The sequence below is a fragment of the Cucumis melo genome, chromosome 3 (assembly GCF_025177605.1).
Source record: "Cucumis melo cultivar AY chromosome 3, USDA_Cmelo_AY_1.0, whole genome shotgun sequence".
Taxonomy (NCBI): domain Eukaryota; kingdom Viridiplantae; phylum Streptophyta; class Magnoliopsida; order Cucurbitales; family Cucurbitaceae; genus Cucumis; species Cucumis melo.
In genome coordinates, this window is record NC_066859.1 from 16,695,484 (window position 1) to 16,767,572 (window position 72,089).

The 72,089-nt window shown below is 36.3% G+C and overlaps 1 protein-coding gene across 3 annotated transcripts; it reads right to left on the reverse strand.

Moving 5' to 3' along the window:
* Positions 1–5,945: 5,945 nt before the first annotated feature.
* On the reverse strand, positions 5,946–30,570 carry LOC103502242 (histone-lysine N-methyltransferase ATX2-like). 3 transcript variants are annotated; one of them, XM_051082580.1, is made up of 24 exons: positions 29,451–30,569; positions 29,252–29,303; positions 29,094–29,168; positions 28,755–28,974; positions 27,691–27,814; positions 27,475–27,579; positions 26,812–27,020; positions 25,502–25,594; positions 25,279–25,376; positions 22,808–22,972; positions 20,818–20,961; positions 19,761–19,808; positions 18,806–18,923; positions 18,574–18,639; positions 18,439–18,500; positions 14,420–14,476; positions 13,955–14,023; positions 13,620–13,818; positions 11,357–11,632; positions 10,732–10,793; positions 10,587–10,664; positions 8,238–8,333; positions 7,200–7,303; positions 5,946–7,129 (listed from the first exon to the last, which is right to left on the reverse strand). In XM_051082580.1, the coding sequence occupies exons 1-24, from the start codon at positions 30,104–30,106 to the stop codon at positions 6,988–6,990; spliced, it is 3,318 nt and encodes a 1,105-aa protein (XP_050938537.1). In that variant the 5' UTR covers positions 30,107–30,569; the 3' UTR covers positions 5,946–6,987. The 3 variants fall into 3 exon arrangements, 2 of the variants coding, with proteins under 2 accessions (XP_050938537.1, XP_050938538.1); XM_051082581.1 differs by having other exon boundaries at positions 6,976–7,127; positions 7,197–7,303; positions 29,451–30,570; XR_007819553.1 differs by lacking the exon at positions 5,946–7,129 and having other exon boundaries at positions 10,587–10,642; positions 29,451–30,570.
* Between the last annotated feature and the right edge of the window lie 41,519 nt (positions 30,571–72,089).

The window sequence follows — 72,089 nt, forward strand, 5'->3', positions numbered from 1 at the left end:
CATGTCATGTAGACCCAGACTCTCTAGGTAGTCCTCAAACACTTTGGCCGTGAGGGCTTTGTAAATGGATCAGTAACATTGTACGTCATAGCTATCTGTGGGACGATCACGTCCCCTCGATGCACTATCTCTCGAATCAAGTGATACTTGCGTTCAATATGCTTTCTACGCTTGTGGCTTCTAAGCTCCCTAGAATTAGCCACAGCTCCACTGTTATCACATTAAAGAGTAATTGGTTTTGACATCTTTGGAACTACTTCCAAATCAGTTAAGAATTTTCTAAGCCAAACAGCCTATTTGGCAGCTTCACAAGCTGCGACATACTCTGCCTCCATGGTGGAGTTAGCAATACATCCTTGCTTGATACTTCTCCAAACTACAGCTCCTCCGATAAGAGTGAACATTGAACCTAAAGTAGATTTCCTAGAATCTCTATCAGTCTGCAAATTAGAGTCTGTGTATCCTATAAGAATCAAATCCTTAAAACCATACACAAGCATGCAGTCCCTCGTTCTCCTAAGATACTTGAAGATAGTTTTAACGGCAAGCCAATGAGCTAATCTTGGATTAGATTGATATCTACTGACTATTCCCACCGCATAACAAATGTCAGGTCTAGCACATAACATCGCATACATCAAGCTGCCAACAACTCATCCATAAGGGATATGTCTCATTTCCTCAACCTCTTGAGGTGTCTTAGGACACTGTTCCTTAGACAAAGTAACTCCATGTCTGAAAGGTAGTAAGCCTCTCTTGGAGTTTTGCATTGAATATTTAACAACTATCTTATCAATATACGATGCTTGAGACTTTAACATGGCCACAGGTGAGAAAGTCTCATCATAGTCAACTCCCTCAACTTGAGTACAACTCTTTGCCACTAGTCTAGCTTTAAAAGTTTGTACCTTACCATCTGTACATTTTTTTTTCTTGTAGATCCATTTACAACCTATAGGTTTTAGCCCATCAGGTTGATCTACAAGATCTCAAACTGAATTGAAGTACATAGACTCCAATTCAAGATTAATAGCTTTGATCCATTCATCTTTTTCCACATCCTCCATTTCCTTTTTAAAAGTCAATGGATCCTCAATGTTGCCATCAAATATGACAATTAAGGTTTCAGTTAAACTCATTTAACAAATAGGTAAGTTTGTAACATTCCCACTTCGTCGAGGTTCCCTCAATGATTGAGGTTGACGTGTCCTAGTAGATGAACCGACATGAACAACTCTTGTTAATGTACTAGGCTCTTCAACAACTCTTGTTGAAGGTTAAGTAGTTTCATTGGAAAGTTCATTTAATACTATCTTACTGCGCGGTTTGTGCTCTCTTAGGTGGTCCTCTTCTAAAAATGTACCATTTGTCGACACAAATACTTTATTATCTTTAGGATCATAGAAATAACCACCTCTTGTTCCTTTGGGGTAGCCTACAAATAAACATAATTTTAAACGAGGTTCTAATTTCTTAGGATTAGTCTCAAGCACGTGTGTTGGACAACCCCAGATTCTGAAATGACGTAAATTACCTTTACGACCATTCCATAATTTCAAAGGTGTTTCAGAAACACTTTTAGATGGAACACAATTCAAAATATAGGCTGCAGTTTGAACTGCATAACCCCAAAACGAATTAGGTGAGTGAGCGTAAGTCATCATATATCGAACTATGTCCAACAAGGTTCGATTTCTCCTTTCTGATATACCATTCTGTTGAGGTGTACCAGGTGCTGAGAGTTGGGATACAATTCTACATTCCATCAAATAGTTTTGGAATTTCAAATCCATATACTCTCCACCTGGATTCGATTGAAATGTTTTAATAGTTTTACTTAATGCGTTTTCAACTTCAGCCTTGTATTCCTTGAACTTTTCAAGGGCTTTAGACTTATGTTGCATTAAATAAACATACCCATATCTTGAATAATCATCAGTAAAAGTGATGAAATATTCAAATCCTCCTTTTGCTTTAACATTCATAGGACCACATAGATCTGAATGTACAAGTTCTAGGGGTTCTTTGGCCCTATGACCTTTTCGAGTAAAAGGACTTTTGGTCATCTTACTTTCAAGGCATGACTCACATACAGGTAAAGAATTATCTTTTAACTCATATAGAAGTCCATTCATTACTAATTTCTCAATCCTATTGAGATTTATGTGTCCTAATCTTAGGTTCCAAAGATGAGCATTTTCTTTTGGAGAAATTTTAAGTCTTTTATTTTGAGTCATTGTAGTTTTAAATATTTCAGTATTAAGGAGGGGTTTAGATGTTAATGATCTTAACACATAAAGATTATTTTCTAACTTTGCAGAACAAATCTCAACACCATTTTTGTAAATAAACACTTTATTTACATTAAAAGTTAACGAGTAAGATTGTTCTAGTAAGCACTTTACAGAAATCAAGTTCCTTTTTCAATCAGGAACAACATATACATCTTCTAATAAAAGAAAATATTTTTGTAAACAAAGTCGAAGCTCTCCCACTGTAATCACTGAGACGACATGCCTAGTTCCAACTCGCATCGTCATCTCTCCAGTCTCCAACTGCCGCTAGTAAATAATTCTCTAAAATGAAGAACAAACATGATTAGTGGCACCTGAATCTATTATCCAGGTTGAATCATCATTTTCCACTAAACAAGTCTCTAGCACTAGTAAATCATATTTACCTTGTTTGGCCTTCTTCTTTTATGCCAAGTACTTGGGACAGTTTCTCTTCCAATGTCCTTCTTGGTTGCAATGGAAACATATTTTCTTTGCAGCCTTGGCTTTCTTGCTCGTTTTAACAGCAGCGAGGTTAGCTTTATTTCCTTGGCCACTCTTCTTTTTCTTCCACTTCTTATTGCCAGATGAAGAAGACACAGACTTAGTTCCACAGGTCAAACCTCTATGGAACTTTCTTGTGGAAGTAGCAACATTCGCCTCTCCCTTATGTCCCTTGATTTTCATTAGAGACTCGAAAGTCTGTTGCTCGTTGAGAAAAGTGGTAACGGTATAAGCAATCTTATTCATAACAGCATTGCTTCTAAATTGCAGGAAACTCTCTGGCAGATTCCAAAATAAAGCTAGCCTAACTAGCTTCATCGATGACAGCCCCATTCATTTCTACCACGTTGAAATGAACCATCATATTACGAGCATGTTGTCGCACTGAGGCTCCCTCATTCATACGGGCATTATAAATGTATTTTAGAGTATCATGCTTGATCTGATAAGAGACCTAACCAAACATATCCTGCGAGGAGTCAATAATCCCACGAGCAGTGAGCGTTGATTCATGTTTCTTGGCCAATACTTTAGAAAAGCTTGCCAAGATGTATGCTTGGGATTTTTCATTTGCCTTGGCCTAGCGCTCATATGCTTCTCGAATAGTTTGAGTTGCATTAGCAACTGGGACGTGAGGACACTCCTCAACTAGGACAAATCTAAGGTCATTGATAATTAGCACAGTGTTGATAGTATTTTTCCAAGATGCATAATTATTGTCATTAAGTTTATCAGCAACCAGTATATTCAAAGTATAGCACTCGTCATTATCAAATTGCAGAAAACATACAATTATTTATATTAGTTATACTAGCATTTTCCATATATAAAACCAATCAATTTAGCAAAATTTTAATATATCCTAAGTGATATCTATTTTGTAATGATGCTTCAGTGAGGTACGATAAAAACCTCCGTAGGGTGATTAATTATCCCTTCACTAAATTGAGACAATTTCAACTAAATATTACGCCAGAATAACTCTTATTTCTATAATAGTTAGTCATCATTGTTTAGTCAAGAAATGATTTACTTAAAAATTTCTTGTAAGTGTAACCCTTCATTTTAGATTATAGAGTTCCGTCCCAATAAGTAATCCATAGAGAAAAAACCGATTGGAGCAAGAACTAAAGAAATCATATCCATTTTTGGAGTTTGAGTAAAATCTAATGCAAACACCTTCCGTAGGGGAATACAAGTAAAGGTGCCACGAGGCCAAGCATGAGAACTTACTAGAAACTAATGAAAGAGACCGCAAGATGTGTTGACACTCATCCCTCTCCCACTTACTATAAACACTATCTCCATTCACCTTGTTATTGACTTACACAAACACCACCCGTAGGGGGACACAAGCAAAGGTGTCTCGAGGCCGAGCATAAGTCTCACGGTGTGAATGTTTAAGGAGAAACATGAAAAGAAAAATGAAGTATCATATACCTCATTTCCTCCCGCTTAGTGTTTTACTTAAAAATTAATTAACTTATAAAATACGGCTAATTATTTATCAAACAATTTTGCTTAGTTAAATTGGCCTAATATAACTCTTATATTGCTTAGTTTAACAATATATGATTATTGTTCATCAAACAATTTGATAAATATAATCATATATTGCATGCTTATAAAATGTTTGACTAATTCACCTTCTAGGTCAATTCTCAAGTAGGGGTGTTCCATTACCGTCAGCTTAAGTACCCCGGCCTAGACAGAACCTTCCTTAGACAAAGGTCCCTTATAGACAAATATTTTATAAATTTAATCTTTTATTGATATCATTTTAATCCTATTAAAAAGAGAAAAGATTAATCCTATTTCTAATCTCATTAGAAATATTATTCATTAAGGTCTAGGTGAATTAATTTTAAATTATTTAAAACTAATTGTGACCTTATGTTAGCATGCAACTCTTTATCATAGATTTTAATTCTAAATTTATAAACTTATAACACTTATAAGAAAAGAAAATAATTAATGTATTTCTTTGTATGAAAATTATTGTAATTATTATTTTCTATAAAATTTAACTTCAAGTGATTAAATTTAAGAATTGCTGAAAGTACAATAACTACATTAGAACATTTTACATTAGAGTGACTGAAATTGAACAAATTTCAAAGTACATAAACCAGAATGATATTTTAACCTAATCTACCTAGTAGAAGACTCTTATTTCAATTTTATATTAATAAAAAAAATTATTAGCCTAATTTAGATCTCATGGTGCACCTATTGACTAACACTGTATCTTTTGAAAAAAAATCGTGTTTTAAATATAAAAAATTTGCATGAAAAATTATATCCGATAAATTTTGGAATGACCTAATTATGTCATATGTTTTCATAATAAATTGAATAATCCTTAACTTATTTTTTCATTTGCTCCTTTTAAAGATGTACGAACACATAATTCAATTTATGAATCGATTTGAAAATTTTAATTATAAACACGTACGAACACCAACTCAAACACACAATTCAACACTAAAATCCAAAAAAGACTTCGAGTATTTTTTTTTTCCTCAGTTTTAGCTTCATAATTATACAATAAAATCTACTGTACAAACAATAAATGCCAAGATAATCTACTGTACAAACAATAAATGCCAAGATAGGTGGGTATCATTGGATCACATTAATTTTCTTATTTATTTTAGGAAGTATATTTTTTCCTTAATTGACATAATAAAATAAAAGAACTTATGATAGGTGATAATGCACATAGGTCATACTAGTGATAATATTAAATTTAAATAAAAATATAACGATTTTCCACTTGACCCGATTGATACTATTTACCATAAACTTAAATAAATATAATGTGTAGAGAAGATAAAATTAGAGGGTCGTAGAACATTGCATTAACTTCCTTCCATTCCATGCATCACAGAATTAGTTATTTATCATATATGATCTATAAAGGCTATCAACAATAATGGTCCCACTCCCAACTTGAAGTGTTGCTTATGAAAGATAATGTTGTATTTAATTAGTAGTTAGTCCATGGATTGAAAGTTGAGAAATTATGTAGTCAGAAGTGTAATTGAAAAAGACATCAGAAGAAAAGTCCTCCAATCAGAATGGAATTTCAAATTATTCCTTTTGCCATCAGCAAATGGTAAAAAAAAAATGAGTTGCGAAATGGTGGGAAAAAGAGATGAGAAGAGCTTTAGAAAATTTATTTTCAATTATTTTCAGATATTATCTGTACAGAAGATTAATGGTTAACAATCCCAACTAATGACAAATCTACAAAACCAAGGGGGCAATGGACCCATCTCTGTTTCTAAGAATAAGCTTTTTCTATGATGCTGCTAATATTCTAAATTTGCAACTCTTAATCTCGATATCTCTCACAAGTTGGCCTCGTACAATTAGAAAATATGGGATTGAAAAAAAAAAAACTTGGTAATTTTTTTTTAAGATAAAGAATGCCTGATTCAACATCTCTGACTAGTGAACGCCAAATCTTCCAGTGAGCGTCGTAACAATGGCAAATTTGCCGCAAACAATCTAGGATAGTTCTGCCCAACAGAAACATAGAGAATCATTAGCAAACACGGTGACATTCAAACAAGATCACGTGAGAGTGCTAAATTTTCTTTTTCGCGTTAGCCAAAGTTACTAACAATATTACAATATAGTCTAATTGCTTGTCGAGAGTTCGCTAGAATAACTTCTAAAAATCTCTGATCATCTTTTTTCAGTTTTAAAATAGAATAGTAAAGTTGTTTTTTTCACTCAAAATAGGGGAATGTTTGGGGCAGGAATGGACCAGAATAATATTTTAAAGAAAAAATGTTCCCAACCCAGAAAAAAATAAATGAAAACGTCTTTCCATCCCCATATCCGACTCCATTTTAAGAACTTTCACACCTTGAACTGCAAGGACTCTGTTTATGGAGATTTCTACTATCCTTACCTCCCAAACCAGTTGTAAAAATTCAGAGCCTAAAACGATGAAGGCATAAGAACGTTTTGAAACAATCATTACCTAAAGCTAAATGATTTAGTACCTGTTTCATACGACAATGGCCCTAGTTTTTAAGACAACAAAAAGTGAAACGAATCCAAGTTGTCTACTTACCTCTATATGCACTTGATCAAGCAATTTAAACATTAAAAAGTAAGAAGAAAATAGACCCAAAAAAAACTATTCCTGGAAGAAAATAGACCCAAAAAAAAACTATTCCTGGTTTGCTGACCTTCCTCATTCCCCTCTCCAATCTACTAAATCTGTTCGAGATACATGTAGCTTTGAAACTCGTTCTTCTTCATCCATATCATTAACTACACCCCGACATCTGGGATACCCGCAATAACAAGCAAGTTGTTCATCAATGGAAAAAAACCTGAATACAAATTGAAATGTCAGCATCTACAGACTGCATAAAATAAGATATGATCCAGAATGAGCAGAACCTATAATCATAGGTAAGTTCTTCCCATCGCTTGATGTCCCTTTTAGCAAATATTATGATGTGCTCATCTCCATTGACACTTAAAACTCGGGAGTAGCAATTTGGCTGCATAAAGGAAATATTATAGTGAATAATCAACGAGAATCTTATTTAGGAAGAAAAGGATGAAAGTAGACCAACAGAAACATTGAGAACAAATTCCATAAACAAATTATCGGTAAATGAAAACTGCCACCAGAGAATTTTCCTTACCGAAAATGCAAGTTTTTACTACTTAACTAGGTTGTACACGAGAACAGAAGATCCTTTACAATTTTCTCGATTTCCACATCAAACTTGCAGTGTAGCTTTATGTTATGGTATGGAATAAATTCATTTTCATATTTTTTGTAGTCAGGCTGTCGAAGGATTCTATTTCACAGTCCAAAACAAAACAAAACAATTTTGATATCTAAATGAAGTTCATCACATGAAACAACTGCTGTGTCATTTCCTATCATTTAGTTCTAAGAATCGGACAATATTTAATGTCCTTGAACACCATAAATGAGCTTATCAGTAGTACAACAGCTACATCAACTATGGGGTGTTGTGCTTGTTTGGTAAGAAACCTGATATGTCATTAAAGGGGGAAAGATTTGTAGTAAAGTTTTTATGGATAAAGCAGAAGCCTAAGCAAATAAGTACTATACAGAGCACCCAATCATCCATCCTTCAATGACATAAACTTGGTACGCCAACCTACCCCTTCTAATTTGAACCTTTTTTTTTTTTCCTTAAACATTTTGTGAGGAGCAACAGTTACTGTGTAAGAATAAGATAGATTAGTTCATGAAAGAAAAACAGAAGTTAAATTTCTCTTCTAACATCGAAGCATCTAAGGAAAAATTTAGCTAACTTGCATTCATCTCCATAAGGCACTATGATATAAGATAATTCTACTGATACCTAATTTAATGAGTCATCTCATAAGGATAAAGAACACTAAAACATAAAACGGAAAAAGGAAAAATAAATGAATAGTTAAAGTAATACATACTTCACAAGAGTGGTTGATCAGATGAGCAATGCTCCCAGCTCTTGTAGCATCAATCACTCGTTCATCATCAATTCTAAACATGTAAGTGCCAGCACCCTGAAATAACTGGAACACATTAACTTTTCTTGGTCCAATTCTATTACAGTGGAAGGGAAAAATCCAAAATCCACTAAAGGATGCATAGAGGAATTCTCCTAAATTAACCAAATTCAGAAAACCCATAATTCACTTCCGTCCAGAAAACCTTTTTATTTAAGCAACCGAACTTTATTGAAAAAATAAAAAAACCAAGGGCAACCAAAACCAAATACTCAAAAAAAGGAGTCAAACACAAATTACAGAGAACAATTAATCAAAAAGAACAAGACCAGTATCACAATTACAAAAAGTCCTAGTGACCAATGCCCAAACAGAAGTATTAAACCTCTTGATGCAGCAGGTTGGAGTAATAGGCCAAATCCATGGCCAAACAAGAGAAATTCCATTCCTTAGAGATGAGAAAAAGCTCTCCAAGAACAACGTTCTATATTGGAAAGATATTCAAGAGGTTCAAATACAACCCTAAATTGGCTAAAATGGCTATCTATAGCCTGTAGAAAATAAGACAACCAATTAACTAAAATATACTAATTATCCTTTTCAACTCTCCAACTTACTTTTTTCCCTATGGAACCTGTCTTTTTTTGCTATTTTGTTCTTTTTCGCTTCGTAGTCCAAACTCTGACTCCTTAACCTCCCCTCTAAATTTCTCCACATAATAGCAAAGAAGTTCGCTTGCCACAACCCTGCCAGTCTGTCCCCTTCCTTCAATCTAAAAGAGAAGCTCAAAACCACCTCCAACAAACAACAGCCATCTTTATTCCACCCAAACTGAACTCTGCTGCCAATGCAACAGGTAATTAGCAAACTTCAACTCCCACAATAAATGCTGGATTGCTATGATGCTTCCTCCAAAGAATGCACCATTTCAGACGCAAGGAGAAATGCCTTTGAACATGCCCTAGTAAACCTAGCTAAGCAAAAACCTCAACCCTTCTGGGAATTTTTATCTTCCATACATAGGAGAAGACTAAAGCCTTGGAAGCAACCAATTGGATATACAGGGCGAGAGGATAAAAGGTTAAATATGAATGACAAGAAAATCCCTTAGCATGGTCAAGGGACATCCTAACATCACTCCCTAGGAACAATAAGGTTGAGATCTATCACCTTGACCGCCTCTCTATCAAACAAAGGACAATGAAAGTGCAAACAAATTGAAAAAGATTGGTCGGGAGAGGACAACACTGAAGCCACAGAATGCAGTTTCCTATCCAAAAGAAAGTAAAGACGAGGGAATAAATCGCACAAAGATTTGTCTGCCACTCATTGATCATCTCAAAAGTGGACACTTAAGTCATCATCATCCAGAACCAATTTCAAGATCAAACATTTTTTTAAGCTCGAGCTGCGCTATATGTATATTGTTGAAGTAAAAAATTTAATTTGAAAAAGAACCCAAAATGCAGGAGTTTTTCTGTTTAGTGTTCATTACTCTTTTTCTAAGAAGAAACCGGCTTCAAAAGAAGAATCTACCTTACCTTTAATTTTATACCACTACATCCCCTCATAAGAAAATCATGCAAGTCAACCATATTTATATCCTTGAGAAGAACTCACCTGATTAGACGTTTAAACTCAACAACACCTTAATACAGTCAGATTACAAGAAAGCTGAAACAAAACTAACGCTAGAAGTACTTGATAAGTATGGCTGTTTTGTGAAAAGCAAGTTTATTGTACTTCAACTACATTAGAGAACAAGCATGCTATATGAATTAGATGACACCCAACAAATCGTAATTGTCACAGAATTTTACTCCTTTTAAGCTTAAGCAAAATATATATATATATATATATATTATTAAATAAATAAATAAAGTTGATTTCATAAGATGAAATGTGATCTGAAAAATACACGAGTGAAATTTACAGATGATTATTCCACAAACATGAGTATTTTATCAAAACATTAAAATAAATGGCCCTAATTAAACAAAAAAATAAAGTTGATTTCATGAGATGGATGTAATTTGAAAAATACACAAGTGAAGTTGACAGATTCCTCCGCAAACAAGAGTATTTTATCAAAACAACACCAAACACCATGGCATTCAAATAAAAAGACCTCCACCAACATAATAAAAGAAATGGTAAAGAACGTGATCCAAGGAAAGACAACCCACTAAATTTTAATCAATCAAGAAAATTCATTCTAAATCCAAACGGAAACTCATATTGCATGGGTGTGAGGTATGATTGATACAACATAGAAACCTACAGAAAGATTAATGATACTGATGAACTTACCACCAGTAAATTATATATGAACCGCTCCCTTCTGTCAGCAATGGGAGGTCTAACAACTTCACCCGTGTATTCAATTACCTAAAGAAATCAAATTTTATATACTTACTGAAAACAAAACAATCAACGAGAATAACATTGTTTTTACCATGTCCCCTGCTCTGTGTGGATGCTTAGCAAAGATTCCAAATCCATGAATCCCCGACTTCCCTATAGAGCCAGAAGAGGTTCCAATTGAAAGAAAACCAGTTAGATGGATAGATATTTTAAGATAAGCAGTTAGATGGATAGATAGTTTAAGATAAGCAGTTAGATGGTAGGTATAAAAACATGTTAAATCCATCCTCAAGTAAACCAATTCCACATAATCATACAAGTAATTCTGCCTTTACTGTAGCATAGAAGTTAACTTGCAAATGCATTCACAACGATTGATTCAAGAATTGAAATGAATTTTTATTTAGTAGAAGTAAACTTACTAATGCATTCACAACAATAAATTCAAGAATTGAAATGAATTTTTCTCTTTCTTTTTTTTTTTTTTTTTTTTTTTTTGTTAGGTGCTGGTTATTGTTATCAATAAGAATTAAAGAGCACGTGAAACTAATTCAATAAGAAAATATGTTTTTTTCATAAAAATGGTGACTGAATTATTAAAAGTTTATTGTCAATGTTTCCTAATGAAAACCAACGCAGTTTCCTAATGGTAGCTGAATTAAGTTAACAAAGACGCAAAATAAGGGAAAGAAAGGGTTTTACAATTTAATCCTTACCAAATGCAAGTCTCTTCCTGAACGTCTCCCTCATAAATTTGTATTTTTCAGCCACAGAAAGTATGTTTCGAGGATCAAGCTGACATGTTTTCAAATGTTGAAGAGAAAATTTCATGCCTAGGACTCCACTGGAAGGCAATAAATTTCCTGATAACAAATGTTGGGAATAACCGCTTGCTATATAAGGCTGATTTTCAACAAACAATCGTTTCAAGGATGCTGCAGCAACGGCTTCAGGTTCTTTTCGCCCTCTTCTCCCAAAGTAATTATAAGGCTCTGCCAAGAAGAGGACAATATATCATATATCAAAGACAATACTTCGATGTGAACCAACAAAACCTATAATGGGGAACAGCAAAAGCATCTAAATTTTAAACTTATTGTCAGGGTCAGCCCATGGATTATATACAAACCACTTGACGGTTAGTGAGTTTACAGTACGTACTTTTTCTCATTTTGAGATTTATTTGAACAAGGACCGCATGCTAAACTATTGCCTTCCAGCTTGATCATGACTTGAGTACATTTTATTAGGGAAAAGCAGATAGTTCAATGGACCCTTTTTTTTCCTTTTGAAAAAATTTAAAGTACAGAAGAGAGCAAGGAATATCTCCAAAGTACCAAGGAGGTCACGTAAGACCTGCCTTTGTTTATCAGCAGTTCTAAGACTTCTACAAAACACCCACCAACGAAGAACTTCAATAATTTAGGAACCTTAAGCTTCCAAACTACCAAAGGAGCTTTGATCTTTGGCTTCGGACTTAGTAATGTGTAAGAAGACTTCGCTAAGAAAAGATCCCAACAGGTCAAGGACCAAGTCATTCGATCTTGACTATGACTGCTACTTTTTTATAGGAGAAAACAGATGAGATTTTATTGACAAATAAAATGTAAAAAAGATGGGGGTGAACCCAGCCAACATAGGTGAATTTGGATTACATTAAAATTTTAAAATTATAAAAATAGTAATGATAACCCTTTAACAGGGCCTAAGGAGAGAGCAGTTACACTATTAAAAAGCATTACAAAGCCCAATTTCTATAAACCTGTCAAAAGAAGAGGACTTGTTGAAGACACAGTAGTTCCTTTCTCCCCTAGATTCCAAAGATATGCTATTTTAATAGCCAGCAAAATAAGTCCCTTTAACTCCTCCATAACTACCAAGCTAGAAAAAGTTCAAATTTTTTATGAACCTAGGGACTTCTCTGTCAAAAAGTTTTCTCCTAATCCGAAAATCCCAGCTCTGGGATTCAACCCACCAACAATATGCAACTGGAGCCCCTTTATTCGATGAAAGGGCAAGAAAAACTGGGAATGGCATTAGCTCAAGCACCCTCCCAAACATGGATATAAGAGCCATTACGCATTAGCCACTTTACAGCTTAAAATACTTTAAAAAATCATATCTACTTTTGTCAACATCAACCCATCATTTGCCTCTTGTCAACCCTCTTCAGGAATTCTTTTTTATTATTATTAAACAGCAGCTTTCATTCAGAAAAAATAAACGAATAGAAGGGAATATCAAAAAACAAGCCCACCAAAACACCCCCCCGAGAGTTTTATTAATCCAACCATAGATGGGAACAACCACCTTTCTCCTCCATGGGCTATTCCCTTCTTGCGTAAACCTCCAAAAAAGGTAATCAACAGGACTTCATTCCTTTGTTCAAGGGAACCAAGGTCAATTGATAAAAACTTAGTCCTGAAACTTCTGTAACAATTTCTGACGAGCTAATCGACAAGGCTTCATCTAATCTATATTTAAAAATGATTTAGCTATGTCCATTCAAACATTTGTGTGTACCAAATTAGTCCTTCAAGTAGGCCCAACGTCAAAGATGCTAATATTTTATTGAGTTTCTTATATATAATGTAGATCAACAAATCCAAGGGGGATAAATTTTTAATAAACTACCAGACTAAATTATTACATAATAAAAATTTACACATAATTTTGTTTAGATTCTTCACAAGAGGGACTAAATTGTTAAAAAATTTAAACTACACGAACAAAAATGTGACACACTTGTTCCAAGACTAAATTGTTATCTATCTTGAAAACTAAAATTCAAGGACTAAATTCTTACTATATAAAATTCAAATATGTTTTTCACCAAAAGAGAATAGTTAACCTTTCATTAAAGAACATGCCACAAAATTCTTACTAGTCGCCTCTGTTATAGAATTTTAATCTTAAATACAGATTTTTAACGATGATGCAACTAATCACACATTTAATTTAACAATATAACTGCCAAACCTGTACGAGCACAACCAGATGGATTGCATGGTGGAGTATAATTAGAGCACTGCTGTCCAGCTTGCCCTATACGATCCTCAGCCATTAAACGCTCGTTAGATGGTGGCCTGTGTTTCTTGCAAAAGGAAAGTAATCGAATACACTGATCTTCTTCATCCTCATCCGCAGCAAGTAGATGAAGCCTGTCATCTTCCTCAAGCTTTGAAATTACAGAAAGAAAAAAGGAAAAGAAAACCAACAAGTTACCACAGGAAATGTTTACATAAATATTATAAATATTATAAATAAATAAATAAACCACCAAACAAGCTTTAGCAAATGGTTGGACATTATACCTCTACACAAAGGCCAGCAGCTCGTGCACAAAGAGGATGATATGCTACATAACAAGTATTGTTTGAACACTGTTACAAAGTAGGACACAGTTAAAGTAAAAATATAAATATAAAACAGGGATCGGGTACTTGGTCATAAGCCCATACTGAAACCTTCCATCAAAAAGTTATTTTATCTTCTATGTAACAACGCTATTATTTGACATTAAAATAACTAGATACAATTAAGGAGACAAATAATGCAAGTAAATTTACCTATTCCCATCAACTTAAGCTTTTGGGTCAATCAGTAGTTTAACATAGTATCAAATAAAAAACAAATGTCAAATAATCTCGTGCACATTTCAGCCAACTGAATTTTCTTTTTCTGTAACCGTTGGCTGTGTAGTAGCTCAAACTATAAAACAACCAACAAATAAAAAGACAGCTATCACGGACATCCATGCTTAAATTCAACAAACTTACTTGAATGCAAGCTCCATAAGAGACCCCACAGATGCTGCATAACAGCTTCCAACGATCCTATTTTAGAAATTACAGTAAAGGAAAATAAACAACTATGATTTTTTATCATAAAATTAAAACTAAATAAGCATAGATTACGCAACTCAAATTCATACATTTACGGAAAAATGCTAATCCACATGCAGTTCGACAAAAGTTTAAGGAAAAAACCATGAGTTGAAAATATGATGGTTAAAGTATTGAGATATAATTAAATTTATCCTAACTTATTGATACTATTATTTTATAAGAAACAACCATGTATATTCCAATGGAAAACAAAAGAAAAGAGCAAGAGGTTGAGAAAGACCCCTCCTTAAAAGATCAGATGAAGAAGCGTCTCCCAATTGTTAAAAGTCATTGAAAGAATAATTAATTACAAAAGAATTTGGTGTAGACAATACACCACCAAGAGGCCGTATGTAGAAAAAAAAGCCCAAAAAGAACCAAAAGACGCATACTTATCTTAAAAAATACAAGTATGTCTTTCTTTCCATAAGCACCGCAAAAGAGACTGTAGCACATCTCCAAAAAACTTTTCTTATCTTATGTGCTTCGTCCTAACCTATTAGCTTAAGCTCTAAATTTATCCTAACCTATTAAGATAAGCTTTTGTGTTCCGAGGTATTTAAAACGGTATCATAGCAAGAGTTCTGGTATCTAAATTCCTAAACCCCCATTAATATAAATTTCTTATGCACAATTTCAAGCTTGGGTAGGGTTGAAGTATTGATATAATTGAATTTTCCACGACCCATTAGCTTAAACTTTTGAGTTCAGTAGTTTTGGATCTTTTAAAGGAAACAGGTATGCTAGGATGTAAGCCTGCTAATACTCCTATTGACTCATCACATAAGCAAAAAAAACACAATGGTTAACAAAGATCAATATCAAAGCCTAGTTGGAAAATCAATTTACCTTACTCACACCAAACCTGATATTTGTTTTGCAGTAAACTTTGTAAGTCAATTCATGAACAATCCTACTGAAGAAAATATGCAAGCTGTTTATAGAATACTCTGATACTTGAAAGGAACTCCAAGAGAAGGATTGTAGTTCAAGAAATCTATGAAAAGGAACATTGAAATCTTCACGGATGCTGCTGATTGGGCAAGCTCAAAAATAGACAGAAGGTCAACTACTGGATATTGTACCTTTGTTTGGGGAAACTTAGTCACGTGGCAAAGCAAGAAACAATCAGTTGTATCTAGGAGTAGTGTTGAAGCTAAGCTAAGGGCTCCAGCTCAACGTATCCTATCAGAACTTAGAACCACATCAGGAAAAGCAATGGAGGTACATTGTGACAATCAAGCCACCAAAAGTATCGCCAAAGACCCCATTCATCATGATCGCATAAAGCATGTGGATATCAACCAAAGAAAAAAATTGAAAACAAAAGCATCTCTCTTAACTACATACCTACCAAGATGCAGATTGCCGACATGCTTACAAAAGCCCTATGCAAGAACGCTTTTGAAGTCTTAAAAGGCAAGCTTGATTTAATCAACATATACAATGCAGCTTGAGGGGGATTGTTGAATATGGAAAGTGTTCTCTTTTCCCCATCTCTTTGGAAAGTCATTTCCAGCAATTATTTACCTTCTCTTTGTAATATTCTTGCCTTATTTATTAGTCATTTTTCCGTTGAAGGGTTTTCCAATATTGGACATTTATCATTGTCTATATATTACGGTTTACTCCTATTGTAAATAATAAGAAGAATCTCAATAATTCATATTTCTATAATTACAAAAATTTTTAGAGATATGATGTAGAACATCTTACATTCTTGATGTTTCTTTAACAATTAAGTTTCTTGATTTTAGTTTAGGTTTACTATTCTTGTATCTTGAGTTAGTTCGAAAATAACTAACTCATAACTAATTCTTGTTTAGCTTTCAGCCTATAAAAGGCTCCCATATTCATTAATAAAATCTTATCCTGAGGTATTATCATAAAAACTCCCATGCTTTGCATCAATTGGTATTAGAGAGCTCAATCCGCTCACTTCCTTTTGAAGAAACTTGGATCTTCACCATTCCCAACCATGGATGCCGAAGCCTACGTAAACCGTTGGTGGAACAAGCCATTGAAGAAATCCGAAAGGAACAATCGGATATGCAACAATCAATAATAGATTCGATTAACCTCATCACTCGAGTTCATGTGCAACCCTTAGAAGAAGCAATTCAATCTCCAAGAAACTAAGCTGCAGGAAACCAAGAACAGCAAGAAGTACCAAGAAACCAACAAACTGCAGCAAATCAAGAACGTCTAAGAAACCAAGCTGTTCACGTCCACAACAATCAACTCTATGAGAACAACTTACCAGGCTACTTGATGGAAGATTCCAACTCTTCAGATGAAGACAATTTGCAGAATGTTCATCAAGATCCGCAAAGACGACTCAGTTTTCGACCATATATCCAAGAAGATCAAGAAATAAGAATGAAGGTAGATCTTCATACTTTCAACGGCTGAATGGACATGGAAAAATTTCTTGATTGGATCAAGAATGTAGAAAATTCTTTTGACTACACTAATACCCCAAAACACAAGAAAGTCCAGTTGGTGACCTTCAAGCTCCAAGGTGGCACTAGTGCTTGGTGGGATCAACTACAAAATAACAAGCGGCTATTTGGTAACCTATTAGAAGCTGGCCAAAGATGCTAAGGCCCATGAAAAAATGATTTTTGCCGATCAACTACCAACTACTCTACAAGCAATATCAACAATGTCACCAAGGCTTTCGAACTATCATGGACTACACAAAAGAGTTCTATAGACTAGGCGCCCGCAACAATCTTCCTGAAACTGAACACCAACAAATTTCTAGATTTGTTCATAGTTTGCGTGATGAAATTAAAGACGTGTCAACTTACATCCACTTAGTTTTCTTTCAGATGCTATTTCTCTAGCGTCCAAGAATGAAAAGAGTGACGAGATCAAGAAAACCAAGACTTATCAAAGAAAGAACAATTGGGATAAACAACAAAGAACTAATCCCACTGACTCGTTTAGAAATTTTTAACAAGGAAGCTCATCCACAACTTCACAACTGATCAAGAAGGATGACATTCCACCCAAAATTAACACCACAAAACCAGGTGAAAACTCTAGTAAAAAGAAAGTTGACAACATCTATAATCGTCCTACTTTGGGTAAATGTTTCAGATGTGGGCAACAAGGGCATCTCTCAAACGAGTGCCCTCAAAGAAGAGCTTCGACAATTGAAGAAGGACGAGAAGATGATGATTCGGATGACAATGTCTATGAAGTTTTAACCCCAGATGAGGGAGATCAATTATCTTGTGTAGTTCAAAGAATCCTTCTCACTCCAACAGCTGATTGTATACCTCAAAGAAACTCTCTTTTTAGAACAAGATGCACAACTAACGGTAAAGTGTGTCAAGTTATTATTGATAGTGGTAGAATTGAAAATTTAATATCTAAAAAGCTTGTTACTGCCCTAAATTTAAAAACTGAACCCCACCCAAACCCCTATAAGGTTAGTTGGATAAAAAAGGGGGGAGAAGCTACTGTTAGTGAGGTTTGCACTGATACCAAATTTGATGTAAATAACCTCAAGGAGAAATCCTCCAAACCAAGATTGCGGATCTTTTATTAGAATGAATAATGTGTTTCATACAAGAGGAGAAGACACCTATTCATAGAGTTCTATTACAAGTGAGGGTAAAAAGGGAATTAATCTAGAATATTACCTAATTACGCAATTAACCCTTAGTCTTCTGACATCAAGATAGAAGACCAAGTGGAGACAAAAAGATTATCTACTGCTTAGTTCTTGACCATGAAATATTCTCAAATTTCATTCAAACCAGAGCCTTTAGAGAAGGGAAAAGACCCCATTAGACCAAAGGAACTTCATCTTCAATAAAAGTTTTTTCCATCGGTAGCAAACAAGCACATCCAACAAGAATTAAGGATCTAGTTATAAATTAGAAAGCAAGAGAGGATACCTTATTGATTCTATTAAGACCGTCAATAGGCTCCATCTTCTTGATATCAGATAAACACGTTTCTGCAGAATGTTCAGTCAACATACATACTATAATTTTCAATTATCGAAAACTCCAAAGAATCAACTGACAAACCAGGTATCCATATAGCACAAGCAAGATGAGCCCAGCGTCCATCAGTTGTAGGCTTCATTGCACCCCCTGGAGAATATGAATTTAATAAACCAAGCTTTCACCCAGAAAAATGAAACATGATATACAAATATATGAATCCGCAATTCAATATAACTCAAAGTTGATAAACAAAAGTCCTATTAGAAAAAGATGATATAGAGCAATCATATTTCAATGGTATGAATTCAAATACCAATGACAGGACAGAGGCAGCATGGTGGAGGACAGTCGGGAGACCCAGGCCGACACAAGTTGCACAACCATATTACTCCGTCGACTGGTTCTAGTTCTCCATAGCATCTAGCGTGGACCTAAAGTATAACAGATTACAGTCTAAGAGAAATATAAGATAGCTTTTCAAAGGCAGGATAGATTATAAAAGAAATTACAAGAAAGAACAAAGGAAACAGACTAGCTCCAAAATCTAGTTGACTTTATATACATAATACATGCAAGAAATTACGTTTCACGTATACTTAAGTGATTTAATCCACATAAACAAGTAAAATTAAAGATGTGACATTCCAAACAAATGCTAAAGTCAATGTGTATGCATTTATAGTTCACTATATTTTATGCATTCGTGAATCAATAGCATTCACCTCAATGAAAACCAGTTTTCAATTCCTTCAGCCACAGCCTCATCCAAAAACTATTTTTTCTTTATTTTTTATTTTTGAAGATTAAGCTTAAACCTTACTTCCATGTTTGTTTATATTTATTTGATTTGTTGACATTTATTAAGTTGTTTTCAAAATTAAGCCATATTTTGAAAACTAAATAAACATTCTTTAGAAATTGGTTTTTGTTATTGAAATTCTGTTATTAAAAGATGTGAAAGCATACTAAAGAAATTATGAGGAAAGAAAGCATAATATAGATAAAAATAAAAAAGAAAAATCAAATCGTTATCAAAAGGGCCTAAATTTGGGTCAACGTTATTTGTAATGTTTATGGGACTTAGTTTGGATTTGTAGTTTAGTTCCCTTTCAAGATTGTTGGGTTCAGCGTAGCGTAGCGTAACTTTCTAGTTGTTGGTTTGTAGGAATATGTTGAAACCCATACTCGTTAGAAAATTGAAAAATCCTATTTCAGGATAGTTGCAGGAGATTTTGAATTAAAAGTATGAAAAGGAAAAGGAAACATACCATCATTCTGCATTTGTCACATTGCAAGAAGAGGTTATTTTCATACTCCTATTGAGAAGAAGTATAAGCTCGATTAGCAAAACAGACATACAGCATTAATGGTGACCACCAGACAATTGAATTGTCAGAATTGAAAAATAAACATGAAGGGTGTAAAAAGAGAAGTCCAAAAAGGGGCAAAGAAGTAGATTTTGACTAAGTAGCATGACCATTTTATTTTTTATGACAATAATAATAAAAGTCTCAACATGGTCAAACACACAATAAAAACTGGATGAGGAGTGAGTTAGCAGTTATGATTAAGAAAGTTATATCAAAATGAGGTGGCAGATAATGGTCTGAGCTAGAAGAGGGAACCCAGGAAAAATACAGTCAGGTCAACTGTCATATTTCAATTATTTTATTTTTTTAAAATAATAAACAAACATCCATATAAACAGGCAACAGCCAAACAAAAAGAACAAAGAAGAGACCATAGAGGCGCAAGTAGTCCGTATGGCAAGAAGGAGAAGTCGCAGAAAAGGCCTCTCCAATCTAAAATGATTACAAAAGAAGTAACTCAAAGGGAATTGAAGATGACTGCATTTGAGGCCATGCACCTACACAGTCCCAAAAATTTACAGAAGAATCGAACTTATTTGGGAATATTCTTGATATTCGTTCCTGTATTCTGCTAATGTGTATCTAATTTCCTTCAATTTTATTGGAAAGAGCAATTGACTGATCTTTACCTTTTACTACAATAGAAACTGAAGGGCACCCATCGACCCCAAAAATTGATTAAGGGGGAGAAAGAGACCCCTCGAAACCATAACGCCATGGTTGGCTATTTCCTATTTCATTTACTATATAAATGGCAGCCATGTTCTCTCTACAAACATCATATACATACTTACTAAAGGAAAAAAAAATGGAAAAGGAAAGCACATATCAGCAACAGATGAAGGCTCTCAGATAGGTACTAGTAAACTGTAGTTAAGAAAAAATATGTTTTTATAAAGAGAGTGATTGAAAGAGAAAGAACTTAAATGAATATAGCCTAGAAACTAATTCTCACCTCATCCATATGACATACACTGCATTTGTCAAGGTCTTTCCAATCAACACGAACAGGTCTATAACCAATGGGAAAATCTTTGTATTTTTTGGAGGCTACTTTGCTCAAGAATCTGGAAGAAGACAGTCCAGATTTAGATATCCCCTGTCGAAAGAAAAAAGGAATTACTTTAAAACATCAGATTTCTTTACAAGAAAAAATATGAAACCTACATTTTCCTCAAAGGACATGAAGGATACAGCCCCCACCTCACCCAAGATATGCATAGCCATATAATGATCTTGAAAAGATAGTTTTATTGTTGGAGTGAAACAAGGCACAATTAAACAAATGTAGATTTGATAAAATATAATGAAGGCTAGAAATTAGTAGAATGAGGCTCCAAGAATAATAAAAAAATCATTATTTAGATATTAGTAGTGTTCAAGGTTTCTCCAAATCAAAAGACAACACCCTCCTATTTTCAGAGCTTTTTGTTAAAAGGATATGAAACATTTCATTAGAAAAATGAAAAGAGACTATTACTCAAGGATACAGACTCCAAAATGAGTGAAAAAGCAATAAAAATAGCACAAGTAAACAACTTATTTATGGGAAACAGATAGTTTCATCGATGAGATGAAATAACAAAAGGGGATCCAATCCAATGGATTACAAAAAAACTTCTCCAATTGGTCATGAGATTAGATAAGCTATAACTAAAAAAAGGAAGAAACCAGTTTACACCAATTAAGAGATAAAAAAGTAATAGAAGTGAGAGAGGCATGGTGATCTTGATTCTTATCTGTGAATATGCAAAGTATTCACCAAAGCTATACACGAATGAACTTCATCCAAAGAGTCTTTTTTCCGTTTTAAATGGATTCTCAAAAAGACTCCTATTAGGAGCTGATAATAACATACCACATGCAACACGTGCATGCACACACACCAAAACAAAAAAGAAACAGAAACAGAAACAGAAAAAGACAAATGTTTAAGTAAAATCCTATGACAAACACAAAACTTCAACAAAAATACAAAATGAGTATAGTAGCAGCAGGAATCAATTAACAATTTCTTTATTCATTGTAACTACTTCACTAGGTACCACTCTAAAAGGATGGAAGAAATCACAGAAATTTCAACCGGCTGGTGGCTCAAAGAAAAAGCAAGAGTTTTGTGAACAAATGTAAGCAGAACCTTACGCTGGCTCCTTTGAAAAGAAAGAAAGCTACTCTTCTCAAATAAATTTGATTATTTTGTAAAAATTTGCAATCATGAATGTACAACCTGAAATGGAGTGCTCTTCAAAAACCCTTTGGCAGTTTTAATTAATGTAGATTGGCGGCCAAGAGGTTCTTGTTCCTCCTTGGCATGGGGACTCCTTGAAGTTGTTTTATGGTGGCTGGTTTAATACAGATTTCTGTTTTCCTTTTACCCCACCCAAAAAATAATCCTTCAAAGTATAACTGCCCAAATTCATATGTTTCTTTTCAAAAGAAGTTCTGGAATTGCAGATTCATTTAATTGTATCGGCCTTAAACTCCTACATTTTAGTGAAATCTGAGAAATTTTAGGCTTGTTGTTTCTCCCCTGCTACTGTTCCAGCAAAGACATGTACCTCTTTGTTCACCACTTCAATAAGAGGGAGATGTGTTAGAGTTGAATGCTACTAGAGATATCTTTTGCCAAGTGTGACAGAACAGGAATATGGGAATTTTTCAAGGCCTGAAAAGGATTCACGTAAGATATGGAACTTTCTAGTTTGTCCAGCCTCATTTTAGAAGCTTTCTTTTTAATTACTTTTGTCAGTTCCCCTTTCTTACATTATTGCCAATTAGAAAGTCTACAGCTCCTTGGCTTTTAGCTGTTATTCCTTCTCTCTAATTCCATTCATTCAAAAAAATTCATCCTCCTTAAAAAAATTAATACAATGGACCAAATTGATACAATGGCAACACCAAAAGAAGGGAAGAAATTTATATTGGAAAAGAACATTGATGCATACCTGGATCAGTTTCTTAACATCTGGGTTGGAGAAACCAAACATATCAGAACCAGACTTGAATACAAATTCCCCTTTACTTTCGGTACAAGCATCAGAAGTATGTTGTATTTTCTTCATCCTTTTGTATATTTTATTCCAGCAAGCAGATGGCGAGGATCCTTTAAACTAAAGCAATACACAGGAGTATCGACAACAGAAAAACCCTTGCATTAATAACCCTTTACATCTTTTAATAGGAAAGAAGGCAACTAAGAACCCGCAGCAGCAAAAATCTAGTTTAGACAAACGAAATATTTAAGAAGTTGCAAGATTAATATAAAGCTAAGAAAAGAATATCGACAGCCTTTGCAGTATATGTGGTTCAAAAAATGTGGATTAATCAAAAAAGTAGTGTATGGCTAAGATGCTAAACTAAAACTAAAAGAGCAATGGAAGATAAGGTTCAATATGTCAGAATGCATAACAATAACGATTTCTTAAAATATTTACATTTCCTGGGTAGATGGTTTCCTTTTATCACTTTTCATTGAAATGATGAGATGAGATTAATTCCCAAGATACAAAAATATAGAAATAAGAGGACACAACAAGGCAAAATATCTATGTAAAAAACTAAAACAATCCAAATAAAACAAGAGAAGACAAAACTCTAAGCAATCTCAAACTGAAAAACAAAGAAAGCAATTAATCTTGAAAGGCTCAAAGAATTCTTCCAAAGCAAAACTCCTCAAGATAATCTAAAAACTCCTCAAGATAATCTATCTTTGCAAGTGAACAAAATAGTTGAAAAAATAATTGTCTTTCATCGAGAAAAGATGAAAGAAAACACGGGCACACAAAAAACTGAGCCCACAAAAAGCAAGGGACCCCACTACAGGAAGGGGACCCAACTATACAAAATCATGCCAAGTATCTGTTACAAAAAGTCTTCGAAATCAAAAAGCCCAAAGAGAAAATGATACCAAATAACTGACCAAATCTCCCCACTCAACCTTTCAACTCCTCGAAACACCCTCCTATTCCTCTCATCCCACAAGACCCACAAGATGGCACAAACACAAGCACAAGCACACCAAAGAAGCAAGCCTCTTTCCCCACAAGGCAGATTGAGGAGGAACTTCCCGATCATCCCTCTAACATCTCTATGATGAGCATACGACAAGCGAAAAGTTCGAAGAAAATCATCCAAAATGCGACTCACCAGCTCACAACACCTAACAAGGAGATCCAAGTCTTCCTCCGCCTTCCGACACAGAATGCAATAGAAAGGACCGACTAACGAAGGAGAAATCCTAGACGGCCCATCCGACGTATTAAGGCGGCTGTGAAGAACCTGCCAAGGAAAGAACCTGACCTTTCTAGGAACCTTGATTCTCTAAACCGAAGAAAAGACCGACTCCCCTGCAAGGGTAAGGGTAACCAGACACTGAAGGGAAGATTTACACGAGAATCCCTCCAAAGGAGGAGTCAAACCCTCACATCTCTTCTCCTAAAGCAGAAAGAATGACTCTCAAGAAGGGAAATGAGAATCGCCATGTTCGATGCTTCCCTACTGGAAAGAGACGTCAGAACCCAAAGAAGAAAAAACAAGAATTCCTATTCCTGACCAGAAAACAGCCACCAAATGATTTTTCAAAGAAGACAAGTGATACAAACAAGGAATAACCCAAAAGCGGTCTTCCCCCACCCAAAGGTCTTTCCAAAAATACATCTCCCTTCCTTCCCCCACCACACACCGAACTCACAGAAGAATCAGGGAGCTCTTTTGAGACATGTTTCCACAAAATCTGATAAATGCCTTTAACCCCTTTATCCAACCACCCAAAGGTGCGAGTACCATGTTTACTTTCAATAATCCTACCCCCATAAAGAATTGTGCTCAGTGAAAAAACGCCAAAGCCATTTGGCTAAAAGGGCTTTATTACGGTTTCTCAGGTTACCAATTTCAAGACTCCCTAAAGATAAATGTTTCTCAATCACCTCCCACCTAATGAGATGAGAATCTTTGCCTTTGCCTTTTCCTTCATCCACACCTTCCCAAAGGAAATAATTGAGAAAAATCTTCTAAAATTCCCAACTAGACCGAGAACCATTGACCTTAATCGAGCTATTAAACATCCACAGTAAGTGAAAAATGATGATCCAACACCAAAAAATACTACACTTACTGAAAGGCTTCAACCAAATAACTTCTATTGACAAAAAACTGAATAATAGACTGTTCTTCCATGATGGTTTTCTATTGGAATGGCACTTTGACAAGTTTATTAGTGATTACAGTATCTGGCTTCCGTCCAATTCACAGCAATTACTTTATATATATATCATAGTTGTAACTTTAAAGCACCAAAGAAGCCATCATAAACTGAAGTAAGCAGAGAATTAACATGCATATTGTTTCTCAGCAAAAGAAAAAAGAAACTGAAATAACATGCAAATGCAAGTATATCGACCCAATTTAACGAACTGACCTGCTCTCCATTATCCAAAGTTACTCTAAATAAAGGTCGAAATTTTGATTCAAAATCCCTCAAAACTTCCATTCTATATAAAGTACAGACATTGGGATCTGGAAAGAAGCAAAAGAGAGGACAAGAATAGTGTTAGAAATTCATCTTGTTGAAAAGGTGTAGAAATATCTGCAAAAATAAGAATAATTTCAAAAATAATAATTACAAAAGTTCAAATATCCACCAGTTATAGAAGAAAATTTCCTCACAGCTGTGTACCCTTCGGGCCATACAGACCCATCATTCTGGAAATATTTAGAATCTTTGACGATCTTCCCTAAGAACAAAAAAATGTGCTTATAAACATTAATAAAAAGGTTGCTTAAGATTAAAATACAATTAATCAATTACCCTTGTTTTTCCATACTTTGACAACTTTCCATATAGCCACCAGTACCATATTCATAAAGATTTTCAGAGAATTTCATATATATAAATGAAATTACAAAATGAGAGGTCAGTTTAAAGAGTTACAAAAAAAATTCTGCAATGGGCAATGAGGGAGTTTAAGTGATAATTACACAAAGGAGAAACCCATTTACACCAATTAAATGCCGTGAAGTGATACAAGAAGAAAATTATAAAGATAGAAAGGTAGAAGAGAAAGGTAATCAATTTTCCTTAATCGATGATTTGGTAAACAAAGGTACCAAAGAAAGGTCAATTTTGTTTCGTTCAGAGAGTTGCTTTCATTAGGATTAGTGATAGTTTACCAAATAAATTTGTCTCTGTGGGTGTGTGCTACTCACAAAAAGATCTACAATAGCTTACCAAAGGGAGGAACTTCTTTTATATTTGGAAAGTGTGCTAGTGGAAAAAACTAATAGCAATGGATTATATGCTGTGACACACTTTTCAAGGATTCTTTCTCCTCTTTCATAGATTTATGGATTTGGTTTTGTCTATGGCTTTTTTATTGGTGCAAGGATAAGCACCCTTTTAATCACTTTAGTTTATCTTATTTAGTCTCCAATTGAAAATGCTTCTTGTAATTTCCTTCTGGCTTTTGGGGTTTCCCCTATTTCATTAATCAATGAAATATTTCTTATCAAATGAGAAAAAAAAAATAATAGCAATATTACTTCATATCAAAAGATTACTATACCTACAGTTAATCTTATTTAGTTTCCAATTGGAAATGCGTCATGTAACTGCCTTTAGCCATTTGGGGTTTCCCCTATTTCATTAATCAAGTAAATGTTTCTTATATAAAAAAAAAAACAACTTATAGCAATGCTACTTCATATCAAAAGATTACTATACCTACTTCAAAAGTATGTTATTTGTCAGAAGTAAAATGAAGATTTTGATCATTTTTCCCACCACGTTATCTAGTTTTTTTGAGAACTAACAAATCAATTTAACCTGTATAACGTTTAGGAACAATACCAATTCAAATCTTATCATTCCCTACAATTTCCAAATCAGCGCATGATAATCAACATTTCAAGATATCCTATAATACATTAGGAAAAGTAGTGATCCAAAACTTACCAAGGCTTATTATTTCCAAATCCCCAACTTTAAAAGGAGAAGCTCTATATCCATTGAGTGCACAACGCATCCCTCCTCCTTCATTTAGGCATTCTTCCCCTGAATCTGTTGTTCCTTCTTCTTCTCCACTTGCACTTGCAAAATCATCCACTTCAATTCCATTTTGCAACTGTAACATACTAGGTGGAAGTTTCTGCTCACTTAGATACCTGCTTCAACGGGTAAGTCAGTAAATTTCTACCTTACCCGTGACCTTAAAAGAAGAATATGGCTTAGCAAGAAGTAAAAAGAACCAACAAAGCTATTCTTACATCATCATACTCAGTTTCATTTTATGTTTTGAACTATTCGTGATGCTCGTTTTAAAATGAAAGGGAGATTGATAGAGACAGAACCATGCTCTCAAAGTAACTATATAAAAACTAAATTTCGGTACTTGGACAAAGGAACAACTATATCTCAATAAGAATCTGCCAACTCAAAGTAAAGATAGCTTGATCAGGTCCTTAGCCTGGTAACTATAAATTGACAGAGCTGACAATGCTAACAAAAATCAGCAGTCAGGCAGTCAAAAGAGTTTAATTTGGGACAAACAATTATAGGGTAAGAAATGTCATAATCATTTCTTTTTTGATATAAGAAGCCAAATCAATCCAGCATTACATTTTTGCCTCTTCAAGGCTCCGCATGAAGTGTGGTTTCTTGCATTTCTGGTGGAAAAAAGAAAGAAGACCTTTGAGAAATGAGATGGCCTGTTTTACTTTAATCCTGGACCAAAGAAAAAACGAGTCAGTGTGCATGTACCCAATAAATAATCTTTCAAAGTTCGTACATTAGACCAGACAAATATAGTTCATTTTAACTGGAAAGCACACGAACCTCGCAAAGTCATGTGTACCAAAAAATTGAACAGGTACTGTCCTTCCTCCTGAAATATTTCTTAACCCCTTACGATCACCAATGAGGGATTCATCCACTATAATTGCTGGCCACATAGCATGACCTGCATTTAACTAACAAAAGAAGTAATAAAAATATATTCGATTAAATAAATCATCCCTAGCAAGAAATATCAATTTTTATAAGAAGCCAATTTTTATTTGCATTTCTATCACCATAACAATTCAATAAGAGTAACAAAAGGACTCCACTACACGAAGGTGTGTTTTCTTGGTCAATAAATCCTTTCATATTTCTATTTAATCCTTGATATTGCCTCCCTCTTCAGTTCTAGCCAAACAATTCTATTCTTTCTTCAATTCTGGCTTATTCTTCCTAATCAATTTCAATATCAACTCTCAATCTTAGTTAAGCATTTCTTCACTTTCTTCCAACTTCAACCTTCAATTTTAGAGAAGATGCCGCCAGACACAACAAATTCTCAAACTTTGAACAAAACCCAAACATGAACGGCCCCACTCCTGATTTAATACTCTCCATAGACCATAGCAACAATTAAGCTTGAAGCATGACAGAAAGTACAGCACATTCATGTTTTCCCATTTCCATTATTTAAATTTTCATTTTCGCCTTCTCACAATATGTTAAAAAACAGATAAATGATTTTCTCCTACATTTTTTGTTACCATCTTACATCCCTTATTTTATTGCACATTGGAAAAGTAATATGAACTCCCATGGCACATTTGCCCTTTTGTAATTTCATTCTATCAACGAAATTATTATTGAACGTTTCTCATGAAAAAATAAATAAATGCACTATGAGAAGCACAATCTGTTTGCTTCAAGAGCCATTTGTTTTCACAACAGAGGACCCGAAGATGGTGCCTTCGTCTCTTCTTCCTTTTCAGGAATAACCAGCACTCCCACTTTCTTGTTTACTATTTTTTAAGACATTTGTTCTTTATTTTCATTACTGTTTTTCTTTTTTTCCATTTTTAAAATGAGAAAGAAGAGGAAAAACTAAGGGATGAAGCACAGACCAGTAAGTTTGGCCCAAACAATGTCTCCAGGTTCAGGTTCCAGACAGTCATCCAAGGTTGCTGCTAACACTAGCATCTCATTGTAATCATAAGCATCGCTATCTACACTATCAACACCAAAATTCAAGTTCAAAGTCTGCATCTCTTCACCGGAAATATGGAATTTGACTTTCTCATTAGAAAGAATCAAATCTTCTCTATCCCCATCTTCATATTCAATCTACATTGAATTATGTACATAAGATCAATACAAGAGAAGACACATAATTTACAGTTCACAGTAAGTACTTATATCAAACACCACTGTGAGGTTTAAAAATTAAGTGTGTGAGAGAATACATGATGAGAACTGGTCTCTGAATTATAGCCCACAACACGACCACAGTACCACTGAGCGTCCAATGGCCAATAAACCTGTGATGTTGTGAAGTACCATATCATTTCAAGCATATCCAAAGAAGATGATTCAAATCAGAGGTATAGACAGAATGACTTGCCTTGCATTGTAATCCAACATACGCTTTCGGATCAACATCCTCAAAACTTAACCTGTGATAATTGATTATATTCCAGTAAATAGAACTGCCTAAGTAACCCTAAACTACACAAAAATCAAGATAGGAAAACTTAATAGCAAATGCTTCGAACGGCACATTTGAGGCCTTAAATTGTAACTCGAAATCCAGAAACCAATACCTGACCCATCTCTTAGCAGTAGGAGATTTGAACATGATCTTTTCAGAAATCTGTGAAGAATTGCGCTTCTTTCTCTGTCCAGAATTATTATTGTTATTGCTGGGAGTGCGGCAGTCTCTCAACCTAGGACCATTCATGGCACGAATAACACTGGAATCAACCTCCAATTTAACAAGCTCATTACACCCAAACTTATCCGTCCTCTTTTTCTTATTTTTGGGCGACCTATCGACTTCAAATTCCTCTGCATGGTCGTCCACACCATTCTCCATCTCATCAGTCTCACAAGCTTCAGATTCCATAACAGTTGTCGATCCCAATTCAACCTGCTCAACCAAAGAGTCGTACATAGAGGAACTTGCAGAGGAGTGGCGGGCTTTCTTCCGGCGGCGAGAATAAACATGGAGCAAACGAGGGGGCTTGAAATTAAGATCGTCAAAGTGATTTACCATAAGCCTCCGAGCTTTCACCTTCTTAGACATAACATTGGAGGACCCACTTGTACTAACAAAAGGAGAAGTAGTGGAGTAGACATGATCAAGAGAAAGGTAGCGAATCGGAGTTCCAGCATTATAAACATCGATATTGATATCATCACCATCTTCCCCATCAACAATTGGTGGCTTGGGACGCTGATGAAGAGAGAATGCCGCCATTGAAAAAGCAAGTAAAAAAATAAAAAGAGAAAAAAAAAAAACCCCTCCGACCAGCAAGAAAACAGCGCCCAAAAAGGTGGGAAGGAAGCAAAAGAGGTCGAATTGAAGGAAAAGGGGAAATGGGGTTGCGGGAATTAGGGTTTTAGAGGGAATTGGTGAGAGAAAGAGAGAGATGGCGATGGGGACGTTTGCTTTCTTTGGATTTTGGAGGGAGGTTTTCTTTTTTGTTTGTGTATTTCCCGCCGTGGGCAGAGGCTTTAACACTGAAAAAAGGAGAGAAGGAGAGAAACGAAGAATTGAGTTGAACGGTTTAAACGTAATCAGAGGGAGAATGTAGCTTTGAGTTTGGGTTTTCCATTCGTAAATGGCGAAACTGAACTCAATTCGCTTCCCCTCCCCTCTCTCGTTGTGGAATTTCTTCCAAGATTATGTTGTTTTTGCATATAGTCAAGCTAGAGGGATCTTCTAAAAAATATAAAGCAAATTATTTATGTTTCGTAAAACAATTTCATAAACGAAAAAAATTCATAGCACACAAAATACCAAAAAAATATCTCAATAAAGTGTTAATAAACGATTATTAGACGACATCGTGTAAAATAATATACAATTGATATATGATCTTGTAAATTACTAAATATATAAATGATAAAAAATAAACGTAAAACGATAACAAAATACTTTAGATATAAATGATCGTGCAAATTATCTTTAACGATTATTTCATATGTGCGTCTGATCATATTTGAAAATATAAACGATCATCATACACGATTCTGTACATTACCATATATATAAACGATAAGGTAATAAACAGTAAAAGATGAGAAAAAAGTTGAAGTATATACGATCATGTGGAGAAGTTTCAACGATCGTTTATATAAGTATAAACGAACATTTACAGAAATTCAAATAACTCGTAATTACAAAAATGCCATCAAAATGAAAGGACTATAAAAAGGTGAAGGAACTTGCTTAGACTTTTTCGTTCATCGTCTTCCTCGTCAATCGTTTATATCATGGTAACTATTTCAATAGAACTGTCGTGATCGACGATCTAACTTGCATGCAAAGAGGTCTGAATATATATTCACTTCGATCTATCTCCATCATCTATATATATCTACCACGATCTATATCGCATGCAAAGAGGTTTGAATCTATATCCATTTCGATCAATCTATATCTATCACGATCTATCCCACATACAAAAATGTCTATTTCTATACTAATTGTATATATTTAATTGAATAATTTATATTAGTCTTCTTTTTTAAAAATAGATGGTAAGCAAGAATCAACAAGTATCATGTAGCAAATCAATAAAGTGTAAAGCAAAAACAGAAGAAAGAAAAATGAATAAAGGTAACAAACTATAATGTGAATATTTGTCCGTATAGCATTGTATATTTGTGTATCTTTTTCTTTATTGCGCTCTGTATTTGTAAATTTGTTAAAATTTACCCTTGTTTGAAACATACTATTTATTATATCATTCAATAGGTGAAACACTATCCAAATGACATTATTATGGAAGATTAATAAAAAAAAAACCTTAGAATTATTGTATACTACAATTTAGAAACATTAAAAAAAAAACCTTAGAATTATTGTATACTACAGTTTAGAAACATTAAAAAAACCTTAGAATTATTGTATACTACAGTTTAGAAACATTAAATCAAATCAAGTAAAAAATAGACCAAAGAATTTTTTCTCGAGTTTTGACAAACAATTCTTTTGGTCATTTCCTTAACATTAAAATGACCAAAATACCAACACAATTCCTGAATTTTTTATTAAGAAAACAATGTCATACAAAAAAAAAAAAAACCAATGTCCTTGCTTTCAACTTCAATGAACATATAGCAGAATTGAGCTGAAAGAATTTTGTTTTGTGACTGGACTAAAAGGTCATAAATTTCCTGATTTAAATCTAGGAGAAAGAAAAGAAAATGGTCTGAAAAATGCCCTTTTTCGTCATGATGACTTTATAACAAGAAGAGATATAGAAAGAACTTTCAAAGCGTTGTGCAACGAGGAAGACTCATTGAAAGAAAAACTAGTTAACCTCTATGTCTTTGAAGCATTTTTAATTCTCAAGTAGCAACACAACCACATAAATCTCCTACATCTAAACATATTGGATAATGAAGAAATCTTCAAAGACTATCCATGGGGAGGTTATCATATATCCTAACATATCAGTTCTTGAAAAAAGCATCCTACAGTGATAAGGAGGCTATATACCTTCAAGGGTTTCCTCTAGCTTTAGTCTATTGGGCCTTTGAGAAAATACCAAGACTTTCCAATTTAGATGTTAGGTTTGGAAGAAAGCTTGAAATTGAAGGGTCACCAATTGTAATATGGGAATGTTTGGAAACAAGTGACTAGAAAACTCTAAACATCAACATTTTTTAATCTAAAAACGTAAGTAAATTTAGAGCATGCTTTATGTATATCTAGATAGGCAATGAAAGATTTCTATCCATGTCTATCTTGAATAGATGATGATATAAATCTATCACTGTTTATCAATACCTTTGCTACATTTTCACTAATAATCTAATATCATTTTATTTGTAGTTCTCCATGACACCTCTAGACTCATCAAAAGAAGAGTTTCAAACAATTTTTAGATATTTTAAAAATATTAAGAAGCAGGAAAGAAAAGAAAAAGTAGAGCAACAGGAAAAAAAAAGTAAGAAATTGAATAAACAATGAAACAAATAAAATCTTAAATGAAATAAGAGAAATCATAAAAAAATCAAGAAAAAATAGAAACATAACAAATATTATTAAAACACGAAATAAAAGAAATAAAAAGCATGTTGACATTGGTTATGAGAAACTTGAATGTTCCACCACCATTAGCCAAACGTCAACAACAACAAAATGAGAAAGAAATTGCATATACAAAAGTCGTGGAGAAAAATAGACCACCTACTTGTAGCCTTAATCTTCTTGGTGAAGATGAAAAAGTTAATACAATGGTGAAGTATGCAACAACACATTGTCCTACGGTTAGTGCCTTATACATTATGTACTCCTTTGTTTTGTTCAATGTTCCTTAATTTCCAAATAAAACACGATTATGTTGTTTCTTTTTCTTTATAGAAAACTGTCGTTTTGTTGGAAACATAAAGTAGTTTGGAAACAATAGCAACTACAAATTTAGAAACACTCAAACACAAATATTGTCGCAGGTTTAATTCTTTTCCAAACAATAAATATAATTTATATCATATAGACAGATATAATTTATCTATTTGGATGTGTTTTCATCATGATGTCTCTGAACATTCTTACTTTATGTGCTTGTAGATAGATGAAGAAGACGAAAAGAACAACTGGTTTATTCATTTAGGAACACAAAAAATATACGTATTCACATAGGTTTTAATTTGTTTAATATACAACTGGTTTCACGATCGTTTATTTATATTAAATGATCGTTTGTCTATATTAAACGATCATTTATATATTTTACACGAATGTTCATTTAGCTTACATATATTTTAATTCTTTTCTACTCAACTGGTTTCATGATCATGTATATATGTTATACGATCGTTTATGTATTTTACACAATCGTATATACATATTTAAACGATCTTTATATTGCACAACTGTCTACATTTTCTTGCACAATCATTTTGACAGCAGATTCTCTTTTTACATTCAGATAATTAAATTTGAAGATGGAAAAAAAGAAAAAGAAGTCGAAAATAAAAGGCGAGAAGACAAAACAAAACGAGGTCAGATTCAATTGGGAAATATTGTAATCATTGAAGAAGAAAAAATAGAAAAACAAGGGGAAGAAAATACAAAAGATACAGCAAAAGGAAAAGAAAAGTTGATTGAAGAGGATAAGGTTGATAATAATGAAACTAAGGAAAAAATTGACACTGATAGCAGTCAAGAGCATGCACCACAAGAAGTGGAAACAAAAGGAAACAAAAGAGAAATTAAAGAAAAGCAAAAGGAAAATAATGGTCCTCAGCAAAAAAAAGACAAAAGTTTCAAAATTGATATGGAGACAACCAATCTCAACACCATAAGAAAACAGCAAGAAAAACGAAAAAAGAATGTCAACTCAAGAATACATTGATTCTGCTCCATCCTTCGACCTACAAATTTCTCAATATTTTAGAGATAATTTATAGTGTTTGTAAAGCTTCAAATCTTTAAATTTAACTTTTGAAAATTTCTTTATTTTATATTTGAGAAATCGGTATTCCATTTTACTCTTTATATCCTACACTATCTTGTAAAACGTATAAAGGGATCAATTACATTTATTACCATGATCTTTTAATTAAGTCAAAACGATCTTTTATATATATATATTAAACAGTAAGGAATGTGATTTGAAATTTTAAAAAAGGCATGCGAATTTACAATATTGTCTCTTTGGTAAAAATCAATAATATACATATATCGCCTTCTTCGTTTTCCGTCACTTTGCAATACACAAACGCACTGATCACTTAGCTTTTCATCTTAAAGATGTCCTATTCCATTTTTCTCTTAGTCCATTCTTCTTTTCAACATTAAAATATATGTTGCTAAACTTTTGATACTATAATGTTACGTTTCATCTTCTTTATATTTCAAACGTTTTGACTTTTGTCTAGAAAACTATCATTCTGTTGTTAAATTCTTATTCTCAAGCGTTTCAGATTTGTTTGAACTTTTATTCTAGAGATTGTTAAATGTTTCAATTTATCATTACTTGCCGATTAATTATATTACAAATGTCTTTCTGTTTGGATTAAATGATTTGTTACATCAAGTAAACGATAATTTAATTTTAGGGTTTATGGTTTAGTGTTTTATAAACGATCGTGCACATAACCAAAATATATTATGATCATTATTTTCAGGATGACTGTACGTAGCGACAAATACTTTTCTGCCACTATCTCATGCCAAGTGCACAAGATTGACAGTCTTATTAAGGATAAACTGACCAAGGAAAAGGTGTAGATGTTCGACAAAACAATTTTTGGTCTATTACTGAATGTCAACATGGTCTTCAACGGCCAGTTGATCCATCATTTCTTGCTAAGGCAGATACCTGAAGAAGCCAACGCATATGGAATCTGTTTTTCTGTTTTAGGGAAAAATGTTCGTTTCACCCATAATGAATTCAACATCATAACTGGGTTATGGCTAACCAATGTAATATTTGAGAAAGATTATGATAATAAGCGCCTACAATGCCTTCTATTCGGATCAGAAAACAAGAAAATAATAACATGCTTGGAAGTTGAGGAAATTTTCAAGAATTTTGAGTTTACGAATGATGATGATGTTGTGAAGGTTGCCTTAGCCGTTTTTATTTAAACTGTGATGGTCGGGAAGGATAAGAAAATGCAGTTTGATATAGATATTTTCGGAAGAGTTGATGATGAAGAAGTTTTTAAGAACTTTGATTGGTCAACTTTCTTCTACACTCGTTTGCTTAATAGTTTGAAGACAATTTTATAACGAAATAAAGAAGCATACGAGTTAAAGAAGGCAAAAAGTTCAAAGCAGTGGCATACTACAACGTCAAAGGCTACGTACTTGCTGTTCAGGTGATTTTTATTTGTTTATACACTTTAATTAAATACAAACTAAATATCAAAGTTTTGTTTAAATGTTTTAGGTGTGGGCTTATGAAATACTTTCAACTACAAGTGAGCATCTGGCCACAAAAAACAGTAAGGGATCAATCCCTAGAATATTAAGATGGAAATGTACATAAGCTCCATCTTACAAAATATTGTAGAAGAATATATTCGACAACAAAAATGTAAGTATAACTTGTCAGCGATCGTTTAAAACAATTGTACTATCGTTTAGAATAATTGCACGATCGTTTACATTTTAACAAATATGATCATTTAGCTTAATGCAATATCGTTTATATTGAATACCATATCGAGTATCATATTATTTTATAAACGATCATTTAGTAGCTTAGTTTGATATACAACGTATTAACAATTCTTTGATTGTAATATTGAAAACTATTGTTAAACCTAAACTGAAGCTATCAATCTAAGAGAAAGCTTTTATGAAAAGTCGAATTTGAGGGGATGATAACATGGAAATGGAGGATGATGAATCCATGCCAGATATTAACAATAGTGATACCAATACTCCTGATGATGCAATGAACAATCAATCATTGGAGCAATCAGCCTCATCTCCACAACTGTCACCACGAAGGAAACAAAGACAAACAATGGCTGACCAGTCTGAAATGCATCCAATAACCAACAAGAAAGTTGCAGATCAAAGAAGTCCAATGACAAAGAACAACAAAGTCATTCACAATCCTACAAAAAACTGAAAAAGGACATAAAACAAGTTCGTAAGAATTTATCCATACTTACTTTTATAGTCTGTAGGATGGATGATGCAATTAGAAAGCAGTCATTGGAGTTGTCTGAAATGAAGCAGATGTTGGAGACATTGGTCCAGGTAAATTTTGTTTTCAGAAAGTATTTTGTTTATCAATTGTTTAAAATATCCGATCGCCTATCAAATTTCAACGATCATTTATCACAATTACACGATCGTTTAGATAAGATACATCATCGTTTACTTTTATATACACGATCGTTTAATTTTATTTTTATTTTTATTTAATTTTAGTTTTCAGAAAGTATTTCGTTTATCAGTTGTTTAAATAAATGACCGTTTAACTAAAATATCTGATTGGCTATCAAATTTCAATGATTGTTTATCACAGTTACACGATCGTTTAGATAGAATACATCATCGTTTACTTTTATAAACACTATCGTTTAACCATCGGTTTTTTTAATTTTATTTATTTATTAGAATCAAAATTAAAATCAAGATATGATCAGTAATGACCAAGCATATGTTGAAGAACAACATACTGAAGAACTTAACGTGGAAACCCAAAGGTTAACATTTTATTCATTGTTTACTGCTTTATATTTTTGAAAATTGCTTACATTCTAAATAAGTATCAATTGTATTTTTTTTTCTTATTTTCATTCTTTTCTCATTTTGTTTAGGGAACAAAAAACAACTTTACTTGAACATCAAGAGAAATCAGGTAGTGATATTAGCATAAACGGTAGGGATGCAGACGTGTTATTGACTATAAGAGATTTATCGGATAATATAAATGCTCAAAGTCAGAAAGAAAAAGACTTGCCAGAAATGATTACTACCCCTCCACTTATGAGCCAACCTCTTCCACTTTGTGAGATACTACCATAATCAAGTACTCTCAAACAACTTGTAATGGCTCCATTGGATAAAATTTTACAAATTCACGAAGTGCCACCAGCAATTTCAATTGGAAATATAGAATGTCAATTGATATGTATGAAGGGATGAAAACCCTTTACAACGGAAGAATTACAGAAACTCAATTTTAATTGGAACCTTAAAAATACCAATACATTTACAAAAGTTAGAAAAACAATTTTTTTTTATGGTTAAACATGCTTTGAAGAAAAATACAGAGAAGAAAAAACTTACGCTCGTTGACGACTCTGAATCTACCAATCACCAAATTTTGGGGCACCACCACTTGGAAACCTTCCTATTCTCTGATTGAGATGGTTTGTGGGAACCAAAATTGGAATAAGGAAATTTTTCTGTTGGAGAAAATTTGTTATGAGAGAAATGGGAGAGCAATCTTCTTCGCAGAACTTCTTTGCAGAACTAACCCCTATTTTTGTTACACAAAGTATTCCCACTTCTTCGGACGGAAGAAGTGGGAAGTGTGAGATAATAAATGGGAACGTGGGAAAACTACCCACGTTCCCTATTAACTTAATAATAATTATTAAATTAATATATATTAAACTAAATAATTAGTTTAATTAAATAATTAATTTAATTTAATTAATTAATTAATGTAATAATTAATTAAATCATATTTAATTAATATTTTCATTTAAATCATATTTAAATGAATATCTCTCGCATAACCTATAGTTTTAATTTAATTAAATCAAATTAAACTAAACTATTAATTAATTGGTAAATTAAATATCTTATATTTAATTTAATCCATAATTTGAATCATATTCAAATATAAATTTCTCACATAACCTATAGTTTTAATATGTATCATATACACATTAAATTTTAACTTTTATAGTTTTAATATGAATCTAATTCAAATTAAACTAATATTTGAACTTATTCAAATATTTTATTCTCTCGTAATTTAATTTTGAATCATATCCAAAATTAAATTTATATAATAAAGTCTAATTAAAATATAAACTTTATATTATAATGTATCAATATACATTATATTAATTCCCAAAGTAAATTTGAACATTTCAAATTTCAACCAATATAAATAAATCTGATTACTCTTTATGAGTTAGGAAGGGGACCTAATGGACCTACAGATCAGAAGCTACAACGATATGAGATTAATTAGCTAAATTCATTAACTACATTAATCAATATTCGTTAACTGTGTGAACACTCCACTAAAGACTCACAACTGAACTCTTCTCACTGTAGATATATTTCTGTGTCCACAGATATAGACCAATACCAGTAAGTTAGTCCTTCACAAGTGTTCGTAACACCAGTTGGGTCAAATTATCGTTTTACCCCTGGGTTACCTCTAGTCCTTAAATACCAGTGCTCCTCTAATGAACAACATGTTTATCGTCTAACCACTAAACAAAAACCCTTCTCGTGTCATAGAGAGGGTAGAACCCTTTGTTCAAGTCCCGGAGACACCATTTAAGGGAACACTTATCTACTTACCTTAAAGGTGGGAAGGAGTGAATTTCATCTTGTGTGATTATGTTCCCAGCTCCTCACTCGGTCTTGTTCCCAAAATGATAAGCATATTGAGTCGAAAATTTGGCCACTCTCACCCGTACAAATCAAAGGACAATCCCTCGCAAATAGGAGTTCATAATACACTCAGGATTAAGACTAAGTCACCTAGATCATCCTAATGAAATAGAAATCCAACTAGTTAATGGAGTTACATCTAGTGATTACTATTTCGTGGTCCAGTCTTATGCAAACTCATTGCATAGGATACCCTCACTCGCATGTCGCATACATGAACACATTGGATCAATGTGTTTGTATCAAATACAAAGTGAGTCGTATCCATAGTGTTAACAGGATAAGGTACCCAACTTTAACCCTATACTATAGACCTTTTAAGTTGATCTTGAACATTGATCCCCGTATGTAACGACCCAACTTTCCGGACTAAGCTGAGGTCACTACTCAATACCAAAACTCGACCACACAACATAAAATTCATAACGGACCGGTTACGATTTCTTAAAACGTTAGAAATATTACAAAAAAAACAGTATCGGGCCCTATTTTAAATCACAGTCACAAAAGTTTCAAATAAAAAACTCAGGTCATCAACTCAAAATCACAAAACCACATATTCTAACAAAAAAACATCAGCGGAAGCAATAAGAAAACCAGACGCGTCCATATGGCCTTCACGCATCCTTCCTGCCTCTCGTCGGTCTGCCCCTCGCTGTGCCCTTACCTGAAAAGTTAAAGAAGAGAAAAGGGTGAGTATAAACATACCCAGTAAGGGACCCACTACTGGGCCCGTTAGGGGACAACAGTTAACTTCCTATTCGGGGGTACCCTACATAACAGTCTAGTGGTTTCGTAGAACGCACATATCAGTCTAGTGCTCCCGAAGGATGCACACATCAGTCTAGTGCTCCCGAAGGATGCACACATCAGTCTAGTGCTCCCGCAGGATGCACCCATCAGTCTAGTGCTCCCGAAGGATGCACAGATCAGTCTAGTGCTCCCGAAGGATGCACACATCAGTCTAGTGCTCCCGAAGGATGCACACATCAGTCTAGTGCTCCCGAAGGATGCACATATCAGTCTAGTGCTCCCGAAGGATGCACACATCAGTCTAGTGCTCCCGAAGGATGCACATATCAGTCTAGTGCTCCCGAAGGATGCACATATCCGTAAGGCACACTACCCCATAGATGAAGCTAACCGTTACCCCTCAGTCCATACTAAACCGTCTACAACAGTCACACCCCAACGACATTCATATTACAGTTCCGCCATAGGCTTTGTCAGTCAGATAGTATAGGTTTAAACAACTACACCCTCAGTTGCTATACGCGTCACCAATTTGCACACCATTAGGGAAAACCCTAGACCCAATCAACTAACCAACCAAAACCGGACTCACTGTCCTTCCTCGTCCAAACTCCATGATCAACATCCAGACCAATGATTACTACATACTGAACTGTAACTTCAAGGTCCATCAACATAAAATCCCAGTCTACAATTAGCAGTCACAGTACCTTTACATCAGACAAAATATAATAACAGTGCTTAACAGTCAACACACATACAGTTATTCAGTACAGTCACTAACGTGTAATCCCCTGTGGATTACTACGTTTCCAGCCTCGATCCGAGGTCCAGTAGTAGGAAAACCCTTACCTGATACTCGGTTATGCTCCTCGATCGAATCCACGCTCAACGGATCAACCTAAACGAAAACACAAAGGTTTTAGTTGATGACTCTAGTAGAAGTCGTTTTAAAAGGTCCGAAGCGACACCCGTTGACTTACCCAAGGAAAGGAAAGCTATCTCCAAACAAGCCTGCCGCGGGACCCGAGAACTTAAGCGTCAACTCCTTACTACCTTCAAGGGAGAAAAGTAGGGCCATATCTTATTCCAATATTCAAACTCGAATCGGATGTAGCAACATTAGGGAATTCATCGAAAACAATCCTTACCGAAGACTCACCGTGGCCCGGAGTGAAGGAAGGGAGGCTTAGGTGGGTCAGTGAAACAAGGAGCTCGGCTTGGCTTGAAGGCGTTCGGTTCGGCTCGGCTCGGCTCGGCTCGGCTTCGGCTCGGCTCGGCTCGGCTTCGACTCAACTCGGCTCGCAGCTCGGCTCACGGCTCGGTCCTCGGCTCAGCTCGGCTCGGCTTCGACTCAACTCGACTCGCGGCTCGGCTCGCGGCTCGGTCCTCGGCTCGGCTCGCGGCTCGCGGCTCAGCTCGAATCGCTACTCGGCTCGGCTCGCGGCTTGGCTCGGATCGCTACTCGGCTCGGCTCGCGGCTCGCGGCTTGGGTTGGTTTGGTTTTCGGCTCGGGTAGCTCGCGGCTCGGCTCGAAATGGGTTCTCGGGTCGGGTTGGATGAGATCGAGCAGCCACGGTTGGTTTATTATCTTCCGGCGAACGAGGGCGGCGGCGATTTGCAGACGACGCACGAGGCACGACACTGAAAGGAGGGGATACCACCTGCGGTTGGGACAGAGGCGGCCGGCAGGGCACTTCATGTATCGGAATATGGTCTCCAAAGACGATAACCACAGCTGAGCCCTGGTGGGGTCCTCCAAAGACCCATCGAATGTTGTGGGATTATACTTCCTGAAATCCCTTAGGTGCTTAGCCTCTGCTGACAACTGATCCGGCACAACCTGGGGCGCAACTGGTACTGGAGCCTGAGCTTGAGCAGGAGCTGGTGTTGGAGCTGGCGGGGCAGGCTGCTGCTGCTCCCGCATCTGCATAATCAAATCTCTAAACCTCTGCTCCATGGCAGCTAGATCCGCATGAGTAACTGGCGCAGCCGGGTCAGTGGCTTTGGCTACAGTGGTGGCGTTGTCGGATGGAGAAGAGATGAAGAAGAAGGAGAAGGAGGAACGGAGATGGTGGCGGCGCGAACACAGCGAAGGAGAGAATGAACGGAAAAGAGAGGGGGGGCCTTCGCGCCTTAGGGTTTCCCTTTTAAAAAAAAATTATTATTTTATTATATATATATATATATATTAAAACAAAATAAATATAATTAATATTAAAATATTAATATTAAATAATTATAAAATAAATAATAATATATATTAAAAAAAAATAATAATTTATAATAAAACATTAATACTAATTAGTTATAATAATATTAAATAATAATATTAATATTTATATTAAGTAAATAGTAAAAGGAAAAATATTAACATTAAAATTGAAATGACAATAATACCCAATACTAATAATATAATTAATATTATATTATTAAAATTCACTTAAAATGCTAAAATTTTTACCTCGAGCTTCGGGGCGTTACACCGTACGTCTTTACATACTGTTCAAGACTCATCAAACAACTTAGGATGTTAGTTTATTGGATTTAGGTTATTAAGACAAAACTAATAATATAATCAATAACATTTATTGAAATTATAATAATAAAACACTTTATTAATGACGGTCAATTGATTATATTTACTATCTACGAGTTTTTGGACATAAAACCCAACAATGTATACACAACAACTGTGTAGTCCTTTGAATTAAAAGTTTATTTCTTATCTAATATTATGCATTGTAGGAAATACAAAAAAATGATCAATCAGTTACTTTGGTTTATGAACAAGTAACAGAGGATCAAATTCTAATAATTAGAAATGTGCAACAATCTACTTCAACTGAAAAAATAGAATCTCAATTGGTATGTATACACAACAATTGTGTAGTCCTTTAAATTAAGAGTTTGTTACTTGTCTAATATCATACATTACAGGAAAGACCAAAACAACAGGTTGAGATTCAGAAAAATGATGAAGCAGTTACTTTGGCTGAAAATGAACCAGTAACAGAGAAATAAAGTTCTACAATTGGTTTAGAATCTATATTGGTATGTATATAAAAGAACTCTGAAGTACTTTGCATCAATTATTATTGTTTTTTATTTTTTCCTTAGTTAACATTGTGCATTATAGGAAATAAATAAACAACAAAAAACCAATGAAAAGAAGGAAACTATGTAAAATAGCAGATAAAAAGATGCCGATCAAGATCAACAAGTTATCCACCCATAACATCTACTAAGGTCATATTACAACCTATAATACATGTCCCATATGTCAAATGGCGAGGTGTAGATAGATATGATCCCATGTGGCCAGTGGATCCAAAATTGTGGAAGACATACTTATCTTAGAATAGATTTAAAAAACAACTCATGAAGAGAGGATAGTAGTGTCCACAACCAGAAAGGAGGAATTCTTCAAAAAGCTTGAAGAAAACACATGGATACTCGGAGACATAAGTACTCTTTCCAAATTTCATTTTATATATAAAACTACACGATTGAGTACAATATACTTTATCTAACCAAACGATCGTTTATATATAATACACAATCTCTTAGGAAGGAAAAGAATGTTGTAAACGATCACTTGTATTTGCTAATGATGGCTTAAACTATCGCTTTTATTCACTAAACGATCATTTGATTTTTTTTGTAGACCATGAATTTGTTATTGTACCACTTGCAGAAAAAAATGTTGCATATCAAGCAATTTTGCAAGTAAACTTTTAGGGTACTAGATTCGGTGTTTTTGGTAAGTTGTTATTCTTTAATTTTTTTCTATAGAAGTTAAACTGCATAATTATATTTTGATTAAATTTTTTACTTGTTGTTTAAGATTGGAATCAATAAACAACACTGAATAGTTAGGTAGTGACTTTTTGATAATCATGTGCTGACAACAGACAATAAAGAAGCTGAATGGAGAGATACAACAACACACTTAGCACTATGGACAAATCTAGATTTAGATTACTATTTTAATTCAACTATTGGTGATTTCCAAGATAAAGAAGGGTGAGGAGATGTCAACTACGTGATTGGCTGCATCAACATAAAAAAACACTGGTTAGCTGTTGAAACTGATATGAAGAAATGCAAGATCTATGTGTTTGACTCAATGTCAAAATATGTTGAAAAAAAAACTTGTTGATGAAGCTCTTGAAATACCTGTACAATGCATCCCCTCACTGGCAATTGCAATTAGAATACATGAGCATTCAAAACATTTCAATATAGCTATAACGCCCCGAATTTTCGAGGTAAATTTTATCATTTTGTGGGGATACGATTTTCTTTAAATTTAATATTTTGTAAATTGCTATAATAATAATATGATATTAATTATATTATTATTATTATTTATTATTATTATTATAATTTATTATTGTCATTATTACTATTATTTAATATTAATATTATTAATATTAATAATATTATTATTATTATTTATTATTATTATTATCATTATTTAATATTAATATTATTATTATTTATTATTATTATTATTATTAATATTTAATATATATATATAATAAGATTTTTTTAAAACACAACCCTAAGCTCGCGCGCGTTCCACCCCCCCCCCCCCCCCCCCCCCCGCCGACATCTTCCTCTGCGCCTCCCTTCATCCATTTCTTCTTCTTCTTCATCGTCTTTCGCTCGCGAACGCCGCCGCCGTCTCTCCAGCTTTCTCTCTTCTGCTCGCGTCCCTTCGTCGTCCCATCTCTGTCTCCGTCCGCTGTCACCGTCCTCTGTCCCCGTCTCCATTTCCGTCGGTTCACAGCTTCACCGTTCGTCCGCCGCGGTCCCGTCTTTTCCCAACCTCCCTCTCGGTCTCACATAACCGGATGCCGCCGTGCGTCCTTCGTCCGACCGCATCTGCCGACGTCCAGCCGCCTTCCGCCGCGTCGTTCGCCGAGCAGCCGACGGCGAACCCCCAACAGTCGCGGATTTCCCATCTTGCGATCCGACCTGAGACCCGCTTCCAGTCCGACCCGCGATTCAAGCCGCAAATCCGAGTTGAGCCGAGCCGCGAGCCGAGCCACGAGCCGAGTCAAGCCAAAGGCCGAGCCGAGTCGCGAGCCGAGCCGCGAGCCGAGTCAAGCCGAGTTAAGCCATGAGCCGCAAGCCGCGAGCCGAGCCGAGCCGAGGGTGAGCCAAGCCAAGCCGAGCCACTTAAGCCATATTTTTTCTCCTTCCACTTTCGGTCACGGTGAGTCTTCGGTAAGGATCATTTTGGTAATTTGCCCAATGTTGCCATGACCGTTTCGAGTTTAAATATTGGAGTAAGACGGGGTCCTATCTTTCGTTCCTTGAAGGTAATAGGGGTTTGACGCTCAAGTTCTTGGGTCCCACGGCAAGTTCATTTGGGAAATAGCTCCCTTTACTCGGGTAAGTCGACGTTGTTGTTTCGAATGATTTAAAAAGGTGACTTTTGCTGGTGTCATCGTTTAAACCCTTGTGTTTTCGTTTAGATGAATCTGTTGAGCGTGGACTCGATCGAGGGGCATAACCAAGTATCAGGTAAGGGATTTCCTACTACTGGACCTCGGATCGAGGTTGGAAACGTAGTAATCCACAGGGGATTACACGTTAGTAAGTGTACTGAATGAATTAATGCATGTTTGACTATTAAGTATCGCTGCTATGCTCTTGTCTGATGTAAAGGTAACGTGACCGCTAGTTGTAGCTTGTGTGCCATCGGGTGTAAGGAGTTGTTTACGGATAGACACCGATGCCCGGATGTTCTGTATATTGTAGTTATGTTAATGGGCTACGTTGTGGACTGGAATTGTATGCTGACGGACTTTACAATCTTAAGGTTAGGTGTGTGGTAGTCTATTGTCTGGATGTTGATCATGGAGTGTTGTCGTGGAAGGACTATGAGTCCGATTCCGATTTGACTAGTTGACTGGATCTAAGGAATATCACAAAGGATGTGTAAATTGGAAACGCATATAGCAACTGAGGATGTAGTTGTTTAAACCTATACTATCTGGCTGGCAAATCCTATGGCGAATTTGTAATATGAATGTTGTCAAAGTGTGACTGTTGTAGACGGTGTAGTATGGACTGAGGGGTAACGGTTAGCTTCATCTATGGGGTAGTGTACCTTACGGATAGGTGTATCCTTCGGGATCACTGGATTGATACGTGCATCCTTCGGGATCACTAGACTGATATGTGCATCCTTCGGGATCACTAGACTGATATGTGCATCCTTCGATATCACTAGACTGATAGGTGTATCCTTCGGGGTCACTAGACTGATACGTGCATCCTTCGGGATCACGAGACTGATGTGTGCGTTGTACGGAACCACTAGACTGTTTACATAGGGTACCCCTACATAGGAAGTTAACTGTTGTTCCCTAACGGGCCCAGTAGTGGGTCCCTTACTGGGTATATTTATACTCACCCTTTCTCTTCTTTAACTTTTCAGGTAAGGGCACAGCGAGGGGCAGACCGACGAGAGGCAGGAAGGATGCGTGAAGGCCATATGGACGCGTCTGGTTTTCTTTATGCTTCCGCTGATATATTTTGTTAGAATATTTGGTTTTGTGATTTTGAGTTTGATGACTTGAGTATTGTATTTGAAACTCTCGTGACTGTGATTTAAACTAGGGCCCGAAACTGCTTTTGTAATATTTCTAACGTTTTTAATGAATCGTAACCGGTCCTTTATGAGTTTTTGTGTTTTGTGGTCGAGTCTTAGTACTGAGTAGTGACCTCAGCTTAGTCTGGACAGTTGGGTCGTTACAATAGCCCTTGGCCAATAGTGAGATCGAATACCACATTACAAAAAGGCCATTCATTAGATTGTGGGATTTTTTGTGAGAAATTTATTGAATGCCTTGTAACAAATGCCTACCTAATTGTGGATAACATGAAACTGTTTAGACAACAGTATGTACTAGAACTTTAGGCAAATAAATTCTTTTGGTAAAAAATGTATATTTGGTTCATATACATGTCCAGTTTTTACTTTTTAATTTTAATCAACTTTTGACTGAATGTTTGTATTCGTTTAGATAGATATCACAAAACAATTGTATAAAGATATAAAAACATTCGTGTAGAGAAATGTATAAAAGATCGTGCATATATCTTTAAGCAATCGTTTAATAAAGTCTAAACTATCTTCTTAATACACATAAACAATATTAAGCGATCGTTTATTTTTACCACATTAATATCTAAACGATCATGAATTTTTCGATTAATTTAAACAATCATGTAAAATATCATGGACTACCATGCACTTAAGTCAAACTGATTTCCTAAACATACATGTGAAGAATATTAAGCGATTGTTTATATGTATCACACTAATGTAAAATATCGTGCATATATCTTTAAGCGATTGTTTAGTAAAGTCTAAACGATATTTGTTAATACACATAAACAATATTAAGTGATCATTTATATATACCACATTAATATTTAAACGATCGCAAGTTTTTCTATTAATCTAAACGATCATGTACATTTAAGTCAAACCGATTTTCTAAACGTACATGTGAAGAATATTAAGCGATCGTTTATGTGTATCACACTAATGTAAAAGATCGAGCATATATCTTTAAGCAATCATTTAGTAAAGTCTAAACGATCTTCTTAATACACATAAACAATATTAAGCGATCATTTATATCTACCACACTAATATCTAAATGATCCCAAATTTTCCGATTACTCTAAACGATCATGTAAAATATCATAGACCACCATGCACTTAAGTCAAACCGATTTCCTAAACATACATATGAAGAATATTAAGCGATCGCTTATATGTATCACATTAATGTCTAAACGATATTAACTCTCCATCAACTTTAATATCAAACGTGTATACACAATAATGAAAGCGAGAGAGTTTGTATTTTCATTAATTGTTCAAACCTTTCTTACAAGTTCTATTATTATGTCCTTTACGATTGCAATTGGAACATCTGGTTGAACTACTAAATTTGCCAACAGATGGAATTCTTTGTTTTCTTGGTCTTCCAGCCTGTCGTTTAAAGACTGGAGGTAATATTTTCATGACAGAATCTACTACTCTCCAATCAAAATGAGATCCAACAGTTTGAATACAACCATTGTATGTTCCTGATAGTGTTTCTCTAAAATAAAACTCAGATACATAAGAATAGGTATCTAAATTAAGCATTTGTAGAACAACAAGAGCATGTGCACAAGGAATTTCTTCAACACTCCATACTCGGCAACTACAACATCTCACGTTTAACTTTACAATAAACTGTTGATTTCCATCCGTTACTTGGTATTCAATCGTACTTATTGGATTAACCTAATACATAACAAAAATAAGGATAATTAATAAAATAATAAAAAATAGATTTTAATCTCTGTATACATCAGATATATATAGATATCAATCTTTCAGTTCCTATATGAGATAGGAATAGATAAATTGATATCTTTATCTATTGGATAGACAAATATAGCAATCTATCTCTAATTGTTCGAGATAAAATAAAATCTTACCAATAATCTTCTCGACTTTTCATGTTCTAAATGCAGAACGTTATCGACCCAAGAAGTCAAATGACTCTTCATTGTAGAAGTAGCTTTACTTCGTTCATAAAATCACTTTTGCAATACATCCCTAATTGAACAAAGCATCGTAGCCATAGGTAGTTCTCTAAGATCTTTAAACACTGAATTTACACTTTTTGCACAATTTGATGTCATCATTCGATACCTTCGTCTACGTTAAAATTCTCGAGACCACTTCTCAAAACCAACACTACTAAGATAATCTTAGATATTTGGACAAACATACTCCATGCATCTCATGTAGTACTCAAATTCTTCAACAGTGTAGGCATAAGCACAACTAAAAAAATATTTATCAAATAGTGAATCCTTAAAATGGAGTTTTAAGTTACTTAAAAGATGTTTTGTGCACACATAATACTTAACATCAGGAAACACTTTTAAAACTCCTTTGGGGATGCTAAGATGCCTATCAGAAACAATGACTAAATTAGCACACTCTGAAAAAATACCTCATATCTTCTTAAAAAACCATGTTCACGATACATCATTTTCAGAATCTACAATGGCAAAAGCAAGAGGGAAGATTTTATTGTTACCAACTTGTGATGAGGCTGTTAATAGGATGCCACCAAACTTACACTTCAAAAATGTCCGGTCTACAATATTTTCACCCCTCAATTGATGCACCAAAAGCCATAAAGCAAAACTTGAAATGACCCCTATCATCCATTTCTAAAGCAGTGCATGTACCTATAATAATTACAAACACATTTCTATTAGCACAAACAAAAAAGAACAGAAAGAATATGAAAGATGCTAATATTGGTCTATCTAGATAGACTGTGATATTAGTCTATCCACATCTATCTGCAAATGAATTTAAATTTGATATACAAAACTGATCATACCTGGGTCAGATTCAACCAATTTATCAAAGAATCTTGGAATCAATGCATATCATATGTGTAACGACCCAACTCCTTATACTAAGTCGAAGTCATTACTAAATGTAAATAACATAATTAAAGTTATAAAGTTTGGCTAAAACGAACAAAACCTCAAAATTTTATTTATTCAAAAACCAAATCAGGGTAATGTGCGAAATGTAAACAAATATTAAAATCCTACTCGGGCCTATCTACTTTTAAAGAAACGAAATAGTAAATAAAGAATAATAAAAACTGAAGTACTAAAAGTTAAAACGGGGTGTAAAGCGGAAGCAGAAATCCCTATGGCTCGCCACGGTCACTTCTGGTCGCCCGCCAGCTTGTCCTTGCCCTTACCCTTGCCTCTACCTGAAAAATGAGACATGAAAAGAGTGAGTATAAAATACTCAGTAAGGGACCCCCTACTAGTCCCACTAGATGTCTGTTAACTCCCTATTAGAGCCCTGAAAAGTGGTACCCCTTAACTGGCACGTCCCCGAACACGTGCAATCTATGCCTCCGTAGGGACAAGCTGGTCTCTAGTAATTCCCAAGGGAATACCTAAGACGCTCAGACTGTGAGCGGTCCCGTCGGATCACTCATGTCATGTCTATGTCAATGTCAATGTCAGACTGGTAATCTCGTCAGACTACGCAGTCATATGTGTGAGTGACCCCATCGGGTCTCTCTATCATGTCTGTGTCATAATAGTGGTGATCCCAAAGGACACCCATATGGGTACGACTCTAATAAGAAGCTAACATACACCCTACACCTTGCAAGCACACATCTCATCAATCACATCATAACTTATCATACATATCATAATTACGTTAATTCATGCTATAACATGTCAACCATAATGTATCAATCCTAACATATCATATCAGTCATCTCCAACTACCACCATGTCTCTAGAACGAAGATGGTAGCATCAACATACTATTCATGCTAACCATAAGGTCAATCAGCAGGCACAATGTCAAAATCCGTCTCTCTCTCTCTCTCTCTACAATCTTAAGTTAGGTACTTACATACCGTCCATACGTAACCATAAATTCAAACATGCGGTCTCTTAATGTAAAACGAAGGTCTAGTAGGAGAATATCTTACCTGGAGATTACTCAACAAGTTCTAGCAGTAACAACACGCTCCCCCAAGCGACGAAAGTCCTAAAGGATCAGGAATCCACAATTTAGTAATTTACCCTCAAGGGAAATTGGTCTAAAAACTCACTTGAAGCGACTTACCCAAGATCAAGTTCGGGCTCGGTTTGGACTTAGTTGGACAAGTTCCCAGCTCGGTTTCAAATTAACTAAGTCAATTTAATCCAGCAACCAATTTAGTTAGGGTCAAAATAACCTTAATTGGATAGGTTAAAATCAAAATCAACCTACCGAGGCTTATCGAAAAATGTGGGTTAAAACAGGGTTAAAAGGAAGCTTGGTGGCTCAGCTGGCTCGGTTGGAGGGGCGAAAATAACTGGCAGCTCGACTGGAAGGATTTTGGCTCACGAATACGGCGTAGACGCGACTTGAGGCACGGAACGGGCGCGCGCGGACGCGTCTGGTGGGTCAGAGCGGGCGCACGGGCGTGAAGCGACACGACTTGCGGGTCGAGGCGTGGAGCGACGTGGCTTACGAGTGCACGCGGGCGAAGAGACGTGGCTCGGCTTCGCAACTTCGATGACCGGCGCTCGGTTTCGACGGACGATCACGGCTGGGTGAGGCTCGTAACGGCAGCTGACAGAAGTAGCGGAGAACGGCGGCTACGCGAAGCGGCTTGTGGTGGATCGGCTCAGTTTGCTTGCGGCTGACTTCCGACGAACGTACGATTGGCTTCGAAGACGGTTCGACAGCACGGTGGCTTCAGACGGACGGTCGACGACAGTGATTGGAGGAGGGCGGTGGCGGCTAGGGCTTGAGGGGTTTGGGATTAGGGTTTAATTGGGGAAGATGATGAATAGTCTTCTACGTTTTCCAATGCTCTTTTTATTAAAAAAAAAAATAATATAATTATTATTATCTTCTTTTATCTTTTTCCCCAATTTACTCCAAATAACAACCACCCATTCTCTCTCTTCATTTAAACCCATCAATTCTCCCCTTTAAAAATTCAATTTCAACCAATCACATCAATCCCTTCTCTTTCTTTTTCTTTTTCCAATTAATATATCACCATTACCTTTAACAAAATTTCAATTCTCTCTCTCCTCAACCCAAATATCTTTATCTTCGACATATAACTCTACCAATTTTTTTATTATCCAAATCAAAATAATTATGTCCTCAACTTAATTAATTATGCAAATAAAAAATATCACCAGTGAAGTTTCCTCAAATAAATTCAAAGTTCAACTAACTACACTTAAGAAAATAAAAAATGAAAATCTAATTTGTTGGGGCGTTACAATATGATTCAATTGTGTCACCATGTAATATCTTTACCATATGTTCTTTCGCCCTTCAAACTTTTTGGTAACATATATTAACTCTAAGATTTGTACGAGCCTTATGCATAATCTCTTTAGGAATGAAACGATCAGTAGACATGAATCTAAAATCATCTATCAAACAATTGCCAATTACTGTTGAAAAAGCCTGCATGTGAGAACTTTGAGCAGTACTGAGTGAACAATCATGGTCAGAACTGTAATTTTGTAGCATCCACAAATCACTCTTCTTATAACAAGATGCCCTTACATACCATTTGCAGCCTTCTTGTAGACATCTTAATTCAAGAGACCTCAAATTTGATACTGTAGTCCTAAATTGAAAGTTGTTCTTCACTGCTATTATGCAAAAACACTTTGAAAGCACTTCTTTACTTTCAAATAAACTTTTTTCCTTCAAATTAGAATAATAAGAGGTCTCTTATAACTTCATCATTTGAAACAGAAGAAGAAAAACCTATATTCAGTGACATATCAACATTCTCCCGTACACTACTAGATGAAGAAGATATTCCCAAACAATTAACACTTACATGGGCAACTTATTGATGTCTACTAGTTGCATTTTTAGCAAAAGCTAAATACCAAGCAACATCATTGTCCTTCTTTATTGGCACCACAGTTTGAACATTACTTTTATCAAAATCAAGTAAAACAGATAATTCTACTGATTCATCCAATTCAAGTTGTTCACATGTTAAAGCAACCAAAGAATTAAAGCTGATTCGCATATCTACCAACAATAGGAATATACATTCTAATCTGGAAAAAAAGAAAATATAATTAAGTATTTAGATAAATATATATCACAGAATAAGAGAATAAAATGTACTAAATAATAAAAATAAACACAATGCAAAAAACAAATAAACAATCGTGCAAAGAAGTTAATAAATACTAAACGATCGTTTAACAACAATAGACGATCATATAAAATAAATTAAATCATCGTATAGAATAAACTAAACGATCGTTTAAAGACGCTGATCATTTAAAGCATCGTATTGATTTTGATAAACGATCGTTTAAAGATGCTGATCATACAAAATATTTAAAATTTTCGTGTTTATAAAGATGAACAATTGTGTTAATATAGCAAAACGATAGTTTGTATATTGCTAAACGATGATGTTGATAGAGGTAAACGATCAAGTAATTCAATGAAAATTATTGTGAAAAACTTCAAACTATTGATCTTCATAATGAAATACACAATTCTTATAGTTATTCTTAAAAGTTCAAAACGGAAAAATAAACTTTAAATTTGTACAAAAAAAAAACGACATTCATACTCAAATATAAATTCTTAAATCGACATAAATAGTCATCAAAATCTTCAGCGATCTTCATAACGAAATACAGGATGTCTTACAGTAATACCGACATATTCTAAACATTCTATCTTGACGCCGAAATATATAATTCTGAACGGAATTCTATAATCAACTAAATAGTTCCAAGAAAAAACAATATTTATAATACTCACGGAAACCAAAATCACTAAGACGATATTAACATAGCAATATAGACGATCTTGATTGTCCAAGATGACAAGAAGAGAAACAATGTTATCGAAGATGATGGATATGAAAGCGAATGTTGTCAAAAATTATGAAAAAGGCAAAGAATGATTAAGATGAATGATATATAAAAGACGAGATGAATAACTCGAAAACTACGATCGTGAAAAAATCTGGAAGAAGAAGAACATCAGATTTGAAAGATTGTTATAAAAGATTAAAGGCAAATAAGGAATCCTGAAAAAATAACTTGCCTTAATGGGCTTGTTATATGGGTCGTAAATAGTTTACATGTAAGTTTCCTTAAGCTATAACCCCATATTTCTTAACTATTTACTTTCTTTTTAAATTTTTTCTTTTTTTTTTCCTTTTTTCTACAACTTTAGTCCTATAGTTTATAAAAATTATAAATTTTGTGCCCATCTTTTTAACATGTGTTTGTTCTAAGAAATTGTAAAGTAGATGGTGGGAACTCAACTCCTTGTTTAGTTTAATGAGTTGGTGGATTCCATTATTAAAAGATATCAATTTTATATGTTATCAGAAATGCGAACCTCGTAAGTTTATAACTATCTAAAATTCACAACTCTTTACCCTTCAATGTTACACCTCTTACTTCAAACACTTCATTATAGTGTGTTTGGGCCAACAAGTTGGGAAATTGGTGTCGTGAATTCCACTCATTGTCCAAAAAGTTAGTAGGTTCCCCACTGAATTTTATATTTTATCAAGTTCGTACATTTTAGGTCCTAAGCGTTAACGTCTTACTTCTTACTATTGAGCTCCTTATCCCAAACACCCTCAAACAATGTTAGAATTCAATTCCTATAATACAATAAAACCTCATAAATAGTCTTTTTAGTTTGATAAAATTCTTATAAATAGTCTCTTCCACATGGATTATTTATCAAGACTCTACTGAACCATATAGATCAAATTCTAATATACACCATAGAGACTATATTTTAACTTTTTTTTCAAATCACCGGAACCAACTTGACAATTTAAGCTTCTTTTTTTTTTAAGTAAGACTATTTCGTTTAGATGGACGTTATTGATTTCTTGTCAACTAAACTAATTTTAGATTAGCAAGAAAATAAATGGGAAATTGCCAAAAAAAAAAAAAAGGGAGGGTTAAAAGAAATTTGGGATTGATTTTCGAAAATTTGATTTTTAGGACAATTTGAAGGTGAATTGCCAAAAATACCCTTCATTAAATTTTACCTTCCTAAAAGAAAAAAAACCTAATAAATTCCATTTACTTAAAAAAAACCCTAAACTCATTCACGTTTTATCCCATTCATTCACAAAAAAGAAGAACCAAACACCAAACTCATTCACGTTCTTCTCTAAACTATCCCAACTTCTACTCCGGTGCATCTCGTCTACTCCAATGTCGTTCATCGCTCTATCAAGTTCTCGTGTTGTCTGGTAAGTTTTTAGATTTTTTTTGTTATTTTTCCCACCGAACTGTGTTGTGTTATATATAATTTTTTCCTCTTCTTCTGATGAAGTATTTGAAACATAAATGTATAAACATAATATAACTTTTAATTTAAGATTTAAGTTTGTTTCAGAGTTGTTTCAAAGCATGTTAGCAAGTTATTTGTTATTTTTTCCATCTCACAAACATCTCACAGGCATCTCACAGGTTCTTAAGTTTAAATGCTTAATTTCAAATGAATTATATAGTTGTGCTTATGTGATTTAGGGTGCTTTTAGCTACTATTTTTTGCATCTCGCAATCTCGTAAACATCTTGCAGCTTCCAAACTCTAAATGAGGTTAAATTAGTCATATACTTATTTAGGGTGCGACTATGTATGTTTTATTTAGTTTTTAGCTACTGTTTTTTAATCTCGCAAATAAGTCATACACTTTTTTTATGTGATATGTCAACTTCTAAGTTCAAATCAATTTCTATAGGAACTAAAAAACTTAAAGTGGTTTCAGGATGTTACATGTTCAGATTTTAGTGCTTTACGGTGTTGCATGGAATGATGGACGAAGAAAATATGAAGGAGGCATGTTAAAAGGCGTTGTTGTCCTTAAAGAAATAACACACAAAGATTTACAGGCTGAATTATATGACCTTGCAGAAGTCGACCCTACAAAGTTCGACATAAAGATAAGATGCATATATGAGATAAAAGTGGAAAATGAAGCTCCTCCATTTGAGTTAAGCAATGATCTTGATTTGAAGTTTTATATTCTTATTGAAAATCTATTAAAGGTCCCCCTATATGTCTCATTTGAGCCTAGAAGCAATTAAAGCAAGAAAGTGTTAAACAAAGATTACAATTCAGTATTGAGGAGCAACCAAGTTCATAACTTAAACCATCATCCTCTAGTTGCAATGGATAAATTAGATGAGAATGAAGTTTATATTAGTGAAGTTCATATTGATGAAGTTGTTGGGTTTTATGTCCTAAAACTCGTAGATAATAAATATAATCCATTGTCCTAAAACTCGATTTAATTAAATTTGATTTAATTAAATTAATTAAATCAAAACTATAGGTTATGCGAGAAATATTCGTTTAAATATGATTTAAATGAAAATATTAATTAAATATGATTTAATTAATTATTAAATTTAATTAATTAATTATTTTGATATATATTAATTAAATATTGATTTATTAAATTAATAGGGAACGTGTGTGGTTTTTCGATGTTTCCATTTATTATCTCAACTTCCTACTTCTTCCGTCTGAAGAAGTGTGAATTTTTTTGTGTAACAAAACAGAAGAACTGTTCTGTGAGTTCAGTGATTTTGAAGACTCTCCAATTCTCTATGAAATATTTTTTCTTTGTAAAAAAAAAATTCCCTCCTAATTGGTTCCTACAAACCATCTCAACCTAGAGAATATGAAGGTTTCCAAGTGGTGGTGTTCCTCAATTTGGAGTTTTGTAGATAGAGAGGCGTCAACGATCGTAAGTTTTCTCTTCTTTCTTCTTTTTTGTATTTTTTCTTGAAAGCATGCTTAGCCATAGAAATTAATTTTGCCAATGTATTGGTTTTTTTAGGTTCCAATTAAGTTGAGTTATGGTCTCTTTTAATTCTTCCACTGTAAAGGGCTTTCAAACCTTCATAAGTTTAGGTTGGCTTGTGTGATAACATGATAGGGACTACTTCGACTATATAGGAACCTTATGAGTCATATGATTCAAAAGATGATACTTTTACACGAGAGTTAGTTGAGATGAACAATGAATCGTTTGACATCCTACAACAAAGAGATGCTCCTAGAAAAGATTGCAAAGGGAAAGCTAAAGTTCACTACAGCTCCTCTAGTCGAAAGTTGAAGACAAAAAGAAGTGATTGGTCCCAAGAAAGCTCTACAAGTGAGAAGTTAGATGTAGGACAAATATTTTTTTGCAAGAGAGATTTGTCAATAAGATTAAGTGTCTTGACAATGAAAAGAAATCAGTTTGTACTAAAAAAGTCTATAAAAGAGGTTCCTTTTGTTAGATGCATTGGCAACAACCGTGGTTGAAGATTGCAACAAATGAGATTGAAGGATTCAAATATATTCAAGATTAAAAAGTATGTCCAAGTTCATTCATGTTCTCTTGAGTTTCTGAATCGTGCTCATAGGCTACCAAAATCTTGAGTTGTTGGAAAATTAATAAAGTCCAAATTCAAGGTAGCCGATCGCGTATAATAACTACATGATATCATAGAAGACATGAGACAAGACTATGGCATAAATATGAGTTATGAAAAAGCATGGCGTGTCAGAGAAAATGCATATGAACGAGTGTGAGGATCTCTTGAAGAGTCATATAATCTATTGCGTAGATATGGTAAGCACTCAAACTTACAAATCTAAGTACAATATTTTACATGGAACTCAAAGATGATCAGTTCTTCAAATATCTTTTTATTGTTGTTGGTCCATGTGTCCGAGGATTCTTAAATTATATTAGATCGGTCATAGTCATGTATGAAATATTTCTTAAAAACAAATATCGGGGTCAATTGATAGTTTTCGTTTGCTTAGATGGTAACAATTAGATTTATCCTCTTGCCTTTGGAGTAGTTGATAAAGAAATAGATGCCTCAATACAGTGGTTCTTAGAAAAATTCAAAGGTGCAATAGGGGAGGTGCCTAATCTAGGCTTCGTGACAGATCGAAAAAATACATGCTTCTTCAAGGATATTTCATAAGTTTTTCCCTCTGCATTTCACGGCTTTTGTGTCCAACATTTGACTCAAAATTTGCATGATAAATTTAAGAAAGACATGGTTGCTACTTTGTTTTACAATGCATCGAGAACATATTATGAATCAATGGTTCTAGAAGCATGGAGAAGTATTCTTGCATTTTCCAATGGTTCAAGGAAATATTTTTAAACGATGTTGGAATAGCACGGTGGTTCCTGTTCACTGCCCAGGAAGATGATATAACATGATGACAACAAATATAGAAGAGTCCATGAATTCTATTGTAACAACCCAACTTTCCGGACTAAGCTGAGGTCATTACTCAGTGCTAAGACTCGACCACAAAACACAAAATTCATAACGGACCGGTTACGATTCATTAAAACGTTAGAAATATTACCAAAAAAAAAACAGTTTCGGGCCCTATTTAAATCACAGTCACAAAAGTTTCAAATAAAATACTCAAGTCATCAACTCAAAATCACAAAACCAAATATTCTCACAAAATACATCAGCAGAAGCATAAAGAAAACCAGACGCGTCCATATGGCCTTCACACATCCTTCCTGCCTCTCGTCGGTCTGCCCCTCGCTGTACCCTTACCTGAAAAGTTTAAGAAGAGAAAAGGGTGAGTATAAATATACCCAGTAAGGGACCCACTACCGGGCCCGTTAGGGAACAACAGTTAACTTCCTATTCAGGGGTACCCTACATAACAGTCTAGTGGTTCCGTATAACACACATATCAGTCTCGTGATCCCGAAGGATACACCTATCAGTCTAGTGATCCCGAGGGATGCACATATCGGTCTAGTGCTCCCGAAGGATGCACATATCAGTCTAGTGCTCCCGAAGGATGCACATATCAGTCTAGTGCTCCCGAAGGATGCACATATCAGTCTAGTGCTCCCGAAGGATGCACATATTAGTCTAGTGCTCCCGAAGGATGCACATGTCCGTAAGGTACACTACCCCATAGATGAAGCTAACCGTTACCCCTCAGTCCATACTAAACCGTCTACAACAGTCATACCCCAACAACACTCATATTACAATTTCGCCATAGGCTTCGCCAGTCAGATAATATAGATTTAGACAACTACATCCTCGGTAGCTATAAGCGTCTCCGCTTCACACACCATTGTGATATCCCTAGATCCAGTCAACTAGTCAATCAAACCGGACTCACCGTCCTTCCACGACCAGACTCCATGACCAAAATCCAGACAAAAGACTACCACGTACCTAACCGTAAAATTTGTAGGGTCCATCGACATACCATTCCAATCCACAACGTAGCCCATTAACATAACTACAATATACCGAACATCCAGCATCGGTGCCTATCCGTACACAATTCCTTACACCCGACGGCACACAAGCTACAACTAACGGTCGCGTTACCTTTACATCAGACAAGAACATAGCAACGATACTTAAAGTCAAACACACATGCATTTATTCAGTACAGTTATTAACGTGTAATCCCCTGTGGATTACTACGTTTCCATCCTCGATCCGAGGTCCAGTAGTAGGAAAACCCTTACCTGAAACTCGATTATGCCCCTCGATCGAGTCCACGCTCAACGGATCCACCTAAACGAAAACACGAAGGTTTTAATCGATGATACTAGTAGAAGTCATTTTAAATGGTCCTAAGCAACATCCGTTGACTTACCCAAGGAAAGGAAAGCTATCTCCAAACAAGCCTGCCGCGGAACCCGAGAATTTGAGCGTCAACTGCCTAATACCTTCAAGGAACGAAAGGTAGGACCAAGTCTTACTCCAATATTCAAACTCGAAACGATTATAGCAACATTAGGTAAATTACATAAAATCATCCTTACCGAAGACTCACCGTGACCCGAAGTGGAGGAAGGAAGGCTTAGGTGGCTCGGTGAACAGGGAGCTCGTCTTGGCTTGGAGGTGATCGGATCGGCTCGGCTCGGCTCGCGGCTTGGGTTGGCCGGCTCGCGGCTCGGCTCGGCTTGGATCGCTGCTCGGCTCGGCTCGGTCCTCGGCTCGGCTCGCGGCTCGCGGCTCGGCTCGGATCGCTGCTCGACTCGGCTCGCAGCTTGCGGCTCGGCTCGGATCGCTGCTCGGCTCGGCTCGCGGCTCGTGGCTCAGCTCGGCTCGGCTTAGCTCGTGACTCGCGGCTCGACTTGGTTTCCAGCTCGAGTATGGATGGTGGCTCGGCTAGCTCGAGTCGGGTCGGGTTTGCAGCGCGAAACGGGGCAACCATGAGCGACGGATCTTCGACGTTCGACGACCGTGATGAATCGCAGCTTGGGGGCGTTCGACGACCGGCCCTGCTTCAACGCGGCGGACGACCGAAGGAGGGGCACACGCCGGTGGCTGGCGTCGTGAGCCCGAGAGGAGATCAGAAATGGACGGGGCCGCGGCGGTCGAACGTTGAAGCTGGAAAGTTTCGACGATGTAGACGGAGACGGACGACCACCACAGAGACGGAGATGGAGACGGAGACGCGACGGAGGAGAAGAGACGAAGGCGGCCGGCGGTATTCGTCGGGTGAAGAACAGAGAGGGAGAAGGCGCTGAAAAACGGCTGCAGCGGCGCAAGGAAGAAGACGAAGGGGATGAAGGGGGGTGTCGCGCGCCTTTAGGGTTTTTTTTTTTAAAATATTATTATATATATATATATATATATATTAAATAATAGTAATAATAATTTAAAATAAAATATTAATATTAAATAATTATAACAATATTAAATAATAATAATAATATTAATATTAAATAATAATAGAAGTATTAATATTAAATTATAATGATAATAATAACTAATAATAATAATATAATTAATATTATATTATTATTTTATCATTTTACAAAATTTTAAATTTCCGAAAGATTACATAAAATGATAAAAAAATTTACCTCGAAAATTCAGGGCGTTACATCTATACTAAAGGAACCTAGAGATTTGCCTATTACTTCATTCTTTGAACATATTTGAGCTTTTCTATAGTGTTGGTTTTGGGAACGTCGAGAAGAAGACATCAAAGTGATGTCTACATTGACTAAATGGGTAGAGTTAGTTCTACAAAAGAAACAAGAACAAACTTTGACAATGAAGGTCAACCTAATTGACTGTTACCAATTTCATGTCAAAGATTTAGATGAGGAGGAGGTCGTAAATCTTCACACTCAAGAGTGCACTTGCAAGAAGATTCAGGCTGAGCAACTACCATGCTCACATGCCATTGCTGCAACATGGGAGCGCAATATAAATGTTTATAGTTTATGTACTAATTATTACATTAATGAATGCTTGTTGGTAGCATATTCATAGGCTGTCTACCCAGTTAGGAATCAGTCAGATTGAAATACAAGTGAAGACTACGTGCATATGACTGTCTTACCTCCGAAAGTAGTCAAAAGAGTTGGTCGACCAAAGAAAAAGAGGATTCCAAGTGTTAATGAAGCTCTGAAATTGCATAAGTGTGGTCGATATAAAGAAATAGGTCACATAGATTAAGGTGTACCAATCCAATTTCATACATCGAGAAGTCTCTTACATAAATACACTCTTTGTCTTTAAAGAACTTCTCCAACAATCTACTATTCCCAACCAACTGAGTAGACTCCTTTTTAGGACCCCATAGACCCATTACAATGTTAAACTACCTCCTACCAAAAGTACACACAACATCCCCTGACAAGAAACTTATATGATCCTTCCCTTCATCTTCCACCTCCCTTAACAATAAGTAGTGGATGAGTGCCTCATTAAAGACAATAATTAGGTCCAAAAAGTGCCCAAACTTTGTTTTCCGAAATAAGGCTAATTGATTCGGTTTGAGTTTGGTCTTAATATTACGTGTTGTATTTTCTAAATGAGACAAACAACTTACTAGGGCATGGAAATGATGGGGGATTCGTCGGTCGATGTCGATGTCATAACTCAAGCCTGAACAAAAGAGAACAAATGAAATATAATTGCATAAGAGACTTACTAAACATGCATAAAAACACTCTAAATGGCTTAGGAAGGGTTGTAACGCCCCGAATTTTCGAGGTAAACTTTTATCGTTTTGCGTAAATTTTCGAAAATTTTAAAATTTGGAGTAATTTCTGAAATTCCTAAATTAATATTTGTAAATTTATATAATAATAATATAATATTAATTATATTATTATTATTATTATTTATTTTAATCTTTATATATAATTTAATATTAATATTAGTTTTTATTATTATTATTATTAGTATTATTATTATTATTATTATTATTATTATTTATAATTATTATAAGTTAATATATATATATATAATAATAGTATTTTTTTTTTAAAAAAGAAACCCTAAGGCGCGCGCGGCACCCCCCCCTTCTCTTTCGATTTCTCCTCCTTCTTCTTCTTCCTTCACGCTGCCGCCGCCCATCTCCAGCATTCTCTTCTTCTTTTCTTCTTTCCTTCCATCCTCCTTCTTCAGCCGACGCGACCTCAACCTCTTCTTCTCCTTCTTCTCCGGTCAACCCGGACCCACAGCCGCATTCGTGGAAGCTTACCTTCGTTTCCTTTCGGTATCGCCGTCGGCCCTTCCGAATCTCCACTTCGTACCCAGCCAACGCCACCGCCGCCTGTCCATTCGTTTCCACCGCCAAACGTCTCCTCCGTTGGCCGTCCGCCGCATTGAAGCGAGTTGCACCGTTCGTCAAGCGGCCGACGACGAGCCTTCAACGATCGTGGAGTTCGAGTCTTGCAGGCGCCGCGCGAAGCCAAGCCGAGTCGTGAATCCCAGCCGAGCCGCGAGCCGTACCTGAGCCGAAAACTAAGCCGAGTCGAGCCGAGCCGAGCCGAAAACTGAGCTGAGCCAAGCCGAGCCGAGGATCGAGCCAAGTCAAGCCGAGCCGTAAACTGATCCAAGCCGAGCCGAGCCGCGAGCTGGCCAACCCAAGCCACGAGCCAAGCCGAGCCGAGCCGAACACCTCCAAGCCAAGCCGAGCTCCCTGTTCACCGAGCCACCTAAGCCTTCCTTCCTCCACTCCGGGTCACGGTGAGTTTTCGGTAAGGATTGTTTTGATGATTTCCCTAATGTTGCTATATCCGATTCGAGTTGAATATTGGAATAAGATTTGGTCCTATCTTCCATCCCTTGAAGGTATTAAGGAGTTGACGTTTAAGTTCTCGGGTTCCGCGGCAGGCTTGTTTGGAGATAGCTTTCCTTTCCTTGGGTAAGTCAACGGATGTTGCTTAAGACCATTTAAAATGACTTCTACTAGTATCATCGATTAAAACCTTCGTGGTTTCGTTTAGGTGGATCCGTTGAGCGTGGACTCGATCGAGGGGCATAACTAAGTTTCAGGTAAGGGTTTTCCTACTACTAGACCTCGGAGCGAGGTTGGAAACGTAGTAGTCCACAGGGGATTACACGTTAGTAACTGTACCGAATAAATATATGTGTGCTTGACTTTTAAGCATTGTTATTATACTCTTGTCTGATGTAAAGGTAACGCGACCGCTAGTTGTAGTTTGTGTGCTATCGGGTATAAGGAGTTACTTCCTAGTAGACCCCGATGCTGGATGTTCGGTATAGTGGGGTTATGTTAATGGGCTACGTTGTAGATTGGAATTGTATGTCGATGGACCTTGAAGTTACGGTTAGGTACGTGGTAGTCATTGGTCTGGACATTGATCATGGAGTTTGGACGGGGAAGGACAGTGAGTCCGATTTTGATTGATTAGTTGAATGTGCATCCTTCGGGAGCACTAGACTGATATGTGCATCCTTCGGGAGCACTAGACTGATATGTGCATCCTTCGGGAGCACTAGACTGATATGGGTGTTCCACGGAACCACTAGACTGTTATGTAGGGTACCCCTGAATAGGAAGTTAATTGTTGTTCCCTAACGGGCCAAGTAGTGGGTCTCTTACTGGGTATGTTTATACTCACCCTTTTCTCTTCTTAAACTTTTCAGGTAAGGGCACAGCGAGGGGTAGACCGACGAGAGGCAGGAAAGATGCGTGAAGGCCATATGGACGCGTCTGATTTTCTTATTGCTTCCGCTGATGTATTTTGTTAGAACATTTGGTTTTGTGATTTTGAGTTAATGACCTGAGTTTTTTATTTGAAACTTTTGTGACTGTGATTTAAAATAGGGTCCGATACTGTTTTTTGTAATATTTCTAACGTTTTAAGAAATCGCAACCGGTCCGTTATGAATTTTGTTTTGTGTGGTCGAGTCTTAGTACTGAGTAGTGACCTCAGCTTAGTCCGGAAAGTTGGGTCGTTACAGTTGGTATAAGAGCCTAAGTTTCAGGTTCTGTAGACTGACTTATAATGTGAGTCTGTGTTTTGTGTTCTTATGACTAAAACGATCCTTGCCACTCGTCAGGTACGCTCTCATGAAATTATATGTATAACTCTATATGCATTACCTTACCTAAGTTAAACTGCAAAGTTAATTACCATTTTTGACTAAAAGGATCATTGGTGGTTGTTAGGGAAATGCCGCCAAGGAGAGGTGCACGTAGGGGTGGCCGAGGAGGCCGAGGAAGGGGAGCAGGACGTGTTCAACCTGAGGTGCAGCCTGTAGCCCAAGCCACTGACCCGGCTGCGCCAGTTACTCATGCAGATCTAGCTGCCATGGAGCAGAGGTTTAGGGATTTGATTATGCAGATGCGGGAGCAGCAGCAACCTGCCCCGCCAGCTCCAGCGCCAGCTCCAGCACCAGCTCTTGCTCCAGCTCCGGCTCCAGTACCAGTTGCGCCCCAGGTTGTGCCGGATCAGTTGTCAGCAGAGGCTAAGCACCTGAGGGATTTCAGGAAGTATAATCCCACGACGTTTGATGGGTCTTTGGAGGACCCCACCAGGGCTCAGCTGTGGTTATCGTCTTTGGAGACCATATTCCGATACATGAAGTGCCCTGAGGATCAGAAAGTTTAGTGTGCTTTTTTTATGTTGACTGACAGAGGTACTGCATGGTGGGAAACTACAGAGAGAATGCTAGGTGGTGATGTGAGTCAGATCACGTGGCAACTGTTCAAGGAGAGCTTTTATGCGAAATTCTTCTCTGCTAGTTTGAGAGATGCCAAGCGGCAGGAGTTCCTGAACTTAGAGCAGGGTGACATGACAGTAGAGCAGTATGATGCGGAGTTTGACATGTTATCCTGCTTCGCTCCCGAAATGATAGCGACCGAGGTGGCCAGAGCTGATAAGTTTGTTAGAGGCCTCCGACTGGACATTCAGGGTTTGGTTCGAGCTTTCCGACCTACTACTCATGCCGATGCACTGCGCCTGGCAGTGGATCTCAGTTTACAGGAGAGGGCTAACTCGTCTAAGACCGCTGGTAGAGGTTCAACATCGGGACAGAAGAGGAAGGCTGAGCAGCAGCCTGTTCCAGTGCCACAGCGGAACTTCAGATCAGGTGGTGAGTTTCGCCACTTCCAGCAGAAACCTTTTGAGGCAGGGGAAGCTGCCAGAGGGAAGCCGTTGTGTACCACTTGTGGAAAGCACCATCTGGGCCGTTGTTTATTCGGGGACCAGGACTTGCTTTAAGTGTAGGCAAGAGGGTCATACAGCTGATAGATGCCCGTTGAGACTTACGGGGAACGCGCAGAATCAGGGAGCAGGTGCTCCACATCAGGGTAGAGTCTTTGCTACCAACAAGTTTGAGGCTGAGAGGGCAGGCACAGTGGTGACAGGTACGCTTCCAGTATTGGGGCATTACGCCTTAGTTTTGTTTGATTTAGGATCGTCACATTCTTTTATCTCTTCCGCATTTGTGTTGCATGCCCGCTTAGAGGTAGAGCCCTTACACGATGTTCTATCAGTATCTACTCCTTCCGGGGAGTGTATGTTGTCTAAGGAAAAGGTGAAAGCATGCCAGATTGAGATAGCAGGCCATGTGATTGAAGTAACGCTGTTAGTCCTAGATATGCTCGACTTTGATGTAATCCTGGGTTTGGATTGGTTGGCCGCTAACCACGCCAGCATAGATTGTTCCCGTAAGGAGGTAACGTTTAACCCACCCTCGATGGCCAGTTTTAAATTTAAGGGAGAAGGGTCAAGGTCGTTGCCTCAGGTAATCTCAGCATCAGGGCCAGTAAACTACTCAGTCAGGGTACTTGGGGTATCTTAGCGAGCGTGGTGGATACTAGAGAGGTCGATGTATCCCTGTCATCAGAACCGGTGGTGAGGGACTATCCGGATGTCTTTCCTGAAGAACTTCCAGGGTTACCTCCCCACAGAGAGGTTGAGTTTGCCATAGAGTTGGAGCCGGGCACGGTTACTATATCCAGAGCCTCTTACAGAATGGCCCCGGTAGAGCTGAAAGAACTGAAGGTGCAGTTACAAGAATTGCTTGATAAGGGATTCATTCGACCGAGCGTGTCACCTTGGGGTGCGCCAGTTTTATTTGTTAAGAAGAAGGATGGATCGATGCGTCTATGCATTGACTATAGGGAGTTGAACAAGGTAACCATTAAGAACAGATATCCCTTGCCCAGGATCGACGATCTATTTGACCAGTTACAGGGAGCCACAGTGTTCTCTAAGATTGATCTTCGGTCGGGATACCATCAGTTGAGGATTAAGGATGGTGATGTACCGAAGATAGCATTTCGTTCCAGATATGGACACTACGAGTTTATTGTGATGTCTTTTGGTTTGACGAATGCTCCGGCAGTGTTTATGGACTTGATGAACAGAGTGTTTAGGGAGTTCCTAGATACTTTTGTGATCGTGTTTATTGATGATATCTTGATATACTCCAAGACGGAGGCCGAACATGAGGAGCATTTACGTATAGTTTTGCAAACACTTCGGGATAATAAGTTGTATGTAAAGTTCTCGAAATGCGAGTTTTGGCTGAAGCAGGTGTCCTTTCTGGGCCACGTGGTTTCTAAGGCTGGAGTCTCTGTGGATCCAGCTAAGATAGAGGCAGTCACCGGTTGGACCCGACCTTCCACAGTCAGTGAGGTTCGTAGCTTTCTAGGTTTAGCAGGTTATTATCGACGGTTTGTGGAGAACTTTTCTCGTATAGCTACTCCTCTTACTCAGTTGACCAGGAAGGGAGCTCCTTTTGTTTGGAGCAAGGCATGTGAGGACAGTTTCCAGAACCTTAAACAGAAGCTAGTTACCGCACCGGTTCTTACTGTACCTGATGGTTCTGGCAGTTTTGTGATTTATAGTGATGCTTCCAAGAAGGGTTTGGGTTGTGTTTTGATGCAACAGGGTAAGATGGTCGCTTATGCTTCTCGTCAGTTGAAGAGTCATGAGCAGAACTACCCTACACATGATTTAGAGTTGGCAGCAGTGGTTTTTGCTTTGAAAATATGGAGGCATTACTTATATGGTGAAAAGATACAGATCTTCACGGATCATAAGAGCTTGAAATACTTCTTTACTCAGAAGGAATTGAATATGAGACAGCGAAGATGGCTTGAGTTAGTGAAGGATTACGATTGTGAGATACTGTATCATCCGGGCAAGGCAAATGTGGTAGCTGATGCTCTTAGTAGAAAGGTATCACATTCAGCAGCACTTATTACCCGACAGGCCCCATTGCACTGGGATCTCGAGCGGGCTGAGATTGCAGTGTCGGTGGGGGCAGTCACTATGCAGTTAGCCCAGTTGACGGTACAGCCTACTTTGAGGCAAAGGATCATTGATGCTCAGGGTAACGATCCTTATTTGGTTGAGAAACGTGGCCTAGCAGAGGCAGGGCAAGCGGTTGAGTTCTCCATATCCTCTGATGGTGGACTTTTGTTTGAGAGGCGCCTCTGTGTGCCGTCAGATAGTGCGGTTAAGACAGAATTATTATCTGAGGCTCACAGTTCCCCGTTTTCCATGCACCCAGGTAGTACGAAGATGTATCAGGACCTGAAGCGGGTTTATTGGTGGCGTAACATGAAGAGGGAGGTAGCAGAATTTGTTAGTAGATGCTTGGTGTGTCAGCAGGTTAAGGCATCAAGGCAGAAACCAGCGGGTTTATTACAACCCTTGAGCATACCAGAATGGAAGTGGGAAAACGTGTCCATGGATTTCATTACAGGACTGCCGAGAACTCTGAGGGGTTTTACAGTGATTTGGGTTGTGGTGGACAGACTTACCAAATCAGCGCACTTCGTTCCGGGTAAATCCACCTATACTGCTAGTAAGTGGGCACAGCTGTACATGTCTGAGATAGTGAGATTACATGGTGTGCCAGTGTTGATTGTTTCTGATAGAGATGCCCGTTTCACTTCCAAATTCTGGAAGGGTTTACAGACTGCTATGGGCACGAGGTTAGACTTTAGTACAGCTTTCCATCCACAGACTGACGGTCAGACTGAGCGTCTGAACCAAGTTTTAGAGGATATGTTGCGAGCGTGTGCATTGGAATTTCCAGGTAGCTGGGACTCCCACTTGCATTTGATGGAATTTGCTTATAATAACAGTTATCAGGCTACTATTGGCATGGCACCATTTGAGGCCTTGTACGGCAAATGTTGTAGATCCCCGGTTTGCTGGGGTGAGGTGGGTGAGCAGAGATTGATGGGTCCTGAGTTAGTTTAGTCTACTAACGAAGCGATACAGAAGATTAGATCACGCATGCATACCGCTCAGAGTAGGCAGAAGAGTTACGCAGATGTGAGGCGGAAGGATATTGAGTTTGAGGTAGGGGACAAGGTGTTCTTAAAGGTAGCACCTATGAGAGGTGTCTTACGATTTGAAAGGAGGGGAAAGCTGAGTCCCCGTTTTGTTGGGCCTTTTGAGATTCTGGAGCGAATTGGCCCTGTAGCTTATCGCTTGGCGTTTCCACCATCACTCTCGATAGTTCATGATGTGTTTCATGTTTTTATGTTGAGGAAGTACGTGCCAGATCCATCCCATGTAGTGGATTACGAGCCACTGGAGATTGATGAAAACTTGAGCTATACTGAACAACCCGTTGAGGTGCTGGCTAGAGAGGTGAAAACGTTGAGGAATAAAGAAATCCCTTTAGTTAAAGTCTTATGGCGGAATCACAGGGTAGAAGAGGCTACATGGGAGCGAGAAGATGACATGAGGTCCCGTTATCCCGAACTGTTCGAAGAATAAAACTTTCGAGGACGAAAATTCCCTAAGGAAGGAAGAATGTAACGCCCCAAATTTTCGAGGTAAACTTTTATCGTTTTGCGTAAATTTTCGGAAATTTTAAAATTTGGAGTAATTTCTGAAATTCCTAAATTAATATTTGTAAATTTATATAATAATAATATAATATTAATTATATTATTATTATTATTATTATTTATTTTAATCTTTATATATAATTTAATATTAATATTAGTTTTTATTATTATTATTATTAGTATTATTATTATTATTATTTTTTGTAATTATTATAAGTTAATATATATATATATATTTATAATAATAATAATATTTTTTTTTTAAAAAAGAAACCCTAAGGCGCGCGCGGCACCCCCCCTTCTCTTTCGATTTCTCCTTCTCCTTCTTCTTCTTTCACGCCGCCGCCGCCCATCTCCAGCATTCTCTTCTTCTTTTCTTCTTTCCTTCCATCCTCCTTCTTCAGCCGACGCGACCTCAACCTCTTCTTCTCCTTCTTCTCCGGTCAACTCGGACCCACAGCCGCATTCGTGGAAGCTTACCTTCGTTTCCTTTCGGTATCGCCGTCGGCCCTTCCGAATCTCCACTTCGTACCCAGCCAACGCCACCGCCGCCTGTCCATTCGTTTCTACCGCCAAACGTCTCCTCCGTTGGCCGTCCGCCGCATTGAAGCGAGTTGCACCGTTCGCCAAGCGGCCGACGACGAGCCTTCAACGATCGTGGAGTTCGAGTCTTGCAGGCGCCGCGCGAAGCCAAGCCGAGTCGTGAATCCCAGCCGAGCCGCGAGCCGTACCTGAGCCGAAAACTGACCCGAGCCAAGCCGAGGACCGAGCCAAGCCGAAAACTGAGCCGAGCCAAGCCGAGCCGTAAATTGATCCAAGTCGAGTCGAGCCGCGAGCTGGCCAACCCAAGCCACGAGCCAAGCCGAGCCGAGCCGAACACCTTCAAGCCAAGCCGAGCTCCCTGTTCACCAAGCCACCTAAGCCTTCCTTCCTCCACTCCGGGTCACGGTGAGTTTTCGGTAAGGATTGTTTTGATGATTTCCCTAATGTTGCTATATCCGATTCGAGTTGAATATTGGAATAAGATTTGGTCCTATCTTCCATCCCTTGAAGGTATTAAGGAGTTGACGTTTAAGTTCTTGGGTTCCGCGGCAGGCTTGTTTGGAGATAGCTTTCCTTTCCTTGGGTAAGTCAACGGATGTTGCTTAAGACCATTTAAAATGACTTCTACTAGTATCATCGATTAAAACCTTCGTGGTTTCGTTTAGGTGGATCCGTTGAGCGTGGACTCGATCGAGGGACATAACTAAGTTTCAGGTAAGGGTTTTCCTACTACTGGACCTCGGAGCGAGGTTGGAAACGTAGTAGTCCACAGGAGATTACACGTTAGTAACTGTATCGAATAAATATATGTGTGCTTGACTTTTAAGCATTGTTATTATACTCTTGTCTGATGTAAAGGTAACGCGACCGCTAGTTGTAGTTTGTGTGCTATCGGGTATAAGGAGTTACTTCCTAGTAGACCCCGATGCTGGATGTTCGGTATAGTGGGGTTATGTTAATGGGCTACGTTGTAGATTGGAATTGTATGTCGATGGACCTTGAAGTTACGGTTAGGTACGTGGTAGTCATTGGTCTGGACATTGATCATGGAGTTTGGAAGGGGAAGGACAGTGAGTCCGATTTTGATTGATTAGTTGATTGGGTCTAGGGCACAGCGAGGGGTAGACCGACGAGAGGCAGGAAGGATGCGTGAAGGCCATATGAACGCGTCTGATTTTCTTATTGCTTCCGCTGATGTATTTTGTTAGAACATTTGGTTTTGTGATTTTGAGTTAATGACCTGAGTTTTTTATTTGAAGCTTTTGTGACTGTGATTTAAAATAGGGTCCGATACTGTTTTTTGTAATATTTCTAACGTTTTAAGAAATCGCAACCGGTCCGTTATGAATTTTGTTTTGTGTGGTCGAGTCTTAGTACTGAGTAGTGACCTCAGCTTAGTCCGGAAAGTTGGGTCGTTACAGGGGTAGTAATTTGATTTCGAAATGTAGAGTGAAAGTTTGGAATGTGCGAGATACGTGCGAGATATGTTGAGATAAAACATAAGAGCCTAAGAGAATTACTAAACATGCATAGAATCACTCCAAATGGCTTAGGAGGGGTAACAATTTAATTTCAAAATGCATGATGAAAGTTTGGAATGTGCGAGATGCGTGCGAGATAAACCATGAAGGTCTAAGAGACTTACTAAAGAGACATATAATTACTCCAAATGGATTAGGATGGGTAGCAATTTAATTTTGAAATGCGTGGTGAAAGTTTGGAATGTGCGAGATGTGTGCGAGATAAAACATAGGGGCCTAAGAGACTTACTAATCATGCATAGAAGCACTTCAAATGGCTTAGAACGGGTAGCAATTTAACTTCGAAATGCTTGGTGAAAGTTTGGAATGTGCGAGATGCATGCGAAATGTGTGCGAGATAAATTATGAGGGCCTAAGAGACTTACTAAGCATGCATAGAATCACTCCATATGGATTATAAGGGATAGCAATTTGATTTTGAAATAAATAGTGAAAATTTATAATGTGCGAGATGTGTGGGATAAAACATAAGGGCCTAAGAGACTTACTAATCATGCATAGAATCACTCCAAATGGCTTAGGACTGGTAGCAATTTAATTTCGAAATGCATGGTGAAAGTTTAGAATGTGCAAGATGGCGTGCGAGATGTGTGCGAGATAAATCATGAGGGCCTAAGAAACTTACTAAACATGCATAGAACCACTCCAAATGGATTAGAAGGGGTAGCAATTTGATTTTGAAATAAATAGTGAAAGTTTGGAATGTGTGAGATAAAACATAAGGGCCTAAAAGACTTACTAATCATGCATAAATCGCTCTAAATGGCTTAGGATGGGTAGCAATTTAATTTCAAAATGCATGGTGAAAGTTTAGAATGTGCGAGATGCGTGATAGATAAAACATGAGGGCCTAAAAGACTTACTAAACATGCATAGAATTACTCCAAATGGCTTAGAAGGGGTAGTAATTTGATTTTGGAATAAATAGTGAAAGTCTGAAATGTGCGAGATGTATGCGAGATGTGTGCGAGATAAAATATAAGGGTCTAAAAGACTTACTAAGCATGCATAAAAACACTTCAAACTAATGCATACAACATAAACTTAAACTATGCTTTCTAGACATGGTTTCCAGCCCAACAACCACAAACATGTTTTTGATTTGACATGAATATCATACTTTCATATAGTTTCACAAAAACCATTTTCTTCCCAAAAATCTTTTAAAAGCATCATTATCAAATTCTCTTCCATGACCTCTCCTAATTTTAGAAACAAAAAATTATTTTTTGGTATTTTGAACTCTTTTTGCAAAACTTAAAACTTTTCAAGGCATCATCCTTATGTTTTATCATTAAAACCCAAGTAAATCTAGAAAAATCATCAACTATCACAAAATGCATAATAAGTTCCTCCATAGCTAGCAATTCTAAAAGGGACAAATAAGTCTATTTGTAATAGTTATTGGGGTCAGTAGTAAAAATCAAAATTTTAAATTTGAAAGAGGACTTAGTTTGTTTACCCATTTGACAAGCATCACAAACTTTGTCTTTTTCAAATTTAAAATTAGGAAAAACTGTAACCAAAGAATTCTTAGAAATATTTGAAAAGTGTATGCT

What these genes read in the sequence shown, in the direction of transcription:
- LOC103502242 (XM_051082580.1), bottom strand. Translation starts at nt 30,106, where the DNA reads ATGGCGGCATTCTCTCTTCATCAGCGTCCCAAGCCACCAATTGTTGAT. An exon ending in GAAATTTTCTTCTATAACTG is followed by an intron (nt 25,377 to 25,501) that starts GTGGATATTTGA and finishes GCTTCTTTCCAG; the next exon opens with ATCCCAATGTCTGTACTTTA. An exon ending in CTGCCTCTGTCCTGTCATTG is followed by an intron (nt 18,640 to 18,805) that starts GTATTTGAATTC and finishes CATATTCTCCAG; the next exon opens with GGGGTGCAATGAAGCCTACA.